This window comes from Schistocerca nitens, chromosome 8 (assembly GCF_023898315.1).
Source record: "Schistocerca nitens isolate TAMUIC-IGC-003100 chromosome 8, iqSchNite1.1, whole genome shotgun sequence".
Taxonomy (NCBI): Eukaryota; Metazoa; Arthropoda; class Insecta; order Orthoptera; family Acrididae; genus Schistocerca; species Schistocerca nitens.
Window position 1 is genome coordinate 452,706,179 of NC_064621.1, and position 72,089 is coordinate 452,778,267.

A 72,089-nucleotide genomic window follows, 5' to 3' on the forward strand; every position below is an offset into this window, starting at 1 on the left:
CAGTAGCTTTCGGGAATTGTAAACATTGGTTGATTCCATTAAATCCTTTTAATTTGCCCACCTCGAGAATTAATAGTGCTGTTCAAGCGTCCAACACATTCCTGAGAAAGGCTGTTTCCGGTGCCGTCCCGCGATCACTTGGTACGCGAGTGTCCCTTAGCACGAGCTCCAGACCCGGCAAAGGACCTCACCTGAAGATGAGTGACGGGGGGGAGGGGGGATTATTTCCGTCGGAGGCGTGGACGACGGTGCGGCGTAGTATTCAGGCTCCCTCCGGATCTGCCCTCCCTTTTATCTGTGCCCGTTTAGGACAAGAACCATTGTGTTAGCTTTTGGGTTCTGCAAGCTCTGTATCCTTGTTGAATTAAATTGGTATTTGGAGTTTGGGCAGTTGTCTAAATTATCTTCCACGTGCCCCTGTCCTCAGAGATGTCGTGTGGCCAATGGGCCAGAGTTGCCTCTAGCCGGCGAGGTGTGCGGTAGCTTGTCCGTTTTTCATTCTCACTGCCCATTACGCCCTTGCTTGTTAGAGATCTAGCGCTCAATTTGTTACTCGGCAGCGATTTTATTCGGAAAACTGGATTAGTTCTTAACTTTGAGGGCCGCACCTCCTCTTTTAGGTTTTCCTTTAGTGATAAGATAGCCTTTTCCTCTTGGCACTGCACAAGTGTGGGGAATTCGGTAAATTGTAACTCCGATGAATTTGATGTGGCCCATATTGAGCCGAGACAGGCAGGGCAGTTGTTGAATTTATTAGGGAACTTTCCCGAAGTTTTCTCTAAGTTGGCGGTCACTAACGTCATATCCCTGTGCGACCGTCTCCTTATAGTCTCTCGCCACCTAAAATGAAAATCTTGAGGCAGAAATTGGCGAATATGTAGAAGCAGGAAGCCATTAGACCGTCTACATCTCCCTTTGCGTCACCGATTATTGTCGTTCCTAAAGCTCAGTGCCAGGACTACAGGACAGCTGTCGATTATAGATTCCTCAATAAAATGGCCATCTTAGAATCTGTTCCCTTGCCGGATCTTTACAACTGCTTTATATTGCCGGGTTTTCATAACAGCTTTATCTTGTTTTCGGGGGCAAAGTAGTTCATGGTGGTTGATCTCACCCAAGCTTATTATCAGATTCCTCTTACCGTGGAGTCTAAACATGTCACCGCATTCTGCAACGATTGGAACCTTTACGAGTTCCACCAGGTGCCATACAGCTTATCCACTGTACGGCTGTTTTGTCTCGTTTGTTAGATCATATTCTGGCACCTTGAAGTTTACTTGTGTCTTTAATTACCTAGATGATGTTGTCATTTATAGTCAGTGGTTTGAGGATCATATTTCCCAGAAGTGTGGTCCCGCAGGAACTTACCACAAAATTAAATTAAGGTTGCTGGTTCCAAAGGGGCTCCAGAATTCAGTGCAACGAAAGAGGCTGCAGGTCTGTCATCGTTGTGCCACGTCCCAAAGCTGACTGGGCTGGCTGGTGAAGCCCACGAAGTCCGCCACGGATTCAAATCGGTCCACAAATATGCCCAGCAACCACCCGTCGCACTACGTGCCCAAAACGCCTGTGCAAGTGCTCTCGATCCATTACCAGTCCGCAGCTCACCACGCCACAGCACCACCGCCCCATCAACAACCTGAAGCAAAAATCTTAGTGGCCTCAGATCAGAGGGACATCACACCACAGATCGAGTTAATGGCGCCAGGAGTTCGAAAGGCGCCACGGCTTACACACATCCTATGAACGCGTCTTGATTTTTCTTTAGTCTTGCTTCCATTATGAATAACAACGTTGGAACTGCCTCTCTGATTATGTTGCTTTGCATATACGCGGCAGCAACATTTTTATTACCCATTTTCTAACTACTACCACAATTTATAATGAAATCAGTGTTGGCATTGAAACGTAACAGCCCACTGAGGCCTATTTAAAATGAACATTTCCCAGTGTAATTCAGGACCGCACATGCAAACAAAATATGTAACTCGTCCAGAAAAACTTATATCTTAGAAAATAACTGTTTAATCCATTTCATAGAAGCTCTGTAAATGAAGGGAATAATTTCCGTGAAGGGAGTCTCCAGTAATAATTAATAGAAAATATAAATGTGTTATTGCAGTTTCTTATTTGAGAGTTTATTCTCGAAAGAAATAACAGACATGTACTAATATCATAGTGTACTTAATGTACTGAGCAGACATACATTTATATATGTATTTTCAGTTTTCTGTATAAATTTTAATTGTCAATTAATTAAATGTTCATCTTAAACAATGCCGAGGATTGTTCGGGATTGTTAAGATAATATAAATAGTGACTGCCATGTTGGCAGGGTAAGTCAGTCTGGTTTTAGTTTTTGAGCAGTGAGCATGTAGCTGCTCTTTTTGTATTGTAAGTATTGTTTGCCTTTGTAATAATACTTTAACTGTATTTTGAAAGTATAATAAATTTATTTGAAATAACATAATGCAAGATGATTTTTAATTTTAATTTTTCCGAAAACTTAGGACTTCAGCTGCGACAGATCTGCAGTAAGGATGAGTACACAAAAACCCCAATATATAAATGCTTAACCGAAGAATATTTACGTTTTAGTAGTTACGTTATAGCATGTAACGTGACATGCGCAATTACCACGCAAGTGGCTCGCTTACGTTCTGGTATTTGTAAGAAAGGTTTTGCTTGTATTACCGAAAACTTTCAGTCGCTTCAGCTTTTGCTACAAGACGGGACCGACAGGTGGGGGAGATAGATCTCGGCCCAGAGTTCGAGGACTCACAAAAACTGATAAAAGAGAGAAATATATATTAAGAACTGGGACAGGTACATGTTTCCTCGAAACGTTCCTTCTCTTCCGCTCTCGATTGTTCCGTGGCGTTGCGCTGAGTCACACTCGGGGCACCTGAACCCATGCACTCTTGGCGTTGTGCGGCACGCGAGAACAATACTTGCGACGTACTGTTCCTAGGATTGATTCGGAAACGATTTTGGCGGACCAGGATTAATTACGCACAGTGCCACTCTATCCAATCGGTCTAATAAATGGCCAGAAGACTCGCTCTGATCCAAAAGTCATGGTTATACATCTCCGAATAACGCAGTCAGTGAATAAAGGCCCTACAATATTTACAGCTAAGATTTCTACACCCGATCGCTGGACTGATACGAATCACCGCCATCTGTAAAATAAATCACCTCAAGGCGGTTTTAGCAATTGCCATTGATAATTAGTCCAAAGGCTATGCTAAACACTTGACACTCTCTATCTTTCACCAATAGACCCCGAGGTACGAGCCTTGGAAAAATCCCATTTTTATGGGCGGCGTTTTGGAAATATTACGTAGCACATGCCTTCGCATTCGTTCTGATTACTAACCCAACTTGCCAAGTGTGTAGAGAAAACGTAGAGTAATAGTTGCAAAGGGGTGGCAGACTGGCCGGGAGGGGGGGGGGGGGGCGGGCGGGCAAGGATTTAGCAGTTCAGACAGCAGTGCAAGATCAGGTCGGTGTGGATCTGTTACGATAAAGCCTGGTATTTGTAACAGAATTATCGACTTTTTAAGATATTTGTTAAATACTGAAATAGGAACGATGAATATTTAGGGAGGTGTCACAAAGCCGTAGTTTTATAATTTTTCAGTATTTTATTCAGTATTTTATTTACTTAGTTACCGAGATACTCGGCTGGTCCGGCGGAGATTCGAGTCCTCCCTCGGGCCTGGGTGTGTGTGTTTGTCCTAGGGATAATTTAGGTTAAGTAGTGTGTAAGCTTAGGGGCTGATGACCTTAGCAGTTAAGTCCCATAAGGATTTAACACACATTTGAACACACGGAGATACTACCGATATGAGTCTGGCTATTCAAGAGCAGCCATCCCCACTTCCGTCAGCGGTACATACGAGTATGTGGGCACGATTCCGCTGACGAGTGGAACACGGAAAGTGCCACAAGCCGATCTCCCAGAAATTTCACTGGCTGGTAGTGAATGAGTGAACACTTGCTTGGCGCAGCAGTAGATACTCTATTGTTTCTGAGCAAACGATATACAAATTTTTTGAGGTACCTCTTGTGCGTTTCAGAGAATGAGTAATTCAACCGATGCGATGGCACAGTGGCTAGAGTTGCGGCTTCTATATGTGCACTCCATGTTCGAAACCTGATTTTTTTTTTAAATTTTTGTTTTCCATTTCTCTATCCACTTCCCTAGAAGATTACTGCATAGGTGTTTTCCATGTATATTGTCCTTACTTGTCGGTTAATTGTACGTCTACTGTATGAATTAAAACAAAAACCCTAAATGAAAGAGAAAACTATTTGAATATGTTTCCGGTGAAATTCCTGTAGTGTATTTTGATTCATATTCAGTTCCAAGCGCCTCTGATCCTTTATGCGTGCATTTCCGCAAAATTACTACCAATGCTTGACATCTTCGGCAGTGTTAACGTTGTATCCCGCGTGATATTCACGCGAAGAAACGTGCATTGTGGCAAACCTCCTTGCACGTAATGCTCGTAGTTCTCGGAATTTCCATGTTTAGAATGTTTCTACGATCGATATTATCGACGGGAAGAATAAACATAACAGTATGAGAAAAAGAGAATTTCAACAGTTTGTAAGTTCTGAAAATGCCATAATACGTATATCATACACTGTAAACCTGCGTTACTTGGTCTCAGTTTTTCCGTATTTCTGATACATGTTCTTGTAAAACGACAATTATAGAAAACCACCATTAGATACTATATTGTTCATAATCTACAACTTGTATACTTACTTTTTGTGACAGTTATTACCTATGTTTGCATTCCACAATTTAAAAAAAATATATATGAGACAAAATTGTGTTCATGTAACTTTTATATTGCGTTACTTGAACCAATATACTATTTTCCTGTACGTATGCATTATAAGCTTGTGCTGGGTTCGTGTAAGACGTAGCATCTTTAAATAATACTTAAATGTGCACCGAGCGCGGCGGCGCATTGGTTAGACCATTGATTCGCATTCGGGAAGACGATGAGTGGAACCAGAGTCCAGCCACCCTGGCTAAGGTTTTGCGTCATTTTTTTAAATGGCTTCAGGCAAACGCGGTGATGGTTCCGATGATGGTTCCGATGATGGTTTCTTTGAAAGGGCACGGCCGATTTCTATCCCCATCCTTCTCTGATACGATGGGACCAATGACCTCGATGTTTCGTCCCTTCCCCCAAATCAAATGACCAACCTAGATGTGTATTTATAAATTATTTTATTCGGAAAATTCGTTTCTAACACAACGAAATAATGAAGAAAGTAGATTTATGAAACAAATTACTGAACCTTAACCGACTCTAATTGTTTCATAAATCTACTTTCTTCATTATTTCGTTGTGTTAGAAACGAATTTTCCGAATAAAATAATTTATAAATACACATATTTATAAATACACATATTTATAAATACACATTGGTCATTTGATTTGGGGGAAGGGAGGAAACATCGAGGTCATTGGTCCCATCGTATCAGAGAAGGATGGGGATAGAAATCGGCCGTGCCCTTTCAAAGGAACCATCATCGTTAAATGGCTTCAGGCAAACGCGGTGATGGTTCCGATGATGGTTCCGATGATGGTTCCTTTGAAAGGGCACGGCCGATTTCTATCCCCATCCTTCTCTGATACGATGGGACCAATGACCTCGATGTTTCGTCCCTTCCCCCAAATCAAATGACCAACCTAGATGTGTATTTATAAATTATTTTTTTCGGAAAATTCGTTTCTAACGCAACGAAATTATGAAGAAGGTAGATTTATGAAACAAATTACTGAACCTTAACTGACTCTAAACACTGCCTTTGATTCGTGAAACAGGAAATTAAGGTTATTTTGACAAGTTTGTCCTGGGGAAGGGGGTTCTTCTCTTTTATATCTCACGATTTATAGTGCAGTTCAGGTCACTGCCACAATTTATTTTATGCAAATATTCGACGAAAATTCCGTTGTCGTCCACAAGTGACACAATAAAAGGAAATTCAATATTCTCCCATTAAATGATTCCAGTGTTTCCTTCTGCCAGCATGCTTTTGAAGCACTGTCTATTTTCTCTTCCCTCTTCTTGCACTGCCCATCTTAGGTTGTTCATCCGCAGGCCTATTGTTAGATGGCAGTTCGATGCTCCGCAGGTCCCACGCTTCATTCCCACTGTTGAACAAACTGAAATCATTTTCTCCTGATGACAGCAGTCTGGAATCTTCAGCATCTTCTGATGTTGACTGAATGTCAACTTTTTTTGATGGTTTATTTGTTTCCTTGGTATTATTTTTCCCTTTCTTTGCGGCTGTTTTGTTTGACATTTTTATCGTTCTTCCCTAGCTTTTAAGCATTTTCCAGTTTATCATCTGCAAAATCATTGTACTCGCAGTTCTCAGGCCACCTAGTGTATTTAAATGACGTAGTGAACCTTGAACCTTTCAAAGAAATAGGTAAACACATTCAGACATATATTGTGTTAGGTAGAAATTGAAAATAACTAGTCATAACATTTAACTGGTATTTTACTTTGATGCAAATGTAGAATATAGGTATCTAACGGCTTTTGGGACACAAGCTGATCGTGGGTCTAGGTGCCCCTTGTATTTGGTTATCAGTACACCAGCATACACTGTGATCAATAACATTTTAAAAGTGATTTATAATTAAACATTTACATAAAGGCTACACAAAGTATTGTTTAATTAATAAAACTGTGCACTGACTGCTATCAGAATTTCGATTCTTCACAAGTTGGACAAAGAAGTTGTAATAACAGAGAAATAGTGCTTGTGTTGTATCATTAACATAGCCGCCACTAAACGCTAGCAACAAGTGGAACTTGCCACAGCCTGCCGAGTGATACTACCTCGTACATAAACGAGGAACTGCGACGAATACTTCAATGAACCGTTTATAGGGTCAGGTTAAACCATTTTAACGTTCTGAGTTCAAGTACACCGCCAGGGTCCAAGTAACGCTGATGTACGGTAACGGGTATGGGACACTTATTGTGAATTCTAGCTGTATTTTTGCAATAATATAACACCCTCGTATCCCCTAACCTGACCAGGAACACAGGGGTAGTAACCTTCTGCGGACATGAGTAGATAAATGAAAAAATAAAATAAAATACACTACTGGCCATTAAAATTGCTACAACACGAAGATGACGTGCTATAGACGCGAAATTTAACCGACAGGAAGAAGATTCTGTGATATGCAACTGATGAGCTTTTCAGAGCATTCACACGAGGTTGGCGCCAGTGGCGACACCTACAACGTGCTGACAACAGGAAAGTTTCCAACCGATTTCTCATACACATACGGCAGTTGACCGGCGTTGCCTGGTGAAAAGTTGTTGTGATGCCTCGTGTAATGAGGAGAAATGCGTACCATCATGTTTCCGACTTTGATAAAGGTCGGATTGTAGCCTATCACGATTGCGGTTTATCGTATCGCGACATTGCTGCTCGCGTTGTTCGAGATCCAATGACTGTTAGCAGAATATGGAATCGGTGGGTTCAGAAGGGTAATACGGAAAGCCCTACTGCATTCCAACGGCCTCGTATAACTAGCAGTCGAGGTAACAGGCATCTTATCCGCATGGCTGTAACGGATCGTGCGGCCTCGTCTCGATCCCTGAGTCAACAGATGGGGACGTTGCAAGACAACAACCATCTGCACGAACAGTTCGATGGCGTTTGCAGCAGCATGGACTATCAGCTCGGAGACCATGGCTGCGGTTACCTTGACGCTGCATCACAGACAGGAGCGCCTGCGATGGTGTACACAACGACGAAGCTAGGTGCACGAATGGCGAAACGTCATATTTTCGGATGAATCCAGGTTCTGTTTGCAGCATCATGATGGTCGCATCCGTGTTTGGCGACATCGCGGTGAACGCACATTGGAAGCGTGGATTAGTCATCACCATACTGGCGTATCAGCCGGCGTGATGGTATGGGGTGCCATTGGTTACACGTCTCGGTCACCTCTTGTTCACATTGATGGCACTTTGAACAGTGAACGTTACATTTCAGATGTGTTACGACCCGTGGCTCTACCCCTCATTAGATCCCTGCGAAACCCTACAGTTCAGCAGGATAACGCACGACCGAATGTTGCAAGTCCTGTACTGGCCTTTATGGGTACAGAAAATGTTCGACTGCTGGCCTGGCCATCATATTCTCCAGATCTCTCACCAATTGAAAACGTCTGGTCAATGGTGGCCGAACAACTGGCTCGTCACAATACACTAGTCAGTACTCTTGATGAACTGTGGTATCTTGTTGAAGCTACATGGGCAGCTGTGCATGTACACGCCTTCCAAGCTCTGTTTGACTCAATGCCCAGGCGTATCAAGGCCGTTACTACGGCCAGAGGTGGTTGTTCTGGGTACTGATTTCTCAGAATCTATGCACCCAAATTGCGCAAAAATGTTCACATGTCAGTTCAAGTATAATATATTTGTCCAATGAATCCCCATTTATCATCTGCATTTCTTATTGGTGTAGTAATTTTAATGGCCAGTAGTATAAATACAGTAATCAGGTTCGCAATACAGGGCTCAAAAGTCAAGAGACTGCGACGATAGCTGCTGGGCTAGAATTTCTGCTGAATTTATCCCGAACCGTAAGGCGTTTAAAATATGTCGAAAACTTAGACCGTCGTCTCCTCAGAAAAGGTCATCTACAGATAAGCCGAGACACGTGTTCGCATAGTTTGACGCCTCTTCCACCGACTGAAATTTCTGGGAAATCGGGTTATGGCACTGGCCGTGTTCTCCTCGTGAGTGGTGTGCATTGTGTATGGCGCTAAGGCGAGAACAGTAGCACTAACAGTCTGATTGGGGCAGAGTGCGGCCGTGGAGTGCACTAGCTGGCATTGCATTCCGGCCCTCCCTCCGCTCCAGCAGAGGGGGCCGTTCGGCTGCAAAACCTCCGCTGCGCTGGCGGCGACACTACTGTACTGGCGACGGGGGCGGCGGCGGCGGCGGCGACACTGAGGGCGACGGCGACAGTTCGGGCCGAGTGGGCGCTACGCGGCGCCGCCGGCGAGTGCTAATAAACGGCGCGCGGCCGCCTCGCCTCGCCTCGCCTCGGCAATATAAATTCCGGCCGCATTCCGCCGCTCGCCGCAAGCAAAGCGCCGCGCTGCACACTGCCGGGTGTTGCGGCGGCGGGAGGGGAGCGGGTGTCGTGACAGCTGTTGCCACGCCCACAGGCAACGCGCGAAATCGGAAGTCCTGCCGTTCCTGGAATGTGCCGCCCACGCCTTCTGTGGCTCGCAGCTCTTGTGACGCTCTTCCATAGCATTCAACAGCCTCTACGCAGCAGCCTCCCTCGTACACAGACATACACACACACACACACACACACACACACACATACACACACATACATAAACACGCACGGACGCACATACTAAAGATCCAGAATATCCTGCCGGTAACCTAGTAACAGTTCTCGATTCCTTTACGAGTCTAGGCCACAGGTGCTGACAGCGGGAATGGGGAGGTAGGGTGACTGGAGTGGCTTATTATCCCCACCCACACAAGAGAAAGCTTAAAAAGTGCCTAATATATTACGTGAATAGATTTTCAGTCTCTTACACAACTTTTCGTGAATTCAGATTATCTGGCAAATATCGTTGACAACATATTTGTGGGGTCTGTTGTTTTGTACATGTGCAAACTAAGAGACACGTTTCGATCCAGCAGCCACTACGAATTAGGACACAAAATAATTATAGACACTGGCGGCGAGTAGACTTTGATTTCACTGAATGGGGAAAATTGAAAACTTATTGAAACGTGAATTTACTTTCAAACTTTTTTTTTTAAGTATTCACTTTATTGACTGGCGATTCATCACCATCATTGACACATTTAATCACACTAGGTGAGCGCGTAAGGAGTTGCCAGGAAGTAACTGATGGAAAACTACTTTTAACAAATGTGAATTTATTCCTAAAAGCTTTTTAAAAACAGATTTAAAATTATAAGCAGAAACGCACACTCGAAATATCGAGTCACAATTTAAGAAATGTGAACTTGGTGCAAATCTGCAACACACCAGATTACTTTCAACCAAAAATTTTTAACAACTCACACAAACATGTAAACTAAGCACCCCGTAAGAAGAATAGAAATGGTGCAACCCTCAAATTATTTGCCTCCGAACATGCAATTTTTTTAAAGGACTCTTACGGTGGAATTGTGGCAAGCTTATAACCTAAAATAACTATTGAAATAAAACCCATTAAAAGCAGCCTTTCATAAAATGTACAACATACTCTAGATTACACATATGCCACCTCGCAAGTTGATAAGAAAGATAGAAACATTTTTCAAGAATTTGGCCTTTAAGCAATAAATTCGTCAACACCGAATCCGACAACCACAACAGAGGCAGGTATTAACGTATGGCAGATTGTGAGCGGGGGCGGGGGGGAGGGGGGGTTACTAAACAACCCGAATCGCAGATTGCTTTAAACCTCTCCAATTCCACAAGGGAAAAACGGACCACCTAATTCACAATAACCACATTCCCACGGGTGGGAAAACGGAAAAGAATGGTGGGACGACCCCAAAACAAAGCGGCTGGTGACCTCACCAAGAAAACAAGTAGAATTTAACAAGATACGGAAGAACAAGGCCTAATTAGGCAAGCTCAGCAAAAAGAGTACCAAAACAACACTGCGGTGTACCCTTTCTCGGAGAACGAGGTGGCGGGGCACATTAAGGCACTTAAAAGAGGAAAAGCCCCAGGACCAGACGGCATCATAGCGGAGGTGGTGCAGTACCTCGCTCCTCAACTAGTAGCACCTCTAGCAAGAATCTACAACGAGGTCCTAAGCCTCAGAAAGTTTCCCACCATCTGGAAACAAGCCAATGTGATAATAATAAAAGAAGGACAGGATAAAGATCCAGAAGGGGTTAAGTCCTACAGACCCATATGTCTGTTGGACTTGCTGGGAAAATTGCTGGAGAGGCTGCTGGCTAACAGGCTGATGGCACACCGTGTGCTCTGTGGAATGAGCAGCAGGCAATTCGGCTTTAGGCCGGGGCGTTCTGCGTCTGACGCAACCGCCATGGCGGCCGAGGTCTGCGGGTCGTCCACACATAAGTACGTATTTGGCATCATGGTGGACATCAGTGGCGCCTTCGACAACCTGTGGTGGCCTTCGCTCTTCTCTCGCTTGCGAAAGAAGGAGTGTCCAGGGCCAATATGGGTGTCTCAGGAGCTATTGCATGGACAGGGAGGTTTGTCTATCATCCCCTAGAGGAAGAGTGGGCAACAAGATAACAAAGGGGTGTCCACAGGGCCCAGTCCTGGGGCCACTCTTTTGGGATGTCAATATGGAGCCTCTCCTTGAGACCTTGGAGAACTGTACAGACGTGCTAGAGGTGATAGTTTACGCTGATGACCTCCTCCTGTTGGTTGGCGGTCGTAGCCGAGAGCAATTAGAGCCAAAAATAGGTAGGACCATGACATTACTGTCACAGTGGTGCCATAGAACTAAACAAAAAGTAGCACCAAACAAATCCACCTACCTGCTCCTAAAAGGCCAATTGGTCAGAAACCCTACAGTCATGATGGATGGCACACCAGTCGAGAAGCAAGATACCTAGGGGTAATGCTAGACGAAAAATGGAGCTTGGCCAGGCACATCGAGGTAACAACACATAGGTCACTAGAAGTATTAAACTGCCTTATCACCATAGGCCATAGACGATTTCATCTCCCACCGAACCTCATCACACTCTACCATTACACAATCCTTGTCTTCATCGTAGGCTACGGGTCCATGGTCTGGGCTCAAAGGCTCACGAGGGTCGTTCCTGCTATGGCCGTGAGGAGAGTGCAGCGGAACATGATACTACGCTCAGCTGGGGCATATCTAACATCACAAGGGGGAGCATTATTGATACTCATGGGGCTGTGCCCCCTTGATGTAAAAATCAGGGAGCAGGCCGCATGGTATTGGGTTAAAAAGGGGCAAATTGAAAAAACTAGGGATATTATGGGGGTCAGAGTGGGGGACAAAATATTAATTAAAAGAAGGGGAATGGAACTCTGGCAGGAAATCTGGGATGGGGATGAGACAGGAAGAAGAACTCACCAACTCTTACCAAACGTTCACGAAAGATTAAGGATGAAGCATTTTCAGCCAAGCAACGGACTACTGCACTTCCTCACTGGGCATGGCCCGTACCCGGCATATCTTTGACGGTTCGGGAAAAGAGCGACACCATCGTGTGACTGTTGTGCCGAAATGGGCACACCGGATCACGTGGTCTATGATTGTCCGCTTTTCGACGACGTTGCAGCTGACTTACGAAATTCATTGCCAAACACAGACACCTTTCACCTTATTAGAGACCTTAACACCTTCACCATCATTGATAAACTGGCCAGCGAGGTATCCGCCAAGGTCCTTGGGGAATACCGAAGGGAGACTGAGTAGTTAGAGAACCGATATGTGACACCACGCACCATCCCATTCCGCCGGGGTGCGTACTGGCCGACCGCCGTGACGATCGGGATCCGACGCATACAGGACTAGGAGGAGGGTGCGACCACACCGATTAGAGACTAAAGCACACCAATTGCGACTCAGAAAATATAAATATCTGTAGAAATAGATAGCAGGATACTTTCTTCAGACCTGCAGCGATTTGCGTTAAGGCCAGCCCAGTGCCAGGGGCACGCCCACTGGGATTAGCTCGGTGGGCATGACCAAGAGAGAGTAGGTTTATGTCTTTTACTGGCACTCCTGTAACGCTGCAGGATGTAGTTGTTAGTGGAGTAGGTTAGAGTTGGTAGCATGGTAGACTAACAGTAGATCATTTAGATACCCACAGAACTAGCTTCCTGAAGCTGACGTTAATAGTAGAATATAGAGTTTTTGGTAAATGCTGCTAAAATGTAACATTGTATGTAATTTCGACCCACTAATGATTTTAGGTGTTGGGTTATATTGTATAATATTGGTTTTTGATGAATAAAGATTTTTAAAAAAATGTAAATGAAACAACATATCTCCAAACACTTAACTTCCAATAAACTGCGATTTCTGGCGAAGACCTGGCGCAGCACCCCCCAACGCTCTCCCGAACCGTCCGCTGCCTGCCGCTTCAACGGACGCAGGAAGGCGCGCCGATCTCCCGTCGCAGGGCGTCGCAGCTCGCCCCGACCAGCCCGATGTCATGGTTTCGCTCCTGTTGCTCTCTTGTGAACCGTGAAGCCACTACCCCTTTCTGTATGGCGCTGCCCACTGGACTCACGTGGGGATCTCACATGCGCGACGCTCAAGGCGGACAAGTCATCTCGTGTCTCAGTGCGCGACCAACCAACCGACCAATCCTACTGCCAATGACCGTTGCTCGAGCAACTCGAGCGCACTGGTGGTCTAACTCGCAGAATCAGATGCAGGAACTCAGCCGCGACCGGGAGACCACTAGCTGAGTTCTGTTACTGGCGGAGTGGCAAGACTCTCATTTTCTGGCTTTAAAGTTTGATGCAAACGACAGACATACTAGCACTCCGACGACAGACAAACTGCCGCACAAATGCAAACGAGAGATAGACCAGCAACTCATGACGCGAGACTGACCTAGCCTCATCCCGACTGACCGCCAGACGAGCTGATGGCACCCCTTAACAGTAAACCTTTCTGCCTTCCCACCAGAAGGTGGGATTACCACAGCGGCGCCACCGCCAGAAACGGAGGGCGACTGCTTCACACAACGAGCTGCGGCGCGCTCTTCAAAACAGCAATTTTGTACCACGGCTCATTTATGTTCGGCTGGGGTTAGAACCTGGGTCTCCTACTTACTAAGGCAAACACAGTTGTCACCACACCTTCCGTCAGATCCACATTCTCAACTGATCCACTGCCTCCTAACGTAGTGCCTATTGTCCATTATCCTCAGTACCCGCAGTATGTCCGAAAGAACAGACGCTCCATATAAATTGTTAAGCCGCGGACGGCCAATGATCTCTTCAGTGCAACTGCACGCCAGGCTAGAACGCTTTCGGGAATCGGCGAAATGCCATGAGTGATGAGGATAATGGGCGAGTGGTACCACAGTTGTAGTGTGTGGGTAAGTTGTCGGTTAGGGTCTGACGGGAGACGGGCTACGGTAGTCTGTGGTGTTGCGATGACTACTGTGTGTGGTCGGCGCATCTGCCCAGCAAACAGGAGACCCGGGTTCGAATTCTGGTCCAGCACAAATTTTAAACGTTCCTCACTAATTCAAATCCATGCCCACTCGCCGTCAGTGTCTGTAATTACTTTGTAAACAACATAGCGCAAACAATGGACTAATTTAGTTATTACCTCGAATGTACACTATAAAAATCAGAAACCAGAGTGTAAAATTCGGCATCCTCAACCGTTGTCACAGCGTATTTGGTCTGTCTCTGCATTGTCAGTGTCTAAAAGTACCGATGTTCGCGCCACTTCCAATAGTGGCCGGAGCGTCGGAACTTTTACACATTGAGAATTCGCTCACAGATCGAAAATAATGTTATTGACAGAAGCAGATTGATTACATAAATTGCTGGAACAAACGGTAGAGTAGCCGCAAAGCCATTACACATGGTGACAGAAGACCTGTTCCAGTCTCTTACAACTAATTTCATCACTGTGGGGAGTAGGAGCTGTCATTTTGAAGAGACAGGGGCTCACCTTAACGATACAATGACAACAATAGACGGTTCAGTAACATTAACGTGACCGCAGCCTATTTCGATGTCAACTTGCAATAATCACTAACAGACAGCAGGTGGCAATATTAGCTGTATAGACTATATATAACATGAAACTTCCTGGCAGATTAAAACTGTGTGCCCGACCGAGACTCGAACTCGGGACCTTTGCCTTTCGCGGACAAGTGCTCTAACATCTGAGCTACCGAAGCACGACTCACGGCCGGTCCTCACAGCTTTACTTCTGCCAGTATCTCGTCTTCTACCTTCCAAACTTTACAGAAGCTCTTCTGCGAACCTTGCAGAACAAGCACTCCTGAAAGAAAGGATACTGCGGAGACATGGCTTAGCCACAGCCTGGGGGATGTTTCCAGAATGAGATTTTCACTCTGCACTCGGTCGGGGACACAGTTTTAATCAGCAAGGAAGTGTCATACCAGCGCACACTCCGCTGCAGAGTGAAAATCTCATTCTGGAAACATCCCCCAGGCTGTGGCAAAGCCATGTCTCCGCAGTATCCTTTCTTTCAGGAGTGCTAGTTCTGCAATGTTCGCAGAAGAGCTTCTGTAAAGTTTGGAAGGTAGGAGACGAGATACTGGCAGAAGTAAAGCTGTGAGGACCGGCCGTGAGTCGTGCTTCGGTAGCTCAGATGGTAGAGCACTTGCCCGCGAAAGGCAAAGGTCCCGAGTTCGAGTCTCGGTCGGGCACACAGTTTTAATCTGCCAGGAAGTTTCATATCAGCGCACACTCCGTTGCAGACTGAAAATCTCATTCTATAAATAACATACTTGGGGGGAGGGGGGCGACGGCAAACAGTGCCGTCTTTGACATAATGCGGAAACGGAGCGATTTATCAGACGTCCAAATGCTCGTGATCATTGGCTTTCGGGCTACGGGCTGAAGCGTTTCCGAAACGGCTAAGCTTGTAAACTGTTCTCGTAACCTCTCGATAAAAGTACGCTGTGCATGGCAAAACGGCACTACCCACAACCGGCGCCGGAGCAACTGTGGTGCCCTAAAGCCCATAAATGACAGCGACGCCCGACGGCTGTGGAGATATCTACGGGTGAACAGACTTGCAGATGTTGAACAGCCAACTACCTAGACGAACCAAGAGCTAACAACAGTGTCCCTCCAATGACTGTTCAGCGAACGCTGCTGCACGTGGGCTTCTGCAGCAGACGCCTAATTCATCTGTCCGCAGTTCATTGCCGAAGAAGCGTTAAATTTGCACGTCACTACCGCAAGTGGGCGTCCACTGAGTGGCGATACGTGACCTCTTCATACGAAGCACCTTTCATGCTCCGTCAGGAACATGGCCATCGGCGCATACGGCTTTAAACGTCTGAGAGCAAACACCTGCTCCGCCGGATACATGGCCACTGGCATGTACGGCCTCAAGCGTCTGAGAGCAAACACCCTGCAGCAGTTGTCATAAGAATAGCGCATGGAGGAGGGAGCGACATGGTCTGCGAAATGTTCTTGTGGCATTTTCTGGATGACCTCATTCTGGAAAGCACAAGTGTGCATGTAGCTTTGGTATGTGTCTACTCCTGCATGCAGGTTTTTTTCTCGTACGATAGTATACACCAGCAGGACAATTAAGAATGCTACACAGCTTTCAGTGTACGTGCGTGGTTCGAAGAGCTCCAGAATGAGTTTACCGTACGCCCATTCCCTTGAAACACCCCGAATTAAAACCCACTCGAGTATCTGTGGGGGCGGCCGCTGTGGCCGAGCGATTCTATGCTTCAGTTCGGAACCGCGCTGCTGCTACGGTCACAGGTTAGAATCCTGCTTCGGGCATGGATGTGTGTGATGTCCTTAGGTTAGTTAGGTTTAAGTAGTTGTACGTGTAGGGGACTGATGACCTCAGACGTTAGGTCCCGTAGTGCTTAGAGCCATTTTAACCAGTTTCTGTGGGACGATTTGAGTCGGACTTTTCCTGTTTTGGATCTTCAACCGAGAAAGAGCAGCTGGCCACAGCACTTGAGTGGGATTAGTCGCTGTCGGAACTACAGTGAATCTTTTCCTCCTAGTGGTCCTCACTGCAAAAGGTGGTTATTCAGGCTTCTGACAGGTGGTGACATTACTGCAGTTTGACAATGTGTATGGAACACTCAAAAGCACGCCTGGTCCATTGCCTTCTACGGTCTCAAATACTGCCGCTCCGCACATCAGGCGGCAGCTACATATGACTCAAAAGCGTAACATTCCTTACTTTGGCATCTCTATTTGTAATTTATTAATTATTCTTGTGAGAGTCATGCTGTGTCTGCACAATTACGAAGATCTTGTAACAAAATTCATTACAATTCCTATTTCTGAGAAGTATAAAATTATTCTAGCGTTGGAATGGGCATGGGGAGGAGAGGATAGGTCAGACAGTTGATATATTGACGCCAATTTTTGAATCTGGAGATGGTAAACGTTTTAATACAGTTTACAAAAGTGGTTTATGTTATTATACGTGTAGTGAATCCGTCACAGCTCTCCAAGTACCGCTTTCATTACGAGTTGGTGAAAACTCAATTTGAAGACCCAAAGTTGTTTACATAGAAATAGAGAGCTTCATTTGTGACGCATATGAGGCTATGAGGTGCATTCAATGTGACTGGTTATAAAACCGATAACTCATTAGGCATAAAACTGACTAATAATAAGACTATTGGTTCGACGAAAGACGACGCGAATGGGTTACAAGCGGTGGACTTGGATGTTACACATACCTTACAGAATCAGGTGTCACTTTGAGACAGACTAGAGGCATGCGAGGTGCACCCACATGGTCGCTTACGATTAACGATCTCCTAACATATGTACGTGGTGATGCAGGCGGTACACCGACAGTTGTGGATCAGTTTAATATCTGGTTCATACTGTAATACAGCGAGAGAGAGAGAGAGAGAGAGAGAGAGAGAGAGAGAGAGAGAGAGAGTATAAGCTCTACGCAAGTCTTCGCGCTATAACCACTGTGCAACAAGTGTGGCACATTTTCAGAAGAGAGTACATGTTACGGATTTCTTTCAAACAGAATTCTGATTCGCTACAGATAACAGATTCATCAGAATGTGTGACTGAAACGGAGTGTCAGCTGAAACTGTAAATTTTTAACTATGCAAGATACTCTGATGCTTGTGGTAAAATGTCGAAACACAGAAAACTGAAATCCGTAAAACTCAGAGAATATTCAGTACGCCTAGAAAATTTCAAGAATCAAGTCAGTTATCTCCTCTGGGAGGCGATAGAATTAAAAATTCAGAGATTGCACAAGCTACGCAATAAGCGAGCGGGAGTGTTAAGTTCTGGGTGTTTTTTACTCAAGTGTAGGGACAACGGCCTTGACCTTTTATCAGACCACCGCTGCAAAGATCGTTACACGACAGGCGAGCCTAGCACTAGTGAGGGACCGGATCACTTTTACTAGCCGCGAATTGGACGCCATATCGAAACAGCTGTTTCGTCTGAATATGCACATTGCATCCAGTCTGCCGTCAATTTACTGATGACGGATCAACGGCCTGATCCGGGTTCTTAAGTAGTCTACTTCGATACAGTTTTCGAATTTCGACCGCCTGCCAAAAGCGTTACCGCAAGAAGATGCTTTTCGACGCTCCGTGGTCAGTTTGACGGATGAGGTTCTTGGCAACGTAACACACTCTTTGCTTGGGAATGGTTTAAACTTCGCCCCTACACCGGGAGCCCTGCCTGGAGCTGATTGTATTAGTGCAGTTGATGAAGGTTTTAGACCTCACCCTGGCGATGCTGCAGAAGAAACAGGGCTTGAAACATGTCGTGCACTCACGAAAGCTCCGCCTCAGAAGAGCCAAATTTCTGCCATGGAAGAGGCCGCACTACCAATGATCCGAGAAGATCCTCACACGGTTGTCTTGCTAGCGGATAATGGGAACGCCACCGTGCCGTTGTCATGTGATGTTTATGGACATAAGATTTATGACTTGTAGACTGAGTCAATGTATCGGAAGACGGACCAAGACTCCACAGAAAAAGTGGAAAGGAAACCGTCAGCGCTGTTCAATTCTTATTCTCTTCCACAAAAAGTGACCAAAAGATCAATACCACACACTCCAGTGCCATTCAAGTTATACGGTTTTCCAAAGATTCATAAAACGACCATTCGTCAGTAATATTGTGCTCCCACGTATTATTTGCTATACATCTTGCATCACTACTGAGACATTTTGTGGGGATTTGCGCGCATCCTGCTTTCATATTTACTAATTTTATCCCCAGACTAAGGACACATCAGCTCAGTGAAACTGACTTATTAGTGTCATCTCGGTTTTTCTAAGGTTTTTCGTATGGACTCTTTTTATCAGCAATACGTTCACGGCCGATGTAACAGCTCTTTTTCATCATGTACTTTCCCCAAGCTACTTCTTATTTAACAATGAATATTATGAGTAAACGGACGCTGTTCCCATGGGCAGCCAACTCTCCTCTCTGGTGGCAAACTCTCTTATCAAAGACTTTAAGGAAAGAGCACTTAATTCGGCACAACTTAAACCTAGAGTCTTCTGTGGATATGTAGATGACACTTTTGTAGTGTGACCACATGGTGAAAAAGAACTGTCACGTTTCTTGCAACATCTGCACCCAATCCACAAGAATATACAATTTATAATGAAAATAGAGAAGGGTGGTTGCTCACCGTTTTTGGACGTCTTGGTAGTAGGGAAGTGGATGGGACATTAGGGCATTCCGTCTAGCATACGACCATACATGTAGAACTCTATCGGCAAGCGTCGAGATAGCAGCACCATTCACTAACGACCGGTGTCCTTAGAACGTTATTTCTGATGAAGGCAGCCTAGCAAAGGAGCTGGTACTTCTACATCTGTGTTCAAAGGTATTGGTTAATCTCCACATGAAATTAGTACAGCGTTAAGGATAAAGAAACGTGACCACCCACTACATCAAGAAGATAAGGACCTGCTCAAGTCCAGGGCGTTCCTTTCACACGTCGGCAACCTTTCTTCTAAAGGAGGCAGGATCCTGAGGAAGCATCAAGATATTCTTCAGGCCACCAGGGAATATTATTTATCTTCTCAGTTCGGTAGAGGACGATCTGGGACTGTGGAAGGCAGGAATTTACAAAATTACTTTCCAGTGTGGTAAAACTTCCATAGGTCAGACGATACGTACAGTACGAGGTCAATTCCCAAATTTTCGTGACTGGTACTGCCATCTGTGAATAGGAGTAGTAGATCTTTGCACCGCTAGGTGGAGAGAGCTGCATATATGTGTGTGGAGCGGCATTCAGCTGGGAGGACGTGTTGCCTGTCCACAATGATTTCCGTAATTGTGTATGGGGTGCGGCGATTCTACGATGGATCCGCGAAGTGTGCGCGGACCTTCGTCAGACCGCATCTGATGATCCAACCTTCCTGTCACGGGTTATCCCTGGCGACGAAAGCTGGAATTACGGCTATGACCCAGAGACAAAGCAACAATCGTCCCAATGGAAGAGCCCGGGCTCTCCAAGACCCAAAAAAAAGCGAGACAGGTGAAGAACAAAGTGAAGAGCACGATCACCGTTTTCTTTGATACCAAGGGAATTGTGCACAAAGAATTCGTCCCACCCAACCAAACAGTGAAATCCATGTACTACTGTGACATTTTGTGACGGCTCTGTGAAGGGAACTGGCAGCAGCATCACGACAATGCACCCTGTCACACGTCCTTCCACACCAGGACATTTTTGGCAAAAAACAACATGACGGTTGTACCCCACCCACCATACTCGCTAGATTTGGCACATTGCGACTTGGCGCTATTCCCAAAACTGAAACCCAAGTTGAAAGACCATCGGTTCGACACTCTAGAGAGGATTCAGGAAGCATCGCTGGCGGTGATAAACACCCTCAAAGAACATGACTTCCAGAAAACGTTTGACCAGTGGCAGAAGCGCTTGGACCGGTGTGTACATGCGGATGGGAACTACTTCAAGGTGATGGTGACCATTAGTTCCAAATAAGGTTTTCAACGGATGGCAGCACCAGTCCCGAAAATTTTGGGTAGCACCTCGTACATGGGAGAGATTGCAGGGCGCTCTCACTTCAGATCCGGTGTCAAGCCGCTTAATGTTCTTAGGGAAGATGATCTTTATTACGATCTGACTTCATACATCGTGATGAAATGGTGGACAGTAGTTAACACTCTTGCTTGTGTTCTCTAGTGAGGGAATAGTGGCAAGCTTTACCTGTGTTCAAAGAAATAGGTTGCCAACTGAAACGACTGCAGTAAAAGTGTAAGGTGACTGAGGGATGAGGGGAGGTTTTTTTCTGCAGGACCTGGGGGAAAACATTTCCAGACTGCCGAGTTGCACGGTCTCATTGTGCAGACACGTTGGATGGCGCTGGTTGGTCAGCAGCGACGTCCAGGTAGGTTGACTAGCGCAGAGAAATCGCTGCTGAATTGGGCAGCACATTGATGACCGGCAGTAAAGCAGAGGATGGGCCTTTGTGAGGCAGGAAGCTGACGAGACAACTATGAGCTTTTTGCAAACATATGTAGGGCAGGTCATTGCCGCCCAGACGTCCAGACTCTGTTTCAAAGGCACAAGGATTTTAGCGAGTTTATGGCTATTCTTTGGAAAGTTCGAACTTGACGGAACAGGGAGTTGACAGTATTTTATGGAGGACTGTGGTTCCATCTTCGTCACGTTGTTAGCAAAAGACATGGCTGCAACACGTGGGAAAGAGGCCACAAAGCTGAATCTCTTCTTCCTTTTCTTCCAATTCTTTGTTAGTAAAGAGCTGCAGGTCTCTACCTAAACGGTGAAAACTCTGTCCTTTGCTAGTGTGCCAATTAGAGCGTGTGCCAGTCACCTTCTGAACTGGCAGAGGTACTGCTTCTAGCATCACGCACACAACGAGTGATGCAAGGGTGCACTTATATGTCTTGACTCACCCGTCTAAACATTTAACATAAACTGCCACGCATAGTCGTGGAACAGAGTCAAACTGCCAAATAAAATAATACAAATGGCCCTTACTTAGGTTTTATTTTTATTTTTAGGCTACCCGTTTCGACGATACATTACGTCATCTTCAGGCCTGAAGATGACTTAATGTATTGTCGAAACCGCTAGCCTGAAAATAAAAATAAAACCTAAATAATGGCAAATTGGTATAGTTTTATTGGATATTGACCAGCTGTAGTCCCACACTCCAGCCAGAAGATGGAATTACATTCATGGAGTCAAACTGGTTTGGCAGACCAGCAAATAGGTCCACCTGCACACTGGAACCCACAGGGGTTACAGAGGCTCATAGTGAAGTACCTACCTTCCGAATTACCCGAACACGAGACTGCGTTCTTGTATTTTTCGGGATCGCGCCACTAATAACAGAATTCCTCCGCCCACGACTTCAGTCGCCGAACGCATCGTGGTGTGCCGCCCTGACCAGCAGAAGGTAAAGTATTCGCTGTTACGGAGTAGGGCTTCAATACATGTTTTTCAGCACCCTGTTCTTTCGAAATATAGTTTTCTTTTTGGAATAGTAGACGTTTGATGGTGGCGTAGTTTTTGTGCCAGACCCCGGATTCACGTGTAAGAAGGCAGATAAAGTGATTAGTGTTGCGGTCAGTGTAGTGTGTCGATTCCCAGCTGATCACTTTGTCCCCCATAGACCTCATATTCGTGAAAGCGTTTGTCAAATGAAAATATTTGTGCGAGATTTCTTTAGCCATCTTTCTTTTCTCTTTGTTTTTGTCTTTTGATGTAAAGAATAAATTGTTATTTAGAGCACAACTCCTCCTTGTGTCCTGATTAATATTACCTTTGCCGTTTGTATTAAAGTCCTGATTACAAAAGAAAGTAGGGAACCTGCAATTGGCGAACTGCTGCCAGGATCTAGGTCCTTGGACCTCAGAGACGACGTCATTTTTCATCCATGCCGAATAAGTCCACATTATGATGAAATAAAAAAAGAAAAGAAAAGAAAAATGTCCCTCACTAGTATGCTGTAGATACTTAATTCACTGATTGTGTTATTTATTGTTTATTTGTTCTTATATAGTGCATTTATAGTGACTTCTTTGTCATTTGTCGGCCGTTTTCTCGTCGTTGCTAACGGCGTTGTCGTATTGTTTTTGTGGTGTTTACTATTTTATTTGCTTGTATTTAGTTGTTTGTGATTCTGAATCTTCATGTAGTATTGTCGTAGTCTCGGACTGCATACAGGTTAGCTAACTTTTGTCGTCATTGTATGGTACTGCGTATGTCTTGTTAGATATTACGGTTGTCCACGTGTTGCACGATTAACCAAAGTTGTTGTGGATAGAGAATTCGAATAATAGCGAGAAGTGGGTCACGGACACAAGAAGGCTGGGAGCGTGAAAATAAATCGTACGTCATGGAGAAAGAGCGCAATCAAATGATGGAGGCAAAGTTTGAATGTAGGGAGGCGTTGCTGTTGAACGGTGTTAGCAACAACGATGTCGGGCAACAAGGAAATGAGGTGAAAGCGATATGGCTTATCTTGAAGGGACAGACAGTGTCAGATCGCATGTGCTACAAGATGTGAGCGTACCACAACATATCGGAGGAGAGGTGCTTATTAGAAATCCGGAAAGAGAAGACAGCGAGATATCGGAACGCAATGTTGAGGATAAAACACTGCAGAAATCAAGTATGAAGTCCGTATATCACGATACTGAGGAAAAGGAAGGGAACTTCAATCTGGTGGCATTTTTAAAGGTTATGGAGAAGAAATTGGAGGAGAATATTAATGAGTTAGTACGAGATAATAACAAGACGAGTTCGGAAATCAAAAATATCGGTGCTCAGTTAAATCAGATGCGAGAGGAACACAAGTCATGGACAAATAAACTCCAGGAAAACCTACGTAAAGTAAACACCAAATCAATGTAAGGTTTAAAGATTGCACATGATGCTAAGAAGGCGGCAGAGAGCGCTAAGACAATAGCAACATCCGCAAGGTGAGTAGCAGCTGAATCGTGGAAAACAAGTAAACGCACAGAACAGCAAGGACGAGAGGCGGTGATCAATTTGAACAAGAAGGTGGAAAGCGTGGAAAAGCGGCAAAATGACGCGGAGCAGCGCATCGACACGAAAATACGAGAAGCCATGGATCGTCATGCGACAGCGGCTATGGACAAATTAGAGTCTGAGTACGCAAATTAGGGACTGGTTTGGAGGTAACAACTGCAACTCCAGTGAGTGAGACTGAAGACATACGGACTCTCCTTTAGTTCAGATCTCAACAGGAAGCTATCAACACGCATATGGAGAAGAAATTGGAGGAGAGGCTAAGGAAACACCTTTAAATGCGGCCAAGCGCTAACGCTACAGAACCAGGAACAAATTCGGGCGGGACGTACAAGTGCATACCGTTAGCAGCGAGCAGAGGACATGGTGAGATGAACGTCGCATTTCCTCGAAACCGAGGAGGGAGCACGAATGAGAGGACGTCGAACGAGGACATCTAAAAGACTGATATTTTCCGTAAGACGGAAGTTGAAGATGAAACGCCATCTGATTTTCAACACTTCTTACAAGTCCGAAAATTCGAAATTTTCCGGTATGAGGGTAATTTTACTCACTCACGCACTTTGATATCACAATACCTCCAAATTGGCTTTTAAAATACAAATTAGACTTCATTTTCGGACACTTCCAAGGGTCAGTTGCAGAGAAAATGTGCAGAATATCAGCGACGTATATCTACTTGTCCAAGGAAACGCAAGAGCGCATAAAATACGAGATGATTGTTGGCAAAGATTTTGAGAGTTCAGGCTACAAAATCCCAGTCAAATTCCTTAATGCAATGACTGACAAGAACCAGTACCTTGACATACCATGCTCTGCCGGTGAAGTCATACGTCACTGTTACACCAAACTGCCGTCGGCTTATCAACAAGTATTAGCTGGCAGGTGTAATGTGGAACTCAGTATTTTCCGTAACAGTCTTCACGAATTAGAGTACGTATTCCGAGCAGAGAATATCAGAGAACACAGAAGAAAGTCTGAAAAACACGTCGCAGGCCCTGTGTCGCGTACACAATATAACGATTACAATAATAGGAACGGAAATGTTCGGAATGCCTTACGGGACCCATTCACGGTCAGGAAATTTCGGGAGTAATGAAGTTGAACAACGAAGAGACTGGAATGGGAACCGCAAAAATTATGTACTGCGGAACAGAGGTTGGAATGCAAGGAGGAATGAAGGCTACGGACCACAAAACAACGAATGGCGAAACTACGGATCCAATTTTAATGACAACTGGAGATAGGCGCGAATTAACAACGGAGGCAACGAAAATGGAGCTCAGGTCAAGAAAATTAAGATTCGGGGACCGAACCCAGGACGAGCGTCGCAGGGAAATGACGACCAACGCCACCTACCTTCTGAACAAGCGACACCTAGTTTAATGGTCGGTGACAGCCGAACGTAAGCACAGTAACATAAGTTTTATTTAGTTATAATAGTTTTAAACACAACAATCATTTCTTTAGATTTTTTTTGTAACTCCATCATGGATTTAGCCTAGTAACTTCTATTACTGCTAGTCGTAAGAGTTAGGCATTGTTAGAATTTCACTGAACAAGTATTTCTTCGTAACATGTATCAAGTTTATAGATGTACAGTTGGTCATCTCAGAGCTGACTAAGTTACAACTGTTGAGAGTAGAAATATGCCGATTTCAAGACGAGAACTTCGTTGTTTATTTGAATCCTATTTCGCGCGACTTAATAAGTTCTCATAGCAGTTTTGCAGTTTGCACGGAACGACAGAATCAGGTGTTACAAAAACGATAGAATGCGTGGGTGAACTTATTTGTATTGAGTCGGCAACATTTGAAATATTCCGTCACACATAGTCGTAGGATAGAGTCAAATTAGTTTGGTAGACCAGCAAATGGATCCACCTGCACACTGGTTCCACCTGGGTTACAGAGGCTCATAGGGAAGTACTTTCATTCCGAATTAGTAGAACGCGAGACCGATTACTTGGCATTTTTCGGGCGCGCGCCATTAATAATAGATTGCTTGCGTCCATGACTTCAGTCGCCGAACGCTTCGTGTGGCGTGCCGCCCTGACCAACGGAAGGATAAAGGAATCGCCGCTACGGCGTAGGGCTCCAACATATGTTTCTCAGTACCCTGTTCTTTCGAACCATATTTTTCTATTTTGGAATAGCAGAGTATAGATGCTTGATGGTGGCGTAGTTTTTGCTCAGTACCACGGATTCACGTGTATAAAGTCAGATAAAGCGATTAGTGTTCTGGTTAATGTCGTGTGTCATTCACCACTTTGTCCACCATAGACCCCATTTTAGTGAAAGAGTTTGTCAAATGAAAATGTTTGTGTCACATTTATTTAGTCATTTTTTGTCTTGTGATGTTAAGAATGAATAATTCTATCGTTATTTATATCACAGCTCCTCCCTGCGTTCTGATTAACATTACTTTTGCATTTTTATTAAGTCCCGACTACAAAAGAACGTAGGAAGCTTGCAATTGAAACGTACATTGACTACGAAAGCCACACTCACCTTTCACATCCCAGTAAATCGGTCATATTAGATCATTGTATTACCACAGCACTCTCTATGGACTTTTCCGCCACAAAAATCTTGGCCACGGCGAGATCCTTTAGGGATTCAGTAATTAAAGAATCTGTGGAAATACGTCTAGCACGAGATCTTACTAATCGTGACCATCGCTTTCAAATGGAAAAGGTTTGAAACCCGTTGATCTCTTTAATTTCTTCAGAGAGAAAACATTTTATTCACAATCACGTCTGGCGACATCTGACGTTTGCTTTTACCACCGCGAACGCGCGTTTCGACAGAGGTCGGAGGTGCCTAATTTCACTTTGACGCATGCGTCTTCGCGTTGCAGTTGGAACAGTATTGGCAGAGAGCGTGAATTTTGATAGAGGACGCTCCTGTGACAGAAGCCAATGGGCATCCATCTGCGCGCCAATATTCTACAAATCTGGCACCGTCAACTGACAGTCGCCAGTGGTGGACACCTGAAGATGGCTGAAAGGTTAGTAGCGGAAATATTGTGGCTATACGTCAGCATAATCCCGCTGCAATCCCAAAACTTCATAGATTATGCTGAAAGAATATCGGGGGGGGGGGGGGGGGGGGAGGGGGGAGATGAGGACGTTCATAAAGAAAATCTTGAATGGCTCTGTGACCAAGGAGCGGATTTCTGTCGTTGGGAACTTCAACAAGTGGTAAAACAATTTGTTCTCCATCATATGAAGAACGTTGATGCAGGTTTGCTACTGTAGTATTGATTTTGAATAAAATGCTAGCACCAGTTGCAAATATCTTTTTATTTTAAATACCATGACTGGTTTCAGCATCCCACAATACTATCCACTTGTATAAATTCTTCAGGTCACCTCATGAATGTCTGTATGGTGCGTTTGTGTGTGTGTATTCTTTATTCTTTTGTGGTTACGGGATAGTACAATGTACACCTGCATGTTGCTGATGATATAAGTGCAGGGGATTGTCTGGTTTATGTGGATTGGGGCTGGACGAATGTAAACGAATCACTCAGTTGAACAATATCAGATGTTAAGTAGCTTAAAACTGCGAAATATGTGGTGATTTGTTGTATTCATTGACGGACTGTTTAGGTGAAAGATTTATTTGTACTTTCTGTGTTAACGGTATGAAGGGGAAATGTGAAACGGCTAGATGTATAGACTGCGTTCCCTGCTGTGACAGATGTCAAGGAAAGAGCTTACGTTTTTCTGAATACATTTCTTAAATAACAAGATATTTCCATAATTTTTAATGCATATGGTAACGTTTCTTAGAGAGAAAAGATAATGAGGTACTGAAAATAAAATAAAAAACAGAAAAAGCAACCTGTAAAACGTTTTATGTCATGACATGCATTCTGTGTAAATTGGAAGTACTGCTGAGTACATTTTTTGGTCCTGGTTCTTTCTTAATTCACATCCACATCCTACAATGTATATTTATTATTGTATAGTATTCCACCCATTACATGTATGTATGGCAAAATCGTTGTCAAGATTTACTCTTCCAATTCCTCACTGTAGTTGACTTCAATCAGAAGATACGTATTATACTTCAGTGTTAACAGTGCTCCGGTTATACTGCACTATTGCCAAACTTGAACTGCGAGAGAAAAATCCATGACTGTTGGTGTAAATACTGTGTGATAGTGTTAATTGTTTCCTTATCATAATGATAACTGTGCTAGCCTGTCCTTGTTCATTTTAATCAATTAAATAATTAGTAAAAACTCTGTTTTTCATAGTTTGTAACAAGGCAGATGGCGGCTGAATGATAATCGCTGGATCGCAGAAATGAATCACCTTGAGATGCGGCGCTGTGGAGCAACTCTTTTCTGCCACATCGATGCTGCTGTTCTCTGAAGGCCGCTGGGCCACAGCGGTGGCTACTAAGCTTCAAATAAATTTGCGCAGCTGCTCTGGCGTGTTCTTTCGTTGCAGAACACAATGTAAAATCTCAGACAAACTAATATTTTGCTGGACAGGTGATCGGAATGCCTTTGGTTGTGGACTTCGGAGGCACAATTTCGCTCTCTCAACGATGATGACTGCCTACTTACGTACTAAAGTAGCAGGTTTCCAGTTTATTAATTTTCACTCGAACTATTACTATCTTTGGCCATGACATTGTTTAAGCTCAGTTTCGAAATAGAATTTCGTACACTAGGCAAAATACAGCAGTCAGTATCTCTTGCAACACAGTCCATTAAAGGGTAAAAGTCACAGTCTCTGATCAGTTCTAATGTACCAAGAAACACCGCGTGGTATCCTGTAAAGAGAAATGTCACGTTATCATGATGTGATTGCTTCTGGTTACAGGTGTAAGTGTCTTCTCTTTATGTGTTTGCTTCTGGTTACAGGTGTGAGTGTCTTCTCTTGATGTGATTGCTTCTGGTTATGGATTTTTCTGTGTATTCTTCTTCCCGGCAGCTTCAGCGACTATCTGGACGTAAATCTTTTCGTTTGTAATTCATTTGTTTCCCTTGGCCTTCCCAACTTGTACCTTCCTCTTCTTTGTAAATCTTCGGAATAAAATGTTGATCTCGAAATTGTAATAAATTGTTACAATGGTGAAGTGATCGTTTTCCAGAAGATTCGGAACTCCACACATCTCTCCTTGAAAATTATAGCTTCTCCGTTTCAGTACACTGTCCCTGCGATTTTCCAATAATTTTTCTATCCACCACTGCTAAAACTGTTCTTCTATACTTTCTACAAATTTTCTCCACACTCATGTCGTACCATTCAAGCAATTTAGAATCTTGCTAAGAATTATTAGCTCATGAGGTGTCAGTTCCATACTAACAAATTTTTACATAGATAATTTGTTTTCTACCAGGCCGAAGATTCGAAATATACACAAAAGTTACATATAATTGCACTGAAAAAAATAATAGTACAACTAGAATAATACTTTCTTCGCCTGCCGACATAAATCAAAGCATGAAATAAATGAAGGCCAGAAAAATACATATGTAATTTTACAATACATTCCTAAGAAATGTTTGTGAGGAAGCTGTTCCGTAATCATCGAATAGGCTGAAATACACATGTAACAAGTGAATCCTGACTTTAATTGCTCTTTCATCGTGCTTAGGTCGGATGGATGACTGAGAAGATACGTCCACACATGAAAGGCGGGATGCAGATAGGTATCATGGGGAAACAAATTTTTGCACGTGTTCTCATATTTTGTGAGCTATGATTGTGGCAGGCTCTATCATAACTATGACACCGCATGGACTTATCGAATTGTTACAGCACTTAGTAAAATTTACCATTTCCTTCAAACACAGATGCCTCCTCATGATTCCTACTTCGACTGTATCTGCATTGCATGAAAAGATGATTTTTGTTTACCTATATTTTGATGTAATTGTAACCACCACAGACCGTCTTCTTCCTGTTCTTTCTAGAATATAGTTTTTTGTGTGATAATAGCATACGTCGGCTCGACCTTCGACGTATTTACCTGCGTTCATGTAACTCTTTCGAATTTCCACGATTGAGAACCTTTCACTTGAACGAAAACGTCAACAGAACAATTTTGTGAACCATGCATGGTTTGTCGCTTTTAGTTTCGGTTTCATAAATTAATAGCCCTTCATCCTGCTCCTCCTTTAGAGATCATTACAGTTCTTATCGGAGACTTGGCACTAGAACGTATTCCTATTTGACCGTGTAGCGTTGTCTGTGTCGTTTGATATACAACCTCTGAGTATTGCTTCATAATGTTATGATTTAAAATAATATTCTGTAAAGATAAATGAACGTTTTGGTTGGATTAGGGAAGATTAATAAGTAGTGTTAAGTGTTTATGTTACTAAGATTATATAATGTTCTGTAAAACATTATTAGAAATGCTATAATTGTAGTACACACTCTTGCATGGTTTTCCAAATTATTTGGAGACGTGATTAGGTGTTATGAATATCCATTAACACCACAAGGCTTTTGTATCTTATAACGCGTCGCGAAATAATGTCATCATAGTGCACAGGCACTATCCTGATGCCCACCTCCACGTGGTTGAGATGGGGCAACGTTTGTGACAATTAACGGCTAAGGAGCGCAGCGACGGTAAAATCCCCGGGATAAGGAACCCCACTCTAGCAAGTGCCGACGCTACTTCGGTGGGCGATGATCCGGCAGAGACCTACGGCTTCCTCTAGCCCTAGGATGGAGACATCTCTCTTAAAAGCGGAAGAACTCTTCACAAGTCAACGGCTTAGGATGGGAAGGCAAGAAGAAAACACAGTAAAGGTCAGCAGGTTATCCCAAGAAGTTTCGTTTTACTTGTTTAGTAAATGTCAAGCGTAATATTGTAAAAGATTCCTTAACAGAATTCGGATTCCCGGGAGGAGACTATAGAAGTCTGCGCTTCCAGGAAATTAAAGTTATGAAGCGTACGAGAGAACGAATCGCAGCAGGGGATTCACGAGCCCTAAAAGATGGAAGTGGCAGGAATAACAACTGACGTACTAGGAGTGAGCGAGATGAACTGGTCAGATGGTGTAGACTTTGGAGTAGCGGCTACAGACTTATACATACAGGGTGCATCAACGAGCGACCTGGCAAAGGAAGGTTAGGAGTGGTTTTTTGCTAAAGGTCACGACATAGGGCAGACAGCTGGCAACAAACAAACGGACTAATACTAGTTCGACAGTTGGACACAAAACCGAGCAAAATAGCTATTGTTCAGGTGTTCATCAGCTGATAGTGAAGAAGAGGTGGAAAAAAATGTATCATGAGAAAAAATGTGCTATAAGTAGAGTTAAAGGACGAGAGAATATTATCCTTATGGGAGACTGGAATACAACGGTTGGAGAAGAAAGAAATGGTACCCTTTTGGGCTAGGAGAAATATTAGAAGAGCTCTGTAAAGAACATTGGCTGGGTATTCATAAAGCTTGGTTTCAACATCATTCATGAAGAAGATAAATATAGAATGCCCTTGGGGTAAGAGGAGGTAACAGATCGATGTCATTCTAGTTAGCTAGAGTTCCAAAATCAGGTAAGGGCCTCTAGCAGTTACCAGGCCCAGACGTCGATAGGCATCATTACATAGTGATAGGTGAATGTTACATGAAATTCTAAAAACGTAATGTGGGAAATGAGATCTGAATAGTCTACAGCGTAATATGGTCGTATTTGCATGAAATGAAGAACCACGCACGGATACAATTAAGAAAAGCACCAGAATTGCTGAAGATAGATAAGAGGGTCAAAAAGTAAGATCCCATGTACGTCAAATAAAGAAGTAGGGAGACAAAAGGCAATGCATGAAAGAGGCTGGATTACAGGAAGTATAACAGCAAAAATAAAATTAAAAGGTAAGCAGAAACAAGACAACGCTGAAAAAGGATAACGACGATATAGAGCACTGAGGAATGAAGATCCCAGAGTCAAAAAAGATTAAGCAACAGTACTTGGAAGACCAATGCAAAGAGGTGAGTGAAATGATCAATTGTAGGGAGGGTGGATTGCGTCCACAGTTCAATTAAACAGTTGTTTGGAAACAGACGAATAAAATGCAATGGACTCCTAAATGAAGATGGATTAGCATAATATAACGCACTGTTCAATGTGTAGTTTCAGAAGGAAGTAGGAGAAGGCACATCCAGGAAATAACAAAGACCTGGAACCGTAAAAATTTGAGAACATATATCCAGAAGAGATGGGTTCGACCATGCAGCCAAGCAGCTGGAGCCTAGGAAAGCTGTTAGAGATGATGATATACCAGTTGAACTAATCAGCTACGAGATAACATCTAGCATACTCACAGTGACATTTGTAGACTATGTGCTGTCATCGTCTTGCTATTTACTAGTGCATGTCATTAAATGACTACGGCTAATCGTGCTTTCCAATGCATATTCACCGCTTTTTTTATTCTGAACGATCTGAAGATGGCTGCATGTAATCTACCCACGGAAAATTACCCTCTACCACGCAATAATTAATAATGGTCAATCAAATCATCCACATTTATTTACGTTTGAAAAGTATCTGATCAGATTTCCTAGTAATATATGCGCCGACAGCTTGTCGACGCCAAGGTATTTTTTTTTAGTACGTTTATTCCTTGGAACAACGGAGGTACGAAAATGTATGCTCCATGGTTATTATAGTTATAGAGAGAGAGAGGAACAGCTTCGGAAGTATTCGTTTGAAGATTATCGGATTGCTAAAAGAGTTTTATTTATTCTTCTTCGCGCTAAAGCGGGAGAGGAAAGAGTATAGTTTGTGCCGTTAGCGCGATAGTAAAGATAAAGATACCTTGTACAAGCAAATTGCAAGAGACTTGGATCCAACACCAAACAGGACATGTATGGAAATGAATCAATATAATTTTGCCTCAGAAATAAGGTTTGTGACCATTTTATTCTAGAGTGAATGGCGAATGAGTTCTCTGTCTGAATCATTAATGATTGTCTGGGCCCTGTAATTAATTGGGAAGTTTCAGCTGTGACGAAGAGAGCCTGCAATCTCTGAGTTTAGAAATCGTCCAAAAAGGCTTCGTCCACATCTGAAATTTTAGATCTGTCGTAACTGAACGAACGGTTCAAACGATCGAATTTCCCAACTGAATGCAGCGCTTAATAATAATAACCAATGCAAAGATCTTTTCTAGCAAGCCAGCCGCTGAATATTAAGACGAAGGGCTCCACCAGAGATTCTACTAGGCTGATTTCAAGTAATTAATATAGTATAAACTGTATACAGATAAAGAACATTTCTGTGTGAGAGTGAAAGAGCGATAAAGGCGACAGATATACTTCTGTACAGACAACATATTACACCGAGTTAGCGGCAAGCTGCATTCACCACATATAGACTTTCTTCATTTACAAAAGTAATCACAGAATTCAATTATATGCAGATAGCAACCGAAACTAGTTATCATACCTTAATTGTATAGGAAAACTACGGTCCAGGCATTAAAAGTATTTTTATAATTTTTTAATGTAATTGTATGTCTGCTGCAGAACAGTTACATAAAGAATTATTCGATCTCATACAAACTATATACCAAAAACTCTCCTAGTAGACAAAAAAATATGTATTACCGTGCCAAAACGAAACAAATCATCTGGGAACAATTGTGAAAAATACAGGACACTTTATTTGGTATCATAAGCCTCCAAGAACTTGATCTATGTCGTTCTAGGGAGGATCGAAAACAGTACAGATACAGTCATCACTGATAAGCAATTTTGTTTTTGTAGAGGTGTAGGCATACAAGAAGCTTACATTTAATTTTGAGGAAGACTAAACAGGGCTCAGGATACAAACACTGCCTTCGTCGAGTTTAAGAAAGCATTTGACAGAGTAGAGGGATGACAGTTTTTCAGATTCTAAGGGAGATTGGGATAAAGTGGAAGTTCAGAAGAGTGCAGCAGAGACTAGGTAGAGATGAGATGGCTGTGATAAGATGTGGAAAACATCAAGATGATGTTAGTATTAAGGAGGGAGTTGCCCTGGGATCCTCCCTGTTTCCGGTCTGCAATGGATTCTTTTAGAAGGCAGCAGATGAAGTCAGGGAGAAACTACAAGGAATTAAAGTCCATAGTAAGAAAAAAGTCATCTGAGATTTTCTGATGTGATTGCAGTGTTAAGCGAAGGTGTGGCATAAGTAGAAGCGTTCCTGACCCAAACAGAAACTTTCCTCAGCTCTTCCTGTAACATTAGTTGAATCTATTCACGTAAGACCTGGATGTCTAAGGCCCCAGTGCAGCAGAAGATCATAGGAAGAGGAAGGCGTCATCATTGTGGTGACCATGCACTGTATAGTTTTAAGGAGCAACTTGGCTGCAATAATAAATATTGCGTACACTGCTCCTGAGAGGCGAGGTTGCAACACTATGTTTGATGGAGAATGAGTCCCACCAGGAAGACACTGCCGCTGTGAGTCAGAGTGACACGATCAGAGCCAATGGTGACGCAGCACTGTGGGTGCCGTCTTCCAGCGGGCTTTCTGATAGCCCAGCCAGTTGGTCTAGGGAGTAGATCATTATCATCTACTATGGTGGGCGCTTTTTTTTCTGCAGGAAGACGTCAATGCTGAGGCCTTCACCCTGGCAGGAGGCCGCTTCATAACCCAGCACGACTCTACACATATCAAGCATAGTTGTTGGGTGCCTTCTGGGGTGCGCCCCATTTACCCCCATTTTGGAGCAGCGAGCCAGAAGAAGCACGGACGATAAGACCAGTACAGCGTGTCTAGCGACTCCATGACGTCACAGGGCCCTGACACCCCGGCTCCCTCTGTTGCCGCAGTCGAGACAGCGCGCTACACCCAGGCTTCAGTTCATTCTCTGCGTGTTTCACCTCTGTGTCATCGCTGCAGGTGGCCTGAGAATCAGAACAGCTGTGCATCTCTGAGCAGTAAATGTTTACCGTGCTAATGATGTTTCACCAGCACCTTCAGGGACGTCCAACAGTCATCAAGCAACTCCACACTGCACCACTGTAGCGCACGACATTAGAGATCAGAGCATCAGCCTCTATGGGAGGTAGAGAAGACATGTCTCTTGAGGCTTATCCAACAAAGGCGGTACACTTGGTTGATATCATGGTGCTATTCAAAGTGTCACTGAAGGGACAGCAGCAGTGAAGAAAGCAATAGGCAGACCGAGACTGGGGTGCTTCAACCAGATCCTACAGAATACCAGCTGATCCGCTTTTACCACTCTCGAGAGGAAGGCCAAAGATGGGAAAGCTAGGCGAGCTGCTGCTAACCAAACTGATGTTAGATGAAAAGGCTCATACGACTATAAAACACGTATCCTACTAATTAGTTCCATAGTGACGTTCGTCCAGTTGCTTTGGTCAGGGTTTTACTTTAAAACTGTTCATGTTATTTCCAGAAAACAGTTATAATGTACTCACTTTGCCTATTTACTGCTATTTAAAAATATATATTAATTAATAAAGAATTCACGTCTAATTTTCATCGTTGAATGTGGAGTAATTGTCAGTGATCCGTGAAACAGACAAACAGCAGCCAACAGTACGCTTACCCTGTGTGAAACACGTTACTGACCGAATAGGCAAACACCTTCGCCGCGTTGGGGTGCAGCCTGTCTTCTATAGTGGTCGTAGGATCCAGGACGTGCTAGGCTCCACCAAGGACAAGGTGGCTGTATTACACACTGCAGGCGTTTACAAGGTGGAATGCAAATGTGGAGAGGCATACATCAGCGAGACTGGTAGGCCAATAGCAACGCGCATTCGGGAGCACGAGCGTTACATACGTCTAGGGCAACACAACAAATCCGCAGTGGCAGAACACCACCACGACTGCGGAAAAGAAATAAAATTCAGCGAAGCCTGTGTGTTGGCCAAGCAGCCAATTATGACGAAACGCAAAATCAGAGAGGCCATTGAAATACTTAAACACCCTAACAACATGAACAGGGAGGATGGACCCAGGCTTGCCCCATCCTGGCTGCCAGCAATCAGAGCCCAACAGACCGCACTGTCAACACGAGGCACGAGCACTACCGGCGAGTAACTGCCACCGCGTGGCCGACGTCCAGCAGTTGGTAAACAGCAGCAAACTTCTCACTCGTCGGTGGCCACCAATCATGGTACATAACACAAGAGCCAATGGACAACAGGTCACGTTCTCCCTCCACCGCAATAACCTATTAAAATAAAGTTCCCTCTCCCTCTTCCTTAAGTGACCAAAAAAATTACTACCTTTTTAAAATTATGACGTAATGGCATGCGCAGTGAACACTAACAACAAAATATAAAGGACACTGCATAGCTAGAAAGCACCATTAGACCCAGAAGAAGGCCGCTGCAATCGTGGCCGAAACGTTGGCTTTCCTATAGCAGCAGTAGTTTTACATCATGACGCGGTACCAAACCCACAAAACTTTTATGTCGACTGACTGTGGCCGCGGAAGCCTACGCAGTTATATTAGCAACCCGTATGGGCAGTAAACACACAGCAACATCCGCAAACTGGAAACATTCAGGACGAAGAAAGGGAAACTTCTCAACGATCTTATCTACTTGAAGAGGTGTCGGGACCAGGACATTTCACCTAAATTTCTTCAGTTCAAATTTAACATCGACACTCACAAAGCAAGAAGCATCTACAGGCGAGCCAGTAAATCTCTTCTGAAGGCGCGTATTCACCAGGTGCGGAGAGAACTTGACTTCAACAACAAACAGTTGCTGCAAATACATCTTCTGCTATCATCTACGTTATCGCCCACCGACTGGAATAACTTCGACAGAATCACTCACCTGCAAGCGTATGCAGCTAGTGAAACCGCCGCCATTTGCCAGAAGAAGAAATTTGAGCAACTAGCAAAGACGACACGGAACACTACGCCTCGACTGGATTCATCTCGAACAGTGGTGAATCTATCTTCTCATCCCATCAGCAACGCAGCTACAGTAGCACTAACTAAAGGACTAAACTTTGCCGTCACACCTGAGCGGATTCCCACGGAAGAAATTATCGAATCCGTGGAAACAGCACTCCGGCACACCGATTGAAGCTGAGAAAATTAGACAGGAAACCGTTCGAGTTCTACTACGTGCCAAGCCACAGATACACCACCTTAACAGAGAGGAAAGAGCAGCTGTCAGGGAACTGAAGAACGACGACGAAATTGTGATATTAACAGCAGACAAAGGCAATGCTACTGTCATCTTAGACACCTTGCACTATGAAGGCCAGATGAAAGAATTATTAAATGATCCCATCTACAAAGAACTAAGGGCGGACCCTACGGCGAAGATAATTCGAAAGACGCAGGCCGCGATTAAGGACTCGAGAATGTGTTCAGTAGGATGTAGGTAAAGTAATGTGGCGAAACAGGTCGCATTACATTCATATGTGTACTACTTACTCAATAATTACACTTACGGCCTACCTTGGGAAGATCACATGGATTTGACTTCATAGAATCACCGCGAAAGAAAACTGTACAGCAAGAATTGTATAACATCCGAAATAACTCCAGCAGCAAGTTGTAAAAGCTTGCAAAGATTTGCATCTATAATTGTATCTACATGGTTACTCTGCATTTGATAATTAAGAGCCTCGCACAGGGGTCATTATTCCTTTAAGCTGTTTCTCTACCGTTTCACTCTCCAACGCTGCGCTGGAAAAACGAGCACTTAAACCTTTCTGTGCTACCTGGGATTACCTTTTTATTATGCTGATCATTTTTCCCTACGTAAGCGCCGCCACCAAAATACTTCCGCAATCGGGGCAGAAAGCTGATGTTTGAAATTTCACAAGAAGAACCTGCCGCAACGAAAATGCTCTTTGATTTAATGACTGCCATCCCAATTCACGTATCAGTTCCATGGTGCTCCGTCCCCCACTTTGTAGTAGACCTGTAAACTGCAGTTTTTAGTTTGATTTCCCCACAGTATTTTCTATGTGATCGTTCAAATTTAAACTCATCGTAATTGCAATCTCTAAGGGTTTAGTTGAATCTACAGATATTAGTGGATATAAAATGAAAACTTTCAATGGGAAGGAAAGCGTTTCTGAAAGAAGAGAAATTTGTCAACATCTAGTATAGATTTAAGTGTCAAGAAAGTATTTGCATGAAGTGTAGCAATGTATGGAAGTGAAACATGGACTAGTTTAGACAAGAAGAGAATAGAAGCTTTCGAAATATGGTGCTACACTAGAATGCAGAAAATTAGATGGGTAGATCACATAACTAATGAGGAGGTACTGAATAGAATTGGGGAGAAGAGAAATTTGTGGCATAACTTGACTAGAAGACGGTATCTGTTGATAGGACATGTTCTGAGGCATCAAGGAATCACTAATTTAGTATTGGAGGGCAGAGTGGAGATTAAAAATTGTAGATGAAGACCAAGAGATGAATAAGCAGATTCAGAAGGATGTAGGTTGCAGTAGATAGTTGCAGATGAATAAGCTCTCACAGGATAGTGTAGCAGGGACAGCTGCATCAAATCGGTCTCTGGACTGAAGACCACAACAGGAACAACAACAACAACAACAACAATAACAACAACAACAACAGCTAGTAGCTTTGTGTGGCTTATCATGTAACCGAAATTTGGCTGACTTTATTTATTACTCATGTGGTTGCTCACATTTCATTATTTAGAGTCAACTGTCATTTTTCACACCACAGAGGTGTCTAAACCACTCTGGAATTGGCTTTGATCATCTTGTGACTTTACAAGACGATAAATGACTTCATCATAAGCAAAAAATCTAAGAGGGCTTCTCAGATAGTAGATCAGCAGGGGAGGGTGTAGGGGCTTGTCAGTGGTCGAGGGGCTGGGGGAAGGGGTGGCTGAGGCTAGTGCCGTATCGCATCCAAACCCAAAGGTGTCTTGCAGAAATCTGTCTTTAACAGGAACGAATGCACACTAAAATTGGATTGTAAAGCACTGAAGTAAGACTTTGTTTGTATGTGAGGAAGGGCGTACGTGAAAACAGACTTAATCTAAAACCTTACATTTAAAATACACTCCTGGAAATGGAAAAAAGAACACATTGACACCGGTGTGTCAGACCCACCATACTTGCTCCGGACACTGCGAGAGGGCTGTACAAGCAATGATCACACGCACGGCACAGCGGACACACCAGGAACCGCGGTGTTGGCTGTCGAATGGCGCTAGCTGCGCAGCATTAGTGCACCGCCGCCGTCAGTGTCAGCCAGTTTGCCGTGGCATACGGAGCTCCATCGCAGTCTTTAACACTGGTAGCATGCCGCGACAGCGTGGACGTGAACCGTATGTGCAGTTGACGGACTTTGAGCGAGGGCGTATAGTGGGCATGCGGGAGGCCGGGTGGACGTACCGCCGAATTGCTCAACACGTGGGGCGTGAGGTATCCACAGTACATCGATGTTGTCGCCAGTGGTCGGCGGAAGGTGCACGTGCCCGTCGACCTGGGACCGGACCGCAGCGACGCACGGATGCACGCCAAGACCGTAGGATCCTACGCAGTGCCGTAGGGGACCGCACCGCCACTTCCCAGCAAATTAGGGACTCTGTTGCTCCTGGGGTATCGGCGAGGACCATTCGCAACCGTCTCCATGAAGCTGGGCTACGGTCCCGCACACCGTTAGGCCGTCTTCCGCTCACGCCCCAACATCGTGCAGCCCGCCTCCAGTGGTGTCGCGACAGGCGTGAATGGAGGGACGAATGGAGACGTGTCGTCTTCAGCGATGAGAGTCGCTTCTGCCTTGGTGCCAACGATGGTCGTATGCGTGTTTGGCGCCGTGCAGGTGAGCGCCACAATCAGGACTGCATACGACCGAGGCACATCTTGGTGGACTCAACTCAGTCCCCGCCTGTTGTGGGCGACCATGGACAGAGGAAGATCCTCGGCTTCCACAATTTTTCGTTAAGTCTACGCCACCACTTGTCACTGCCTTGGTCGAGGCGAAAGGACGACTATCCCAAAATCCATTGTTCATGTGCATATATATTTCTCAGTAAAGTGTCTATAAAACTAAGACATATACACACATCAAAAAAAGTCTAGCATCACTTCAGTTCCTCGAGTTCCGGAACCTGTACAGAAAACTGGAATAGAAATCAACTTAATCGTCGTTTCCGCTCTTTTTACTGCTCATGAAAGCCACAAATTGCTTGTTGTACCATCATACAGCGAGATCTTCAGAGGCGGTGGTCCAGAATGCTGCACACACCGGTACCTCTAATGCCCAGTAGTAAGTCCTCTTGCATTGATGCAAGTCTGTATTCGTCATGGCATGCTATCCACAAGTTCATCAAGGCACTATTGGTCCAGATTGTCCCACTCCTCAAAGGCGATTCGGCGTAGATCCCTCAGAGAGGTATGTGGGTCACGTCGTCCACAAACAGCCGTTTCCAATCTATCCCAGCAATGTTCGATAGGGTTCATGTCTGGAGAACATGGTGACCACCGTAGTCGGGCGATGTCGTAATCCAGAAGGAAGTCATTCACAAGATGTGCACGATGAGAACGCGAATTGTCGTCCACGAAGACGAATGCCTCGTCAATATTACGCCGACATCATTGCACTATAGGTCGGATGATGGCATTCACGTATCGTACAGCTATTACGGCGCTTTTCATGACCATCAGCGGCGTACGTCGTCCCCACATAATGCCATAACAAAACAGCTGGGAACCTCCACCTTGCTGCAGTCGCTGGACAGTGTGTCTAATTTGTTCAGACTGACCGGGTTGCCTCCGAACACATCTGTGACGATTGGCTGGTGGAAGGCATATGGAACACTCATCGGTGAAGAGAATGTGGTGCCAATCCTGAGCGGTCAATTCGGCATGTTGTTGGGCCTATCTGTACCGCGCTGCATGGTGTCGTGGCTGAAAAGATGAACCTCGACACGGACGCCGGGAGTGAAGTTGCGCATCATGCAGCCAATCACGCACAGTTTGAGTCGTAACACGACGTCCTGTGGCTGTACGAAAAGCACTATTCAACATGGTGGCGTTGCTGTCAGCGTTCCTCCGTGCCATTATCCGTAGGTAGCGTTCATCCATTGCAGTAAAAGCCCTTGGGCGGCCTATGCGGGGCATGTAATCAAAAGTTCCTGCCTCTCTGTATCTTCTCCATGTCCGAATAACATCGCTTTAGTTCACTCTGCGACGACTGGACACTTCCCTTGTTGAGAGCCCTTCCTGGCACAAAGTAACAATGTAGACGCGATCGAACCCCGGTACTGACCGTTTCGGAATGGCTGAACTACGGACAACACAAGCCGTGTACCTCCTTTCTGGTGGAATGACTGGAACTGATCGACTGTCAAACCCTCCGTCTAATACGCGCTGCTCAAGTATGGGTTTTGTGACATCCCTGAACAGTCAAAGGGGCTAAGTCTGTCATACAAGATCCATAGTCAACGTCTATTTTCAGGAGTTCTGGGTACCGGGGTGATGCAATACTTTCCTTGGTGTTTGTATATCATTCGTCGACATCAGTTTATTTTGTTCTTCTTTAAAGCAGATGCCATGTGCACTTTATGTAGGCTGTTTTGAAAATAAGGATTCTTCATCGTATTCCTAACAAGGGAACCTCCCCATCGCACCCCACTCAGATTTAGTTATAAGTTGGCACAGTGGATAGGCCTTGAAAAACTGAACACAGATCAATCGAGAAAACAGGAAGAAGTTGTGTGGAACTATAAAAAAAATAAGCAAAATATGCAAACTGAGTAGTCCACGCGAAGATATGCAACATCATGGACATTCCGAGACTAGGAACGCCGTGGTCCCGTGGTTAGCGTGAGCAGCTGGGGAACGAGAGGTCATTGGTTCAAGTCTCCCATTATGCGAGAAATTTTTCTTTATTTTAGCAAAGTTATGATCCATCCATACGTTCATTGACGTCTCTGTTCACCGTAATAAGTTTAGTGTCTGTGTTTTGCGGCCGCACCGCAAAACCGTGCGGTTAGTAGACGAAAGGACGTGCCTCTCAAATGGGAACCGAAAACTTTTGATCGTAAGGTCATAGGTCAACCGATTCCTCCACATGAAAACACGTCTGATATATTCTTTACGACACTGGTGACGGCACGTGCGTCACATGACAGGAATATGTTGTCGACCCACCTAACTTGTACACTTGGCGAATGGGTAAAAAGATTCTTCCACGTTCCCCGATTAGGTTTTCTTGTGGATGTGATAATTACTCCCAAAAAAGTGATGAAAACATAAGAGTTTGTCACTCAAACTGCAAAAAATCAATCCAAAAGTCTCACACTCGCACACTTTTCCCTGTGCTCTGTCAAAACATTTGTTTTTTACGTTTTCAAATTTTTCCGTGTGTAGACCGTCAAATCCTGCATATGTCCAAGCAAATCTGAATATGTCCTGGAATTTTGGAGAGCGAAGTTGATTATGTGTGAGGGCCTGAACTTTGATAATTGTCTGAAAATAAAGAATTAAACTATTTGCTCGAAGGAAGACGTGAACCACGGACCTTTTGTTCCGCAGCTGCTCACGCTAACCATGGGACCACGGCGCTCCTGTATTCTGTCGGTACTTGATGTTGCCTATCTTGCGCATGGACTACTCAGTTTGTATATTTAGCTTATTTTTTCATAGTTCCACACAACTTCTTCCTGTTTTCTCGATTGATCTGTGTTCAGTTTTTCAAGGTCCATCCACTGTGGCAACGTATAACTAAATCTGAGGGGGGGGGGGGGGTGCGATGGGGAGGTTCCCTTGTAAGTAGATGAAATAGAAAGAGGCCTAGTGTGATGAACACAGAAGGTAATGAAATGTCTACTTGCGTTATTATTTCCACAACAATGCCCATCCGTGTCGGCCCGCCCGAATACCGGCATCTATTACAGCAAAAAAAGTGTTGTTTAGTTTTGTTGACTTAGAGACCTGAGTTTTGGGTTCAGCCTCCTTATCTATAATAGTTTATTCCCGACTCACAATAGCGCTTTTCCTCAAGGGTGAGAGAAAATAGTATATTCAGTGTGACTTTGAAATTCAGGTGTTGGTATTGAGTCTTTGTATAGTTAGGTGTCATTTCTGTGTAGTATGATGATGATAAAAGGAGGAGGGAGTAACCCAGCGTCACCAAATATCCTACTTCTCTCGAATAGCACCAACGGGACCTCAGACCTCAATCTCCTCATCTGACTGGCAAATTACCGTCAACTGCCTTACAACCTGCCAGTAACACGGCGAGGATATTAAGTGCTAGGTCTGGTGATCAACAAATGTACGCCGGAACGTATACCAACCTGCCGGCCAAGTACCACTTCTGAAAATTTGTTCTAGCACCAGTAATTTGTGCCATTCCAGGAAAATCTCTTCCTGTCGGTATCAGAGAGGGCCTGTTGTGAGTGATTTTTGGATGGTTTTATCAGTGTTCAAGGAGGAAATATCGGCCACCAGTCTTTATGGAAATCAAGAATACAACACATTGTCTGCTCTAATGTGTCAGCTAGGCAGCCAGATAGTGTGCTGCACTCACAGAGCTGCGACCACTGAGCCACGAGAGCCAGTACCGAGCTAAATCAACAAGTTTGGGCTTTCTGTCAGTTTCCTTAGCAGCTGCGATGAAAGGAATACCGCCATCTGGTGGATCCTATGAATGCCACATTCCGAAAAGATTGGTTTCTGAGGTGATTGAACTAGGATGGAGCTCAGATGTGCTCCGGAGAGGATAAATAGCCATCTTGCAGTTATCCCCGGAGATGAAGTTATCTTCTTCACCTGTTTTGGTAGAGGCTATTTAGACCATTCTCCTCTCTAGTTCTGTAGGACGTGTACGAAAAGTAAGTTTCCTGAAAGTTTCAGCCACGTTGCTTAGCAGACATTATCGTCGATCATGGGGTGATATGGTAGATCAGTGTATGGCTCTTACTGCGCTTCATTACAAAGTTGTCTTGTTTGTTGTGCATCTTCCGTCATGTTTGAGTCATTGGTTGTATCGAGTTATTGTTGGCGCCTCATGTGAGCTTGTGTCCTTCTTAAACTATGTGTGTTAGTGCACTGATATATAGTATAAGCGAAGGGGTTGTTTTGAACGCGTAGATTGACAGTCGGTCGCTCCCTGTTCTAAAATTAAGTATGGCTTGCCTTTTGCTTACATAATCATAAGACCATGCGTCTTTTAAATGAAGCAAAGGGCTTTTATGTGTTATTGAGAGGTTAATTTATGAAGCTGGCACTCTTTAATTGCTTTTAAATGTTTACTGCGCTGGTAGCACAGACATTGTTTAACAGATGATTCGTCATATATATGAAAACTTTTCATCTAATATTTCCACCATTTAACTGTGTAAAATGTAATGCTCCAGTTGTGCAAAATTTATGTCAACAGCTCAATGCGTACCAAGCTAATTGGTTTATATTTATCATGTACATTTCTAGAGGGTTTTGAGCCAACGATTTATATTTAAAGAAATTGTTAACTACTTGTAGAAATACTACTGATTCTTAAGCGGAAAATACCACTGGCTGCGAAATCGCCGTTACTCTAAAAATTTCACGTTTCTCATAACAATGTTTATTTTTAAATTGGTCATCAGTATTCAGTTTAATTAACATTTATGATTAACGATTATGTCCTAATGGTATATATTTGACTGAATATTGGTCTTTTATAAATATTAATGCGAGCTGCAAGGAGAAAGATTTACTGTCGTATAGCCGAATGTTACGACATGTATCTGAAGATCATAGTGTTAGGATCATCAATGGTGAAATCGCTTTTACAATGAAGTGCAATGTTGAGATCCTGTCGTTCACAAACGATGAATTAATAGCTCCATTTCCCCACGCCCACGTTCCGTACTGGAACAATTCAAACCGCGGCAACATCAGAGTTAAGCAAATTTTTAGGATGCAGAAAGTTCCTCAGGATTTCCATGCCATTTTTATCTCGTATGAACACGAATACAGTTAATATATGGGATGGGCCATAGTAAATAGAGAAAATTACATGGAAATATTTGTGATAATTGAAGTTAAGACATTCGTGTTGACATGGTTCCCGGAAAGAGGCATTAGCGAAATAATGTTATGTGTGTGGCTCGAGCCACCATAGGCCAACTTAGTAGAGATGTGTCTGAAACATAAATACATCGATAACGTTTCCATCTAATGTGGGCTGAACCTCAATCCTGAAGCTTGCGCAGCTTTGAGGTACTTCGTGTAAGTCTGATGTGACACCGACACGTTCTGCTGCTGATCTAAGACAACGTCTAACTCACTGCAGTAGTCCAAAATCGACAAGCCTACCTTGGGAAGGGCACACGAGTTTTACTTAATAGAATCACCGCGAAGCAGAACTGTAGAGCAGTAATAGTACAGCATCCTGAACAACTCCAGCAGCAAGCTCAAAAAGCTTGACAAGGTTTGCATCTATAGCTGCATCTACATGATAACTCCGCAATACATATTTAAGTATATATATATATATATATATATATATATATATATATATATATATATATATATTGAGCAAGCAGTAAAGGAAACAAAAGAAAAATTCGGATTAGGTATTAAAATTCATGGAGAAGAAGTAAAAACTTTGAGGTTCGCCGATGACATTGTAATTCTGTCAGAGACAGCAAAGGACTTGGAAGAGCAGTTGAACGGAATATGGACAGTGTCTTGAAAGAAGGATATAAGATGAACATCAACAAAAGCAAAACGAGGATAATGGAATGTAGTCAAATTAAGTCGGGTGATGCTGAGGGAATTAGATTAGGAAATGAGACACTTAAAGTAGTAAAGGAGTTTTGCTATTTAGGGAGTGAAATAACCGATGATGGTCGAAGTAGAGAAGATATAAAATGTAGACTGGCAATGGCAAGGAAAGCGTTTCTCAAGAAGAGAAATTTGTTAACATCGAGTATAGATTTAGGTGTCAGGAAGTCGTTTCTGAAAGTATTTGTATGGAGTGTAGCCATGTATGGAAGTGAGACATGGACGATAACTAGTTTGGACAAGAAGAGAATAGAAGCTTTCGAAATGTGGTGCTACAGAAGAATGCTGAAGATAAGGTGGGTAGATCACGTAACTAATGAGGAGGTATTGAACAGGATTGGGGAGGAGAGAAGTTTGTGGCACAACTTGACTAGAAGAAGGGATCGGTTGGTAGGCCATGTTTTGAGGCATCAAGGGATCACAAATTTAGCATTGGAGGGCAGCGTGGAGGGTGAAAATCGTAGAGGGAGACCAAGAAATGAATACACTAAGCAGATTCAGAAGGATGTAGGTTGCAGTAGGTACTGGGAGATGAAGAAGCTTGCACAGGATAGAGTAGCATGGAGAGCTGCATCAAACCAGTCTCAGGACTGAAGACCACAACAACAACAACAACAACAACATATTTAAGTGCCTCGCACAGGGTTCATTGTACCTTTAAAGCTATTTCTCTACCGTTTCACTCTCCGACGTTGCGCTGGAAAAACGAGCAAATAAACCTTTCTGTGCTACCTGGGAATTCCCTTTTATTATGCTGATCATTTTTCCCTATGTAAGCGCCGCCACCAAAATACTTCCGCAATCGGGGCAGAAAGCAGGTGTTTGAAATTTGACAAGAAGAACCTGCCGCAACGAAAACGGTCATTGTTTTAATGCCTGCCACCCCAATTCACGTATCATTTCCATGGTACTCCGCCCCCCCACTTCGCGATACTACAAAAATTTTGGCGTTCTTTGAATTCTTTCAACATCATCCGTCAGTAGCGTTTGATTCAGATGCTGCACGGCACAGCAATACTCCTGTTGGGACGGACAAGCGTAGCGCAAGCGGTCACTTTAGTTGACCTGTGGCATTTTCTAAGATTTCTACCAGTAAACTGCCGTCTTTGGTTTGCTTTCTCCACAATATTAGCCATGTGATCGTTCAAATTTCTCTTCGTAATTGCAAACCTCAAGTATGTAATTGACTCTACAGCTATTACATTTGTGTGACTTATCACGTAACAGAAATTTTGTTGATTTTCTTCAGTACTCATGAAGTTGACTTCACACATTTCATTATTTAGAGTCAATTGTAATTTTTCACACCATAGAGATGTCTAAATCACTGTAATTGGCTTTGATCATCTTATGACCTTACAAGACGATAAATGACATCTTCATAAGCAAAAAATCTAAGTGGACTGCTCAGATTATCTCCTACGTCGTTTATGTAGATCAGCAGGGGAGGGTATAGGGGCGTGTTAGTGGACATGGGGCGGGGGGGGCGGGGGGGCAGCGGGCAGATTTTAGTGCAGTATCGCATCCAAACCCAAAGACGTCCCCCAGAAATCTTTCTTTAAGAGGTACGAATGCACACTAGAATTCAATTGTAATGCACTGTAGTAAAACTTTATTTATATGCGAGGAAGGACGTGCGTGTAAACTGAAGGCCTTCAATTTATGACTTGATGTAAAAACTTCCAATTCAAATACATTTGTGCTAAACAGGACAAAAGTCCATATAGTAATCAGCATAACCACACACTCAGCTTTCCATAAAACTATCTTTATAAAAGAAAATATAGAACTTTTCATTTTCAAAAATGTTGTGTTGCCCATGAAACAGTGGTGTGAAAAATACTTTAGTCTAAGTCAATATCTTAATCCGAAATAATGAAATAAAATATAATTAAGTGCCAAAAGGAACCAACTGTGCTCTCAATGAAACGTTTTTAATTGAAACTCATTACTGAAGAACATTGTGAAAAATGCATAGCATGAAGTGCAGTGTCTGACATGTGATATCAACCAAAATTGTACAACATAAGAAGCATTTAACAGTTACAAAATTCTTTAACAATTACAAAATTCTGTCACTACTAAGAAAAATTGCACGAATTTCTACCAGTTGCGCTATTTGTGACATATTGGAAACAAAGACATCAAATTAAGAATAGCTATGATTATTATTAGTTGTCTAAGGGACAAAGATTTTCTTCAGTTAATAGTTACGACAAGCAAACGTTTCATTTCTACGCATCCATTTGGATACCATGAAAGACCCCTTCAGGAATCTTCTCTATCCACAGAAATAAGTAACATATTTTTACGAACAAGTTTTCAGCGCCTTAATAAAGTATTTCAGACAGTTTCTCCCATATTCACAAACATCAAATCTCTTTGTAGATGAGTTGATAGATACTTTTTAATTGTTGAGTAATCCCAAAATGTACATAAACTGATTTGATGTTACGTTTCTAAATCTGTTAACACACGTATATGTAATTTGATGATCTGTACTTACTCTTTTTCAGTGAAGTTAGATAATACTAGCTGCATAAATGTCATTGTTTGTGAATCAATAAATATGATGTAATTCTGTGAATATTATAATTTCAAATGTCAGGTGTTTTTAAAAGCCAAACTAGAAAAATAGTTTTTTAAAAGAAAATCTGTTAGTAATTCACCTTAATCAGTACCCCCTCGATGTCCAGGTCAATTGATTTTAAAATACATTGAATTTTTCTTAAATGTTTCCATTTATCAGCCAAAATAATTTCATTTGCATTTCAAAGTATTATGGCCAGTGTTTTTCTAAAAATAACACAGAGAAAGCACACCAATTTCAGTTACAACATGCTACACGACAGATCCAGTTATGTATCCATTCCCAGTCAAGCATTCATTCAACGTATTAAAAATATTATTATTTAATGAACGTTACACGGAAAAAGAAAGCTATATACGTTTTGTTTCAATATGTCTATAAAACTATATTCTCTGGTGTCTTGTAAAGGAGGGAGTAACGGTAACATAATGGGCAACTGGAAATGACTAGGTACTTCACAGCACTTAGCTTTGAAAATAAGTATCTCCCTGTATCTTGCCAAATTCATTTCAAAACATGATTTCTGAGAAAGAGACAGCGATCACGGGGGCCAAACAAGTTCGAAGAAATGAGGATACTCCGGGAAATATTTCCGCCTGTTCTAGTTCTATACCGGATACAGTGTTTCCAGGAAATATCGATAGCCGCAGTTCAGAGTGTTCTGCGACATCCGTTGTAAATCAGTCTGAACAGCTCTGGACTTCCAAACCCATTTGTCTTCTGTCATGATTTGTGCCTGGCAGCTGAATGTCATAAGCATCAGTGATTTTATAAACGGTCTGAAAATGGTGTTTGACAGTTGAGCAAGTCGAAAATAAATCTTCCTGTTGATGATTGTACGTCCATCAACCTTAGGCATGACTAGGCCACCTCACGATATGAATGCTGTTAGGATATCCGCGTGGTATGTTCGTATAACGTGCTACTCTTAGACCTCTACGAGAGTTATCTGATAACGGGAAATTAAAATGTTCTCTTTGTGGAAATCTCAGACAGAGAATTTAAATGTTTTCTTTTAATTGTTTGGACTGATAGAACTAGCCGAGAGTGTTACAGAATGAGACATTCCACAAGTCATGCTATGCCATCCTAGAGAACTGAAAGCTCTTTCATTGCCCAGTGTGTTTCAAGTCCAGATAATGATAACCCAGCAGGAAAGTGTGTTCTGAATTCTCCGTTTCAACAGTCGTACGTCGTTTACAATTGTGCGGTTTCGTTTACGTCGAATGTACGTCAATATATCTAGTGCAGCATAAGGGGCGTGTGGAACTCGCATTGACCCAGTGTGTAAATAACGGCCACACAGACTCCTTTGTCTTTGGGTGACCCCAAACAGATTTCAGTGCACTAGTTAAAAAATTCGTTGTTATATTCAACTCCGTCATATTCACCCATGGAACCTCATTCAGCAGGAGAGTAAGGAGCTGGCCAGAAAACATTTCGTACACTTTCTTGTTTAACTCTAATAAGACTGTTATATAGCGAGTGTGATGGCCGGCATTGCGCGCACGCGCAGCGCACTTATACCAACAGTCCTATATTTCTACTCAAGTAGTAGCTGGTAAACCAACTGTGGCCCTGAAATGCGCTACATTCTTCATTGTGTATCATTCAGGACAACAATAACCTCTCCTATTATAAATAACAGGCACCACAGGACATTTTAATTTGCATTATCTATACTTTTACGAATAAATTAATAAAACTTTGTTAGCATGACAAGGAGGGATTCAGGATTGACACTCATAGCAGTGGAAGTTCAAAAACACGAAAAATTAATATTTTTTAAATGTGAAATTTCATGATTTTTTTTCACTTACTGTTGGCTGCATTTCTTGCTATAGGTACACTTTTCTTCATAAGTAAGAGAGATTCTTCGATGAATTTTGCACAGATTACAAACCATACCTACAGGTGTATGAAACTCTACAATTTATTTTATCTATGGAAAAATGAATGGGCTGTTACGTTTTAAAATTCGTGTTTAGAGAAAACTCTAATTTTATAGTTAATCATCTAAATTTTTACCACAGTTTTTAACAGATTTGGGAAATTCTAGAGTTTCATACACCTGTAAGTATGGTTTGCATGCTGTGCAAAATTCATCGAAAACTCTCTCTTACTTATGAAGAAAAGTGTACCTACAGCAACAAATGTAGCCAATACCAAGTGAAAAAAATGATGAAATTTCACATGTAAAAAAAATTGTTTTGCCATGTTTTTGAACTACCTCTGCTATGAGTGTGAATCCTAAATCCTTCCTGGTCATGCTAACAAAGTTTTACGAATTTATTTGTAAAAGTAAAGACAGCGTAAATTAAAATGTCCTGTGGTGACTAATCTGCCCCAAGTCGGCCCGTTTAACGTCATACCCCCCCTTCAGTTATGTTGTATATTCGTGACGGTCGCAGCCGGCCACTTAAGAGTGGGTTTTAACACAATTTTGAGGAAAATATTTTTTTGTTCGGAACTTTAGCGGAATGGAAACCGCGGGGAAATTTTCGGGAAAATACTAATGGCATCCCTGATATTTTAGTTGAAACAAATCATATTTAGTTTTGTAGATATTCACTAGATGTCAGTCTCTTTTCAAAGAGACAGATACACTACTTACTTTGTGGAAGACGTTAGACTCACTGCGGTGATACCACTCCACGGCATAAATATGGGGCTCACCCGCACAGTTCCGACCGCTTGGGGTGTTGGGGTTGTATCGAGTTGTGCAGAGATACCGTACATTATTTCGCCGTTGTAGTTGAAGTTTGTAGCTGAAGAGTTTTGTGTAGAGCTATAAAATACCGTACGCTACGGTGTTTTTTCTTGCATTTACCTGAATGTTCGGTGGGTTGCACAACTATCAGGGGTAATCCTTACTAAATGATCACTGTCCCACTAGATTTGCTTAAAATACTGGATGGTTCACCACCTAGAGAGTGCTTGAGGATATATAAAGGGTCGAGTGACCTACGGAACATTTTTGCTGTACAAAAGTGTCCTGTTTTATTACTTAAAAGCAAACAGTATTTTAAGCAAAACAGAAATTATCAACCTTTCTCTCATTTTTCAGTCGATATTATTGATTTATAACGTTAAACGGGATGATCTAGTAAAAATAGAGAAAAAATACAGTTTTATCATATACTGGTGGAAAACGTAATTTACTGAACAATGAGGTAAAATTAAAAACAACGCCAAACAGAAATATATCACACATCTCTTTAATACTGCTTTGAATTTATATAAAAATATTTCTGCTATCGAAAACACCCGTAGAATTTATCAGTAATAACGGGGGAGTCTTGTCCTTTGATCATGATGCAGAGTGCACTATTGTGTTAATTTTCTTGTTTAAGGTCATTCGTCTTGTGGCTAATTTGATGAGGCTCGCTCATTGGCCTACAGTGCCAAGCTTTCCACCTCAGAGTAGCATTTGTGACCTACGTCATTGATTACTTGCCGGATGTATTCCAACCTCTGTCTTCCTCTACAGCGTATACTCTCTACACCTCCTTCTACAATTATTTAAGTTATTCTCTGACGTCGTAATACATGTTCTATCAACCTGTCCCTTTACCTTGTCAGTGTTTCCCACATGTTCCTTTCCTCGCAGATTTGGGGAGAACGTCGTCATTCGTTACCTTATCAGTCCACCTGACTTTCGACGTTTGTCTGTTGCACCGCGTCTCAAACACTTCTATTTTCTTCTGAACTGATTTCCCCACAGTCCATGTCTCTTTACCATACAATGCTGTGCTCCAAACATACTTTCTCAAAAATTTGATCCCAAATTCCGGCCTATGTTTGATATTTGGAGACAACTCTTGGCCAGGAATTCCCTTATTGCCAGCGATTGACTGCTTTTTATGTCCTCCTCGCTTCGTCCGGCATTGGTTATCTTATTTCCAGCAGAATTCCTTGACTTTTTGCACTTCGTGATCACCAGTTTTGCTGTTAACTGTCTCGTCATTCTAATTTTTGCTACATCTTATTACCATCGCTATTTTTCGGTTTATACTCTATCCATGTTGAGTACTCATTACACTGTTTATGCCATCAAATAGGTCCTGTAATTCTTCTTCACAATGACTGAGCCTAGCATCGTCATCAGACAACCTTACCATTGATATCTTTCCACTCTGAATTTTGAACTCACTCTTGAACCTTCCGTTTATTTGCATTGCTTATTGGATATGTCGATTGAACACGTTTATTTGCATTGCTTATTGTATATGTCGATTGAACACGTTTATTTGCATTGCTTATTGGATATGTCGATTGAACAGTAGGGATGAAAGACTACATCCCTGCCTTACACCCTTTTTAATCCAAACACTTCGTTCTTGCTCTTCCAGTCTTATTGTTAGTGTTGCTTCTCGCACTTATTATGTACTACCCGTCTTTTCCTATAGCTTACCCCTATATCCCTCGTGATTTAGAACATCTTGCACCTTTTCAACTGTCGATCGCTTTTTCCAGGTCGACAAATCTTATGAATGTGTCAGGATTTATCTTTATTGTCGTCTCCATTATCAACCGCAAGGTTGGTTCAAAATAACAGCAATAATTGTATATACTTCTTATGTTTGAACATGTAAGCGGTACCTTCATCAGAGGTAAATGGTTTGGTTACATAAAATCCAGAATTTACGTGATCAAATAATTTTTGTTACTTATTACATGGAATTTATTTTCTGCCACGGATATGCTGTTCTAATTATGTCCTAAACAGACAACCAACCAACCAAACAAACAAACAGAAAAGAGAATTTTTTGGCGTCAAGTTTCTATCTTACACATTCATTTATGATTATTTCCCTGTCAGTGCTACCAATACTAGTAATCCTGTCATTCACTACGTCATTTACGTAATGTACCAACACTACCCGTTTTGGAAAAGCGCAACTCCAGTTTCATAATATAACATACGAACTATGAATATATGGTGTTTCAGATACTCAAAAACACTCGAAAACAGGGTGGTGTTAACGTGCCTGGTTACAGTTAGATATAAGGTAATGACAGTTCGGCCATCAACAGCCTGCAGGATGTAACCTCCCCACAACAAATTCTAATGACAATACTTATTAGAAATGGAGCCAAGTGTAGCCTCCCGCAAAATATTAATGACAAAGACAATTAAACAAAAATTAGCAATCTGATGCAAGTATAAGTTCCCATAAAATAATGAAACATGATCCCATGACAATGAAAGTACAGTGTTAATCAAAACTCAATTTAAACCGAAATGTCGGTGTTTGCCCTGTGCGAATTCGGAATAAATTTCTTACCTTATTAAACTGCATGTCAAAATTCTGCTCTTATTGTAGGCTGCGGCTTGGAGCAATGCAATAGAAGTACCTTTTTAAAATTTTTGTTAAAAGGAAATGGAAGGAAATTTGAATGATTTTTTTTGTAAAATTGCTTTTAAATCAAAATTATTATTGGGGGCGATTTTTGAAAGTTAAATTACAATGACTGTTCGTTACATTATCTGATGAGCGCAAAGCTGCATGATTATTTATTTAAATAAATTATACCTCGTCCTGAATCTCGACCATTGCGATGCCAACGCCCGCCGACTGCTCTCCGCTACTGCTAGCAACCGACTCCAAGCACTACTGAGGACTGACTACTGCAGACTGACTACTACAGACAGACTACTACAGACAGACTACTGCGAGTCGAGCGCAACTGCTCTGGTCAGAGATTCTACAATGTCTCAGCATCGCTGCCGCACAACATACGTGTTTCATAACCCTCCACTGGGGGGGCAAAAATTTGGCAGCGATGGTGAGTCATTTGGACTTGCCATCGTAACAAATTTTTCCTTTAATTAATGAACATTTACAAAATATTTGGATGTAATACATGAATTAAATGTTGTGCGCATGCACCAATTACAAAACATTACAGACAAGACAAAATATAAGTACAAAACAAATCAGGAAAAATGTATATACAAATTATTTGACAGATAACAAAGTGTACACACACTGAAAAATTCTTTAGCAGTTTCATAACAGGCAAAAAAAATCATGTTGACAAGTGTCATGAGTGCACATGTACTGCAGTGGAGAACATATCAGTAAAAAAAAAAAAACGAAATGTATATACAATGAGTAACAAGTGACATAAATCATAAAAGGTATACAGAATGAACACAAATCATATCGTAAATTGGGAAGAGTGCAGAGGCACTGGAGTTCAGTTGAAAACATATTCACATAAGTGCACATGCACTGAAAACTTTTGAACATTTTTATAACAAATAAACGCAAGAGTAGAAAAAATCATCAAATCACAAAAAGTATATAGATGACAAGAGTGCACACATACTGCACTTCAAAACAAATCGAAAATGTCTTTAGTATTTTGACAACAAATGGCAAAAATCATGACGACAAGTGACACAAGTGTACTCGCACTAGAGTTCAACAAATCGAGAAAAAATGTATATGCCATGAACATAAATGGTGTTAGTAAAAAAATGATTTTCACTATTAGGATAGGAAAGGAAGGATTGCATCATGGTTGTAGCACTTTAGTTTGCACATAGCTGCACTGAAAGTCCATATCTTTCCACAGAATCACAACTAAGTGATACAATCTGCAGTTCCGTTCCCAGAAGTATTTATCAGCTTATCAAGACAGTGAAACGTCGTAGTAGTATTCCATAATATCATTTGGCAGTATACCAGGTACACCAAACAGTGGGACCAGAATAACGTCTTCATCGGTTACGGTGGTGGACAGCATGTCGTGTCAACACCACGCTCTTAAGAGGCGGCACACAGTGCTCCATAACAAAGTCTTGATTAGTAGTTTCTTCGCCTACAGTGGTGGACAGCATGTCGTGTCAACACCACGCTTTTAAGAGGCGGCACACCAACGTAGAATTAGTGCAAAAACCAAATATAGTGCTCCATGATAATGAGGATGGACAAGACAAATGGATGTTACAATAATTTCAGGTAGTTAGGTCAGAAGGTGAAGGACATTAACTAACACACAAGTCTTGATTAGTGATTACATAAGTAGTTTGCGGTATCCATACTCTAGTCATTGAACATTTCTGTACCATGAATGTAGTATTACAGAAAATGTTCATTAATTAATTTAAAGACAAGAGTGGTAATCAATCGCCATCAAGTATTGAGTATTACAAAACATTTTTCCTCATTCAAATGACATATTTACAAGTAACTATTAACACTCAGTGGCCTAGCAACTTTCGATTAGTACAAAATATTTATCATCATTCAGTATTAATATGGGAAGTCATCATTGAAAACACTAACAAAACGTTAAGTTACATTAATTATTGGCACTCAGTGGCCAGCAAGTATTGAATAGTATAAAACATTATTCATCATTCAGTATTCTTCATATCATTAAGAAATCATTATTAAAAATCAGTTAATTACAGTCATAGCATTAATAAGCATGGGCATTATAAGTTACATTAATTATGGGCACTCAGTGGCCAGCAAGTATTGAATAGTACAAAACATTAGTAGCATTAATAAGCATGGGCATAATAAGTTACATTAATTATGGGCACTCAGTGGCCAGCAAGTATTGAATAGTACAAAACATTAGTAGCATTAATAAGCATGGGCATTATAAGTTACATTAATTATGGGCACTCAGTGGCCAGCAAGTATTGAATAGTACAAAACATTAGTAGCATTAATAAGCATGGGCATTATAAGTTACATTAATTATGGGCACTCAGTGGCCAGCAAGTACTGAATAGTACAAAACATTAGTAGCATTAATAAGCATGGGCATAATAAGTTACATTAATTATGGGCACTCAGTGGCCAGCAAGTACTGAATAGTACAAAACATTAGTAGCATTAATAAGCATGGGCATTATAAGTTACATTAATTATGGGCACTCAGTGGCCAGCAAGTACTGAATAGTACAAAACATTAGTAGCATTAATAAGCATGGGCATAATAAGTACTCTCATTACAATAGATAGTGGCAATTATGTTTTGGTATCATTAAGAAGTCATTATTCAAGTGACATACTATTCAGAGCTGATCAGTGTTATTCAGAATTATCATAAACTAGTGACATTATCTGGGACTGTTAATACATTTTGTTTTTTCTGCTAGCAATGCATTGCTTTGGGTAATTATAAGGGAAAGCAAGAAGAAATAAGAGAAAAAATTGCTTCTAGGTTGTTCCTATAAATGAAAAGATTGTGTAACGTCATTCGTCATGAGTCAGCTGTAGCAAGGTTATCACATTTATAAATGATAGACACAAGTGGGTAAGAAAAATGCAAGTACTAGAACAGGTATAATAAGTAGCAAGTTTAGTAACTATCATAAAAAGCTTCTCCTGAAAGAAAAAATACAAAATGGATTATTGAGCTGAAAGAAGAAACGCAGACTATGCTGAAAAGTAGTGAACTTCGAATTAACAGGTAGTGAAATGTGTATAAAAAATGTGTTCCATAGCTGTCCTTTCCAAAACCTTCAGTCATCCTACTACGCAATATAACACCTGCTGTCAAAGTAAACTGCAACAAATACTTAAATAACTACATAGCATAAATACATAACTTCAACATTATCCTCATCTGTAAAGAAAAACTTCATTATTCATATCATCATAACTCCATCATTATCATCACCTGTAAACAAAAACTTCATTATTCATAGTACCATATTCTTCATCATTGTTCATTATCAGCATTCATTATCATCTGCAAAAATCATTTCATTATTCATCACACAACTATTCCTAATCCCTAGCATATTTCATCACTTAAAACTAAAATGTGTAGTTCTGTCTGACAGCTTGCATCAATCGCTTTGTATTCTGAAAGAAAAAAATAGTTAAGACTGCTATTCTGCGATGTGTATAATATATTCTGGTTAATGCTTGTTAATTCTGATCCATTTACTCGTCCTCATTAGCTTATTGCATCTTCTTTCGTTTATTCCATAGGTGAAATTCCCACTTCTGTTTAATTCATTTCCTGTACGTATCATTTATTTCTGAAATTGATGAACAAAGATTAATGTCTTGCATTTAAATCATATACCCATTAAATAGTGACTGGTTAATGGTGACTCAATTAAGCATACAACATAACATGACAGAAAACGTAATATCTCAAAGCACAGACAGTGTTTAAAGGCAAAAAGTGTACAGAGAATATCGTAATGCAGCAGCAAAAAAGGAAAATGTAAAACAGTCATGATGTTGAGATATCACAAGGCAAAATGTCAAAGTCAAATGGTGTGTGTTATACCTTAACTAGTTCACAGTGCATACAAACAAAACATAAAAACAATCGTACATACATAAGAAAGACAAAATGTGACATTCGTTGTGTTCAGCTTATATGTAGTGTAGTTAATAGATGCGATAATTAAAGACTTCAATGGAGAGAGAATTTGATAAAATTAATGCGTCATTATAGAGAATTGCATAATTATTCATAAAATGCGTAAGTTCATCTGAAAAAATGCACGGTCTAGTGTGTAACGACAAGAAGAGCGACCTGCTAACCTTACCTTGCCGGGCACTTGCCAAGAAAAAATACGATAATCATCAGTAATTAGTAATGTCAATATAATTGCATAAGTGGTCAGAAAATGTGTAAATGGCCTCATAACATGTTACATCGTAAAGTGGTTTCATTCGATAAAGGGTTTAATGTTTGACACATGATGGTTGCCTTTCGATTTTCTGGTTCTCAGAGTTTCGACGTGTACAACATTGGGGTGAGGAATGCTGCGAATCCGATATGGACCTGCGTATAGAAGTTCAAATTTACTGCACTTACCTTTTAATTTGCTGGATAAATAGTGTGTACGTACTAATATCTTCTGTCCAACATGAAAGTCTCGGTGTCTACAAACCTGTTTTTGCTGTCTTCTCCGGCGCTCTGCGGCACGTTTGATGTTGTTCAGCGCAATGTCAATTATTTCGTGGTGTCGTAATCGACGAGATGTAGGAAAATTTACTAACTCTTTGATTTTGTTTGGTGGTTCAACGTTTTTCAGTATAACAGACGGAGGTAGCATAGTGGATTCATTTGGAATGGAATTAATTACATCTTGAAATGAGTGTACGTGTGTGTCCCAATTAACATGTCTTTTGTGGCAGTATATTCTACACAGTTTACCAATTTCTTTCATTAATCGTTCACAAGGGTTCGAAGAAGCGTGGTACTTGGATATATAAATCGGAGAAATGTTTCTAGCTCGTAACATGCGTGTCCATATAGCAGAACGAAATTGTGATCCATTGTCAGAAATTACTTTCATCACATGCCCTACATGAAATAGAAAATGTTTTACAAATGCTTTCGAAACAGTTTTAGCAGTAGCTTTGCGTAACGGAGTGAAGGTAACAAATTTTGAAGTGAGTTCAACAGCGACAAAGATGTAGCAAAAACCTCTATTAGTTCTCGGAATTGGACCAAAAATGTCTACTGCGGCCATATGTCTTAATTTAACAGGTACAATGGGGTATAATGGAGGAATGTGTGAAGTTGTGTCAGACTTAGCTTTCTGGCAAATTTTACATGACGCTAAAACTCGTCGTATACGTTTTTCCATGTTTGTAAAATAACAGTTCTGTCTCAATATAAGAAAACATTTTCTTGCTCCATAATGTGCGTAGCTTAAATGAGTGTACCAGATTAATTTGTTAACCAGTTCGTCAGGAATGCATAATAACCAATTGTTACTGTCTGGATGAGAGCGGCGAAACAGAATGTCATTGCGTACAGTGTAGTGGTTTCTAATCGTAACATTATTCTTATCTTGCCAAAGGTGTTTAATTTCTTTCCATACATTGTCTTTGCTTTGCTCTCGTGCTATGTCCTGTAATGACGATGAAATAAAATTTTCAAATGCAACTTGTTGAATGTACATGACGCTGAAATTTGCTTTGCAGAAGTTGGTTGCTACGTCTTGCTGATTGTTGCTGAGAGAACGAGAAAGTGCGTCTGCTATAACATTTTGTGTACCGGGAATGTGAACAATCGTAAAATTAAATTCCTGTAAATACAGTTTCCATCTGCTTAATCTGTCGTGAGTAAATTTAGCTGAAAGTAAAAATTGTATAGCTCTGTGATCTGTGTAAACGGTGGTATGTCTGCCATAAAGAAAGTGCCGAAATCTCGTAAAAGCCCATACAACACATAATGTTTCTAGTTCAGTAACGGAATAATTTCGTTCAGCAGGTGACAAAATGCGGCTTGCAAATGCGATGTTTTTAATTACTATTGAGCCATCTTCTTCAATTTCCTGAAAAATGTGTACGCCTAAAGCTGTGTTGGAACTGTCGGTGGCAATAGAAAAATTTCTAGTAAGGTCTGGGTGCGATAAAAGTGGAGCATTCAACAAAGCATGTTTTAGGTTCATAAATTCAGAATGTGCTTGCTTATCCCATGACCAAATAGTGTTTTTACCTGTTAATTGGCATAATCTAGGTGTATCTAAAGCAGAGTGATGAATAAATTTGCGGAAAAAGTTAATTAAGCCCAAAAAACTGCGTAATTGTTTCTTCGTCGTAGGAACAGTAATGTCACGTAGAGCTTGAAGTTTTTCTGGATCAGGCGCAATGCCTTCTGCTGAAATTACGTGTCCAAGAAATTTTATAGAAGTTTTACCAAAATGCGATTTACTGAGGTTAACTGTAAGTCCTTGTGCATGGAAAGTTTGCAATAGTCGTTCTAAAATCAGATTATGTTCAGACCAGTTAGCTTCTGCAATAAGAATGTCGTCTACGTACGTCGTAATTCTGTCTTTAAGTTCTGTCGGAAGTATTGTGTTCAAACCGCGAATAAAAGCAGCAGAAGAAATAGTTAGGCCGAACGGTAATTTACAAAATTGATAACAGTCACCAAAACAGAGAAAAGCTGTATACTTTCTGCAATTCGGATGAAGTTGTATTTGCCAAAATCCCGATTTCAAATCTAATGTGGAATAAATAGCTGTACCGTGAAATTTCTGTAGTAGTTCTTCTAATGTCTGTGGTCGATCTGTTTCATTAATAATAATGTCATTAATGTGACGTGAATCAAGTACGAGGCGAAGTGAGCCATCTTTTTTCTTAACAATATGCAGCGGGTTTATGTACGGGCTAACTGCTGGTTCAATAATTCCTTGATCGAGCATATCCTGCAATTCTTTTTTGACTTGTTCTCTGTGGATATATGGAATGGGATAATGCTTTGCTTTAAATGTGTCGTGCTGTTTGACTTGAAATTCGTACATAAAGCCGGACATAGTACCAGGAATGTTGTCGAAAACTGGAGCTTGCTGTAAAAGAATTTTGTGTAATTGCGTTCGTTCGTCGTCTGTATTTGCACTGCTCTGTTTAACTTTGTCAGTAATCATCTGCATTACGTCGTAGTCAACTTCGTCTGGAGTGTTATAGTTGTGTACGTACGTGTCTGTGAACAATGCGGAATTACAGTCTATGTTACGTGTTGCGGAAATGACCTCTGTACGATTAATTGTTTGTTCTTCTGCCGATAAAGAATGCTGAAACTCTAAAGCTAATTGTACATTTTCGTCCTTCAACATTAAATAAGAATTTTGAAAATCAACCACTGCGTCGTGTTGTACGAGAAAATTAGTACCTAAAATTACGTCTGTTGTCAACAAGGGAACAATCCAAAAATTTGAGTGAAAAGTATGACCTCCAATACAAAATGATAAATGCGTCTGTAATTTCACATCCACTCCTTTACTCGATACTGCTCCTTTCACTTTCGTTTTGCCTAAAGGAAATGTAGGATAAATATTCTCTTTGTTGCACTCGTTGAAAGTTTCCTCATTAATGACTGACATAGGTGATCCGGAATCAATTACTGCTGAAAATTTCGATGAACCTATTTTAACTTCGATGACAGGATGTGAAATAGTTTTCTGAATAACTGGTTTTTCCTGCAAAAGAGTGTCTCTGATGTCGTCAAACGTAATTACATTTTCGTGAACAACATTTTGCGTGTCGAAAGTAGTGCTTGTATTATTGGAAGATGCGTCCTGTACAGTATCTAGTCAGATTCTATCTGACGTGTTATTATTATTAGAAGGATGTGGCATTTCTACAATTTGAACAGTTCTATTACTTTTTCCAGACGTGTTACGCTCTGGATGATACCTACTGTCGGGTTCATTCACAAGAATATGTTGTTGCTGATCATTTTGCTGCTGGTACGACCGACTGTTATTAAATGTACGCTGATAATTGTGCTCATCGTTTTTACGTCTGTCGTGATAGTCATTCCTATACGGTGCATTGCGATAGGAATTGAAATACTGTCTTCTCTGTACGTAGTCATTTCCTTGCTGCCGTGTGCTACTATTTGTTGTACCTGGGACTGTACGTTCACGCGGCGAAACATTAAAGTTGGGTTGACCTTGTGCATTCCATTGTTGGTTAGGTATGTTAACCGGTTGACTTTCACGCTGTTGTGGTGGAAAACGTTTATTGTTACTAAAAGGTGGTTCCTGTTGCTGAAAATTTTGATTATGTTGATAATGAGAATTTTGCCTGTTATTAAAGTTCGGTCGGTTGTCATTCCTAAAACGTCTATTACTTCTACTATTGAAATTACGTGACTGACCGTAATTGCTGTACGTTTGTTGGCCTTGGTTGTTATATGAAAAATTTTTGTTTACAAAAGAATAATCAGATTGTTGTACCTCCAACAGCTGTAACAGATCTCTGAATGCTGAAATATTTTCTTTTTGCTGACCGGTTAAAAGTGAAACTCTTAATGATCGCGGTAACTTAGAGATACATAATTGAATAAGTGCAGATTCACTGTACGGTTCACTTAGGTACTGGTTCTGCTGGACCATGTGCTCAAAGAATTGCGTGACACTGGAAAAATTTGTGTTCTCATAATTTGGTAAGCTAATTAACTGATCTTTAATTCCGCGCTGTGTCGTCTTTGACCAATACGCAGATAGGAACGCATTCTGAAACTCTTCTACTGAGTAACATTGCCTCGCGATCGGCCTCATACGAGTTGCCGGTTCGCCTTCCAAAAAGCTGCAAATAAATTCAAGTTTATGCGTTACAGGCCAAGTCGGTGGAAAAGCAAAGCTAAATTGTTGGATCCAATCTAGCGGGTGAATCTGTGTTCTGTCGTTTTTAAACACTTTAAATTTTCTTACTGACAGAAAATGTTTGTAATCGAAATTATCATCTCTGTATGATGGAACAGGTTCAGTATTGTAAGAGAATCTATTGAACTGTGTTTGTTCGGAATCTAAGTCCCGTACTCTCTGTAGATTACTCAAATTACACGCGCTGCGTGAGTCTGGCAAATGTTCGAAAAGTGGTGTCTGCTGTGATGTGTTATTAACTGAAATACTTTTCATTTCTGTTACTTCCTGTTGTAAACTAGACAATTTTCTACGTAAAGTGTTATTAGATGAATCAATCTCATTAATTGTCTGCTGTAAATTTTGAAATTCAGGTGTTTGGTTAAATGAAACCGGTGAAGTATCATCTGATTTATTGTCATTAGTACTTTCGATGACGTCAATACGACTGGCCAATTCATCACATTTTTCAGTCAGTATTTTAACCTGATCATCGGTTTTAGTGTCAGTGGCCTTAATCTGTTTTTGCAATTTACGTGTAGTTTCGTTCAGTTTTGTAACATCGGAATCCTGTGTTAGTTCTAATTGTTCGAGTCTGTCGGTCACTGTTTGAAAATCTGTTATGTATGTGTCTGTTTTCGATTTCAGATCAGAAATTTCGTCACGTAATTCTGTGTTTGACTGTTCGATGGTGTTAATTTTGTCGGACACTGTAGCAATATTGTTGTCCACGTATGTTTTCGCTTTCGCAAACATCTTACGTTTGTCTTCCTGTCTCTGTGCAGTGATTGTTTCCATGACTTGACGTTTGACTTTATTTTGATCATCAATAAATTTGCGGAAACGCGTATTACTGTTTTCTATGTGAAGACTAAGACGTTCGTTAATTTGAGTGTTCTGTTGTTCGAATTTCGCGTCAATCTTTTCATCCATTGTGCGCGAAAGTTCTACTGTCATTGCTTTAAACTCGTCGCGTAATTGTGTAGCTTTTTCAGAGCATTGTTTAGCGACTGTACTGATTTCCGCTCTAAGTGTTTCTGTTGCAGCTGTTTGCAATTCCCTTAATTCCTGAGCAACAGACTTAATTTCTTCGCTACTTTTTTTTGAACAAGCCTCGATTTCCTCGCGTAACTGTACCTTAGTGTCATGGCACTGCGCGGCAACGGCTCTAATTTGTTCACTTAACTGTCTGGAATTGTTATCTAATTTTTCATTTAAGTGTTGTTTAAGGTTTTCGTTATCTTGTTTGTTCTGTTCTCTAAGTTGCTTGAGATTTTCACTACTGTTGTCTAATTTTTCATTTAAGTGTTGTTTGAGATTTTCACTCTGTTGTTTGGACTCTTCTTTATTTTGTTTGGAATCGTTATCTAGTTTTTCTATACGTTCATTAATTCGTAGCAACAATGCCATGATTGGATCCTCAGTAACATTACCTACTCTATTATCTGTACTGTTTAATGGTGGATCTGGAATTGTCGCGCTTTGTGTGACCATTTGGCCATTCTGCAATTTACAAAAAGAATTATCAGTCGGACGTACACTGTCACTCACTATTTCGGAATTAAATAAATCCGTCGTACTTTGTGTATCCTGCTCATTCTCATTAGAGAAATTTGTTTGTACGTTATTTGAATTTTCCAAACCGGGTGTGTTAAGCTGGGCAGCGCTCATTCCAACAGAACGCCCCGCGTCATCAATTGTCGTCAAATTAACAGAGGAGACAATTGAGTTCTCTTGTTCATCATTAAGGTAAAAGTCGTCATTCGCGATTGGAACGCACTGACTGTTAGTGAACGCAGGATTGTCATCATTGCACTGCGTGTCACTAGTACTATTGGTGAAGTTATTTAATTCGGTCATGTCGTTCATGATACCTCGCGATACACTATTCACAGTCTTTCGCGGCATTTTCACAATAGTCACAATTAATCACAAAACAAATAAGCACAATGCAAAATCAACACACAAATACAACAGAGCAACGAATTGCCGATGATCTGAAGAAAGAAAGTCACAAGATTAGTAAAAGCGTTGCGCCAAATTCTAATTATATTTAAGCAATAAGAGCAGATATCTAACTGTTTTACAAAAGATTCTCACGAAATACGATCCTGGACTGGGTGTCGCCAAGTGTAACCTCCCCACAACAAATTCTAATGACAATACTTATTAGAAATGGAGCCAAGTGTAGCCTCCCGCAAAATATTAATGACAAAGACAATTAAACAAAAATTAGCAATCTGATGCAAGTATAAGTTCCCATAAAATAATGAAACATGATCCCATGACAATGAAAGTACAGTGTTAATCAAAACTCAATTTAAACCGAAATGTCGGTGTTTGCCCTGTGCGAATTCGGAATAAATTTCTTACCTTATTAAACTGCATGTCAAAATTCTGCTCTTATTGTAGGCTGCGGCTTGGAGCAATGCAATAGAAGTACCTTTTTAAAATTTTTGTTAAAAGGAAATGGAAGGAAATTTGAATGATTTTTTTTGTAAAATTGCTTTTAAATCAAAATTATTATTGGGGGCGATTTTTGAAAGTTAAATTACAATGACTGTTCGTTACATTATCTGATGAGCGCAAAGCTGCATGATTATTTATTTAAATAAATTATACCTCGTCCTGAATCTCGACCATTGCGATGCCAACGCCCGCCGACTGCTCTCCGCTACTGCTAGCAACCGACTCCAAGCACTACTGAGGACTGACTACTGCAGACTGACTACTACAGACAGACTACTACAGACAGACTACTGCGAGTCGAGCGCAACTGCTCTGGTCAGAGATTCTACAATGTCTCAGCATCGCTGCCGCACAACATACGTGTTTCAAGGAGGTGTTGGTAAAAGTACAGGCACTGATTTTACGTGATCACAGTAGCGTAGTGGACAGAGGAGACGATCAGCTACGTGTGATTTACATTGTGGGCTACTTGTAAATGAACAGGGTAATGAAAAATTCATGAAGAAAGGAAATATGAAGCCTGTAGAGCAAGTTTTATCTTTTCCTGTTCGAGAAATTCGTTTTATTTACGAATTAAAAACTTCAGCTTTTGTAGTATAAGTTTTTGGTATTTACCACAACTGCACGGCTTTGAACACATAATTTCACCTCTTCAAGCTGCAAAAAATGATAGTAAATAGTGGTTTATAAGAATAGGTACGCTTAAGGTATTTCTAGAAAAGTTGCCCAGACAGTGCCTTTTTTGCAGTTTATTTGTCTGCTATGGGGGAATTTCGAAAATTCAGTTTGAAAACACTGGTCATTGGGTTGCAGCGCAAGTACACTACCGATAGAAAGTGACTCAGACATCACAATTGAGTACATCATCACCTGTGTAATACAGTTTATTTTTCTTCAACTAAACTGTACGTGCGTTAACGTGAGAAGTATTGCTAGTTTTCCAAACATGTGCTGCTCTTAAACGTTATCATTAAATTAAAAACACGTGTCTAGAAATATTTCATATTTAAGTGGTGCTGAAAAGAGGAAATTAAAAGCGTGACGCGACGAAGAAGTTGAAAAGACAATCAGGTCCAACCTTTCACCCATCAGTTAAATGCCCAAAAGAAATATTTATTAAAATTAATAACGAAAGTAGTGAAGCTGAACAAAAGTCTGACGATTTGACAGATGAGAGTGTAAGCCACTACAGGTGCAAAACCGGAAACGGGGGAACATTCTGTCTGTTTGAAAGTGCTCATAGGACACAATATCAACTGCCAAACCGAATCGGATATAAAATTTGATGATGCACAATCTAAAAATTGACCACTAGCAACAAACGCCGATTCATCAACAGATTTCTATTTGCTTCTTCAAGATAGTGAGCAAAATGCACCTTTTAACGCTGGTAGAAGATAATTCAAAGGTAAAATGAATGAAGAACCTCAAACAAAAACTATAAATATCACGCTCTCTAAGCCTCAGAGTCACTTCCCTAGAGACACTAAGACCGGCAAACTGATTAGTATTACAATTATACTGAACAGGTAAGAACAGTAAACCATTTTGGCTATACTACGCCACTCTTTCGAATGTAGTATATTGTGTTGGGTGTTGGTTATTGTGAAATGGTCGGCCTATTGGTGACTGGCAAGGTCTAACTACATGAAACTTCTGTAACACACTTAAATGAGTGTATTTCTTACAGTATTTGGAATCATATGAAATTTATTAACTCACTATTCGATCAAAACCACAACCAAATGAAAGATGTAATTTGCAGAATGCTGAGCTTAACAAGGAAATTAGCTCTCTGTGTAACTTCTTTCCGCGGTCATCATGAATTCCAAATAGGGAAACAGAGTTCCAATTTCTTAATATATAATAGATTTCTTCTCCAAATTTGATGCCATTCTTTCAGATGGAAAAGAAATTCAAGCCCACAAATTCAGTTAAATGGTTGTGTTTATGAAGGGCTCACCGCTGAAATTAAACAGAAGCTGTCCATTTCACTTATTGTAGACTGAACCCACATTGTTTCAATAGAGGACCTAGTTCGTGTTCTCGTAAGATACGTGGACTTAGACATACGCTAATTATCTGGAAATGAGTGTGAAATGAAGGAATCGATTTAAGAACTAAATGAGACCCAGGTCCATGATGCCGAAAAAATTATCCACTTAATGAAGATGAACGTTTAGGTTGGTGCTTTTAGCGTTTCTATTTTGCATGTCGGTATTGCTGTAGCTATGGGTTTATTTATCGACTGCCATTTTTCATCTGTAGTTTAGTGTTACTGTTTGAGTTTAAATATGGTCATTTTGTTGTTTCGAGATAGTAAGTGGAGTTGTGAACTCTAGGAAAAGCAGTGCCATGTGGAGAAATTGGAATACTTTCGACATATTCTTCTGTTCGAATTCAGTAGAGCGGTGACAGCAATGGAGGCATTCAGAAGCATTGCACTGTGCATTGGGATAACACCACTGGACAGATCACGGCAATAAAATTATTTCTCGTTTTAAGGATGATCGTTGTTACGTTTGTGACTCTCCACGCCCAGGAAGAAATTCGGATTTTTATGTGAGAGTACTCGAGAACTGGCAAGTGTGAGAATACGTGACCATTTTAACATCGTGCGACGTTTGGATGAAATGGAGAAGGTTGAAAAATTGAGCGTATGGTTAGCGCATGCTATAAGATGAAATCACAAAAATCAGTGGGTAGGCATATGCGCATCTCTACGTGCTCGTCATCAATTGATTCGTGAACAAGATCGACAGCTCCTATCCTGTATCGTTACTGGTGACGACAAACGGCGTCTTTATGATAACAGATGGAGAAGAAAGGAATGGTTGAGCACAAACCAAACAGCAATTCCCCATACAAGGACCTGCGCGCATCCACAGAAGATAATGTTATGCATCTGGTGGAGAAGCGACGGTGTGGTGTACTACCAATTGCTCCTGTGAAGTGTATTGAGATATTATCAACCACTAAGACGTCTTACGTACGCAGTTCAAGAAAAACGACCAGGAAGACTGGAGGCAGTGATGTTATTCCCCGATAACGCCAGCTCACATTTTGCTACAGTTACAAAATGCTACAAAAAGCTCTACACAGGTGTTGGGTTGGGAAGTTATTCCGCACCCACATTATTCACCTGATCTTGTGTCCTTGGATTTTCACCTTCTCCACTCTCTATCGAACGATCCTGAAGGAACTTCCTTTCCGGGTGAAAATGCGCACCAAACATGACCGAGTTCTTCACCTCAATACCACGTGATATCTACAATCGCGGAATCGGAAAGTTGGCAGATTGTTGTAACTAATGAATGAGAATATACTATTGCTGACAAAATATCTGTTGTGTGTATGTTTTATGTTTATTTAACTTACGGAAGAAAACTACGAGCCTACGCCCGTATTCAATAGTTAGTGTCACAGGAACAACTCTTGCCCATGCGATTAGTCATCAAAAGAATTTTTGGGCAAATATTCAAAAAGTGGTTGCCAACAGTATTTGTGGATATTAACCCACTAAATTCTTAACTCTCGAAAGACATGTCTGTGGGCAAAAATCAAAAAATTACCTCTAATAGTTTGTTGACTTGGATTGCATATATCATTGACGTTCTTATCTTCTCATAATAAGTCTTGTCGATTGCGTGCATATTGGAACGCTGCACTGCTAAAACTAAAGGTAATTTATTAAGTAGATGCAACTAGTTGCTTTTACAGGCGCTTATACCCGTTTCTCGATGGTGACATTTTTATTTGCTTCTGGAGTCGTGACCATTGCATTTTTATTGAGAGCTCTGCAGACAGCTATTGTAAAAGTTGTAAGTAAAGTAACAACGTTCACAACACGTAAATAAATGTGAACATAAAGTGAATGTATTCTCACAATTGTTTTGAGGCACAATTTATCGGCGTGACGGCTCGAGAGACGGGTGCCATCATATCGGTGCGTTATCCGACAAACATTAATGTCACAGGCACTGCAGATTCGATCTTATGCGCTGGGAGCGCTGCTGTAGCATCTCTGACCAAGCGATCTGCGAGCTTAAGCAAGTCAGTCTGGGACATGAGTCAGCAGACGTAGCCCTCGCATGCTGTAGAAGATGTAGCGTTGTACTCTAGACCACAATCACGCCACAGCGTTTTAACTGACATAGGCATGTGTAAATGGAGACTGAGACAAGCGCTTTGTTGCTGTATCAACATTGATGCACATTTACATGAATGAATTTATGTTTCACATCTTCTCCGAAGCTACAGAACACATTTGAACGACACTTGGTGCACATATAGCTTACTTTCCGGAAAGAATCTCTGTGTGGCGAGAACCACGTACCTATCAAAGGGGCGCCATTGGGGTTGAAAAAGTAGTGTAGTTCACGACACGAGAATTCACAAACTCTATTCATCCAGTATGTGAGGAAGGGAGCACTTAGTGACTTGCAACGAACTTTACACATAACTTCTAAGTTTTACGTAATTTTTTGCATCTGACAACCCCGACAAAACGATGAAAGGGAAAAAGTGTAACGCATATTACATTTTGACTGTTGTTGCAGTAAAACTGCAGTATCAGGCGTGACATTACAATCTGTTACTTCTTCACCGCTAACTGTATTGCCGACACATTATACCTACAGTATTTACATGTACCACTTGCAACGTAGCAAGTTATTCCATGTTGTCGCAAGTGTGGTATAGTATGGAGCCGTGATTCCTACGAATATCTATCCTCTATACGAATCAAAATAAACTTCATTAATTATTCGCCAATTTTGTTCAAATTTTAGAAGTTGCTTTTTGGTATTGCTAAAATGATTCTACCCAAATAGTGTTCCATTACTTTATCAGTGTTTGTAAGATAGAAAATTTTATATTAAAATCACGAAAAAGTCCTTGCATTTCCAAACTGATATAGTAACGACAGTAGCTTAACTTTCAACGTCATATAGAGCTATTGTGAAATTATAGATCCTAAAAATTAATTAACTAGAAAATTTCATTTTATAGTATTTCTACTTTTTATTTGACGTAATACTGAAATCTTTAAAAAATTAAGAGTCAGAATAGTTTGTCATGTGAGTGCGTGGGAGTGATAGAGAGAATGAGGAACATATGAAAATTTGAAATGTTTTATTTGGTGAAGATCTATGTGAAATCCAAACCGTGTGAAGAATTGCTAAGAAGAATCAGTAATATGTGACGTGTGTCTGAGTGAGCATGCTTTTGTGAAAGACAGCCAGAAAAAAAGGTTGAAACGGAATAAGTTTGTTATTTAATTTTGGAATTATTTCATACTTTATTTGGTCTATAATTACATATAATGTACTAACTGTAGTTTTGGATACATAAAATTACTTTTTGAATTGTGACTGGATAAGAGAGGTTTTTGCCACGAGAATCATCTACAAAGAATGTTCTGATTGATCATTCAGATCAACAGCCAATAAGAATTTAGAGATTCTCACACTGAGAGAGGGGGACTACATGTACGAGAACACTGTCTAGACGGGTCGCTTCCGAATCATTGTACTCAACACGTCACGTTAGATCGCTCTTCGCAAACAGTATGAAAAATGAAGAACTTGAAACGTAAATACGGTTAGATTATAGTTAACAGAAACCGACTTGCGTGGAAAGCATTTTAGCGAACATTTGGTAATTTCGTGTGAAAGATAACCGTCTGTGAAAAGTTGGAGTCGAAATTAGAAAATACGTGCGTCACATTTCACATTCAGGACGGACTAGTATGGAGAGCAGTTCTGTACAGGAAGACCAATGAATCGACGGCACGTTTAACTGGCTTAAAGTTATGTGTTAGTGACTGTTTAGATCGTGAATAACATTCGGATCGATCTTGTAAAGTTCCGGCTGCTTTCGCGTAAGTATGCGTAGCGCATCTTCATAACTGTAAACTTGCAGAGACAGTATTAGTGCAGACTTAAATAGGGACTTGATAGCCATTTCATGAGTCTTAGTGGCAACGAATAGTGAACAGAATCTTAAACGCCTTGCTACTAGAAGGTATAACCGGAACGTCTATTATTTATCATTAACTTTTAGGAACTGATTTTTAACCAGAGTTTTTTCCTTCTCCCTGCCAGGTACCAGGTTCTTTAACACGCCTTGCACCACCTCGCTAGCACCTGCTACGAGAGAGTGGAGGGACAACGAGCAGACAAGAAACCTATCCAGGTAGATGGACTGAAATGTGTGAATGTGATAGCAACACGAAGGAAATCAAACCCCGTCGCGCCGCACACTGAATGTATCGGCAAAGATATGTCACCACTCAATCAATAGTTCAGGAGATAAGTAGTCATGAACAAAGGGATACGTGAAAGACTGCCACATCATGCGTGACGTTTAAATTTATTACTTCGCTGTTTAAGGAAATGGGCATAGAAAATGGAAAGGAGGAGATGGAAAGAGAAGAGGGATGATAAGATGGACGGAGAAAGGGTGAGGAAGCTATGAATTGAGGGAGATGTAGAGAGTACAGGAGGATATGAAGAGAGCAGATAATCACTATAGATTCTGCACTCTAGGATGCACTTCAGTGAGACGCAGTAACCGCTGAACACAAATAAAACTAAGGTTAAGTGTCATGGATTAGAGGTCACTTTGAAAATGAACTGTTTCACATGTGTAAGCGTATCCCAACATGGATACTCAGTGTTTGTCACGAAGTGACACAAGCTATAATGGACAATAACACTCAAACAAAATCAGATAATTAGCTGTTTTTACGATTGTGTGCGTATCAATTGCAAAGTTTGCATTACACAGTTGAATGATTAATATCGCAACAAAGCTGGAAATGGTCTAAATAAAGCTCCATGCACAAATCAATGCTACTTGAAAACTCGTGATCGTCAGGCAATCATATTCATTTCTGATTCTCTCATTTTATTGAATTTACTGCTTGTGCACTGACCACAACAGAAACTCATCACAGTGGAACAATGCCATAGATACGCACCTTGTTGTATTTATTATTTACGGGTTGCGCAGTCATGGGAAAGTTGTAGAAATGAGGTCTCATATAAAATCAAAATTATGTTTCTAATCAAGTGAATATTTGACAGTAATGGTACAAAAATGCAGTGAACTGAGGTAAAATAATGATAATGAACGCTGGAATAGGACCTAATTGAAACACTGCAGGAAGAAGAGAGTGTCAAACATCAACAACTGGGCAATACGCAGTACCAAAATACACAAGACACGTATGAAATGCGGCAAATTTCGGCATACAAGTTGTGTAACAGGGTTAACTAAATAAGAGCTGCTGGAAAAGTATATTGTTCGAAAGCCAAAATTAAAGTAACTCACATCTTCCAAGTATAGCAAGTGACCGCCAGTGGGGACAATATGAGTATGAGGCGGTGACCGTCTAGAAACCAAGTTCTGTCCATATCAACTGCCCATTTCCAA